Source organism: Clupea harengus, chromosome 12 (genome assembly GCF_900700415.2).
Source record: "Clupea harengus chromosome 12, Ch_v2.0.2, whole genome shotgun sequence".
NCBI lineage: Eukaryota > Metazoa > Chordata > Actinopteri > Clupeiformes > Clupeidae > Clupea > Clupea harengus.
Window position 1 is genome coordinate 12659579 of NC_045163.1, and position 72089 is coordinate 12731667.

At 43.6% G+C, this 72089-nt stretch overlaps 1 protein-coding gene across 2 annotated transcripts; it reads right to left on the bottom strand.

The window, feature by feature from the left end:
* Positions 1–3375: 3375 nt before the first annotated feature.
* Positions 3376–59182, bottom strand: slc12a2 (solute carrier family 12 member 2). 2 transcript variants are annotated; one of them, XM_031578363.2, is made up of 27 exons: positions 58049–59181; positions 39939–40058; positions 37836–37911; positions 37259–37354; positions 33621–33760; positions 32463–32573; positions 31896–32004; positions 31625–31749; positions 31406–31490; positions 30480–30646; positions 30040–30147; positions 29620–29743; positions 29340–29441; positions 27067–27222; positions 25851–25950; positions 21688–21799; positions 20535–20675; positions 20310–20416; positions 17787–17866; positions 16854–16976; positions 14997–15044; positions 13692–13814; positions 13289–13400; positions 11149–11235; positions 10368–10503; positions 9704–9771; positions 3376–7383 (listed from the first exon to the last, which is right to left on the bottom strand). In XM_031578363.2, the coding sequence occupies exons 1-27, from the start codon at positions 58589–58591 to the stop codon at positions 7248–7250; spliced, it is 3435 nt and encodes a 1144-aa protein (XP_031434223.1). In that variant the 5' UTR covers positions 58592–59181; the 3' UTR covers positions 3376–7247. The 2 variants fall into 2 exon arrangements, with proteins under 2 accessions (XP_031434223.1, XP_031434224.1); XM_031578364.2 differs by lacking the exon at positions 14997–15044 and having other exon boundaries at positions 58049–59182.
* Between the last annotated feature and the right edge of the window lie 12907 nt (positions 59183–72089).

The window sequence follows — 72089 nt, forward strand, 5'->3', positions numbered from 1 at the left end:
GCACATCAATTAAGGCGTTCAGAAGGCAGTGCTTGATTTACATTCACATTAATCAAGGGAACTGTGCATGCTTGAAGGTTTTTTACAAATTTGAATGGATGGTTATGTCTATTGTGTTTGAACAACAGCATTACGATGAATTATTATAAATCAATATTTCAAGTCATTTTATTTTTCCAGCGTAGGATGTTTTGTTGTATTTGTTACTTGTAGAGTTCTTGTGTGTTTGTCATTGGTTAATGATAAATGGTTGGATTGATTTATTATCTGCCTGATTGTAATCTTTTGACGAAAATTCCAAATCTCATCTCAAAATGTATCAATTCAATCATCAGAACAAACTTTTGTGTCCTGTGGCATCAAATACTGCTCTCAATTCTGTTCTATAACTAGTGGCTTTTTCAGTAGACAAAAATACACCTCTTTTCTTTTGGTATGGACATAAAGATGTAAATTCACAACCCCCCTACACTGAATTTGACATATTAGAGACCTGTGTTGTGCTCATGGGGATATGTAGTGTTCCTGAAATGCATCTAAGGAAGAGGTCATTGAGATGTCATTGGCACTCTATGACAAAAACACACATTGTCTTTGGAAAGTAAAGACTGCTTGTGTTAAAAATATTAGCATCAAAAAGCCTAGTGGAAGTGGTGCCATGTTGATAACTTCCTGTACGAAGCACAACTGACAACCATGACGGGGATCTATTTTGTAGAATGATCATAATGCTCTTCCGTAAATAATTTTTGTAGAAGTTTCCAGTCATGCTACGACTGTCAACAGTTACCTGAAAAAAAAACCCAATACATTCTGTACAACTAATCTGCAAACAGGTCTGTCATACCAGTGTGCCTTTGGGGTATTGAGGGACGTATGAAAAAAAAAAAAAAAAAAGAGTTGTGACATATTGGTGCTGTCTTTTTTTGCTTAACCCAAATACTGTACAACACAATTACTAAACAGGCGGCTGTGTGATTATAATAAATGAGTAACTGTTATACATGCAAAAAAAAAAGTAATTGACCTGGTGCTCATCCCGTGTCACTGTTGTATAGACCATGTCTTTGGGAGTATTCTCTGTGTATGTACTGACGTTCTCTTGAAATGGAACAGCTCTGTTACTGCCATCAATACCATTCGGGACCATTGTGTATGGACCGAAGCAAAGTCACGTCCTGTCGTCAGAAATTGACGACTGTAAATCTTTTAATATTGTACTGTTGAGATATGTGCATTTCTTTCAAATAAATGTGTACAGTATATAACATCGGTCATCACCATCATTGGTTCCTTAGCTGACAAGCCCTTAAGCAGGGAACTGAAGAGATAATGACAGAGATCGTATCAGTAAGTGTTTCTTAATGAGGTATGGAATTGTTTGCAAAGATGTCTGGATAGGTAGTCATTGAACAGAGACATACGGACATAACTACACTAATTAACATGATGGCAGTATGGAATAGTGCCCTTAAAAACAATAGAATGAAGAGAAATGCAGGTTCCTACTTGTGTAGAACTAATCTATGTTTGAGAACTTAATATGAACGTCCTCTGGCCAGGATCGAGGACCCACCGTTAAAGGTTGTGTCCGCAAATCGATTTTGGTTTCGCGAAAGATGGTTGACATTTGAGCTCAACAGCTAATGAAATGACACCCATCGTTTCCGTGCTCCTGAAGCACCAGAAGCAACTTCCTGGGATTGTTTATGGCTCGGTCCGAGTCACTATGTTTGCTTCCCATTTGCAGAGCCAGGACTGTGCATTCAAAAAGACTCCGGTGTTGGTACAAACACTGAATGGTCAGCTAGAGCACCATGAGGAACTATTCACTGAATTTGACAAAAAATGTATGGGAATAGAATCACAGACATACCTTTAATCAAATGGCATTCGATATTTGGCCTTTCAGACCCTATTTCAGTAAGGAGCCAGTATGTCATTTGGTAGATGACTGACATGCCATCATACTTTTGAGAGTGCCCTGGTTGTACCCATGACCACCACAGAGTGTCACTGTTGTTCAATGTCAGGGTGAGATATTGGGCCAACACCCATACACTGCAGTCTGCAAGATGATTATGATGATTTATTTGTCCACGGTGTCCGCCTTGCTACCTGGTTTTAACCAACAGTGATGCAACATTTAAGCTAAGGATATACTAGAATGAAAAAAGTTAGAATGCAACTGGCAAGGGATGGCTTTAAAATGGCTTTAACCACTGATTGAGGACCGTTAGATTGTAGATCAAACCAATCCTGACAGTGATGTTTGGCATTTACATCACATTTCTATATTAATTTAGGAGACATTTTCATCCAAAGCTACTGAAGCTGATATACACCGTCATCACTCTCATTCTGGGGTATCAAACCCATGATGTTGATTTTAGCACTTTGCTTTATTAGTAAGAGCATACATTCCTCTTGCCTCTAGCAACTCAGTGCTGTTGCCGGATTATAAGTTTGTAATTGTTTGGAATTAAATGTTGTTCCTCTCCCCGTGTTGGACTCCTGCCAAACTTTAAGTTATTTGACAAAAACATTATTTTGTATCTCAATTATACATCAAATCTCATTACTCACTTACACAGGTCCTACCATTCATGAACTGTTAGCGGAGTTGTCCAGCCTTTCCCTGCTACAATGGTGACCTTTTAAACGCATCTGGCAGTGTTCAGACGTATGCTATGCTCATGGTTTGGAGCCTTCGGTCTAGAGGTGGAACAATGAGAGCAGTGAGCGGGTGAGTTGGATCTGTGCTCTGCCACCATCCGACGGGCAACTGGCCTGGTACACACACACGCACACGCACACACATTAATACACACACATGGCAGCCCTGTAGTCCTGATTACAGTGTTTAGGCACGCCTGTGGATCCAAGGGGCAATGAGCTCTATTAGGAGTAAGGCGCGCGCACACGCACACACACACACACACACACACACACACACACACACACACACACACACACACACACACACACACACACACACACACAAACTGAGGCAAAACAAGAAATCACACCCTTTCTGAAGGATCCTTCATTTAAGCATAAACTTCAGTGTGTGTATGTGTGTGTGTGTGTCTGTGAGAGAGAGGGAGAGAGCATGTGTGTACAATTAGCCTGGAAAGGTCAACTAGGGAAAACATCATGAGATCATATCTATGTGCCCCCTGAACTAGCAATCTGGAGTCTAGAGACTTTCTTTGCTGTTGTTTCATGAGAACTAGATCAAATAGACTGTAACTGGAAAAACAAGAAGGAATTTCCAATGATCTGAGAGGGGAGGGGGCACACAGAAACCGTTTCATAGGTTAGGGAAGACGTATGTGTGAGGACAAACAACCAACCAAGACAAGAAAGGGTTAATTCATTTCATTTGATTCTTTATTTATTGCAATAAAGATGTACAAAGTATTGGGAACTTTAAATGTTAAAATGTTAGAAAAAGCATATCTGTGACGGTTAACAGTACAGTTTATAAAAAAAAATTACTGTCCCAGTTTAATAGATTGTATCCATCCGTATGGTTGAGCAGGAAGAGACATTGTTTTTAACTGTTCGTCAACATAGATGTCTTTCAAAGGCATATAAAAGATAGAAATGTACAGGGACTAGAGAGAGAGAGAAAGATCAAGATGAAAAATCAACATGCAATTTAATTTTGAACAAAAGAAAACATGAGAAAAATAATATAATATAATAAAAACTTGGAGAAGTCTAAACTAAAATAAATATTTCTTTCTCCATATTAATTTGTCATTAAGCGATTCCACTCCCTTAATTTACTCTGGTTAGACTAGTTATTTACAAGTTAGTTAAGAGTTGCAGTGTGACCTGGAGGTGGGGGTTGGGGTGGGAGTTAAAGGGTTATGAGGTTGGCCATTGCTCATTTAACTTAACAATCCATTGTTATGCTCCATTCATTGCCAAAACTGGCAGAGACTGGGATGGCATTGGACAGGTGGCAGGACATGGGATAGGGGGAGTGGGGTTGCTTTGGCTACAAATGGAAGTTTGAAGAGAGGGGCAGGAGAGGAGAGGAGAGGAGAGGAGTGGGGACTGGGCTTAACAGGGAAAGTGGCAGAAAAAGTCACAACCAGGAGGACATCACCTGTGGCTCACCCCACCTCCATATCTCCCCTCTACCCAAATGACAAGCAGACCCCCAGCACCACCACCACCACCTCCGACTGCCTCCTCTAATCAATAAAGTGTATCTACACAATGAAGAATGCACACACACACACACACACACAGAGTATTTGGTTGGGACACATAACCGTAGCATGTTTACTTCGACATCTCCAAACAGAAAAGAAAAATGTCCTCTCCCAATTGTCTTTTTATATATATACGAATATATATAGATAATAGGTCAATAATTTAAACAGGTTACACTTGCTTATTCTGTTGCTATTTTGTGGGGAGGATGTTATTGAGTGCTATACAGCCACACACAGAAAATCTTTGATTGTACCATCAGGAATTGGAAAAGAAATCTTTACAATCCCCACACATTGGCTTTATATATATATATATATATATATATATAATCAAAATGAAAGACAGAAGGTAACTACATGCTTGTGCTCATACTTCAAAGTACGTCTTTATTTGAAACACTAGAATATATAGTGACTAAATATGACTATACTCATTCAGACACTAGTTTTAAAAATCACATGGCATATTTGTATTTTATTTCATTAGCTAATGAACATGAACATTGATGGGGTGCAACTGTGTAAGTTGCACATATAGACACAGAGCCTGGACAAAAAAAAAAAAAAAAGGACAGTCATAATAGTAACACGCATTGCACTGTACTGAGGTTGCCAAATGTGACTCTGGAACTAAGTTGAGGGGGAAAAGCCCTCTACAAAAGACAAACAAAATAGTGAACTAGAGAAAACTAGCAGTAGCAACTAGCAACTCAGTGCTGTTGCCGTTTTTTTTTTTTATTATTATTTTTTTAATCGTTTTTGTGGTTATGGAGTGTTTACATTCAAAAGACTGACCTTCCCTTACAGTAACACAGACATTCTAACCCAGGGTGAGGAAAAGAAGAGAGAAAAAAAAATAAAAAATCAATTCCTCAACTCTGATCTGGGCAACCGGTACAGCATTACACACTATAAAAGGAGTGAGCAACTCCCCAACTACAGTTATACAGCACTGGGCAATGATGACACAGAACCCATACAGAATATAATAATAGAAAAAAAAAAACTACTTTAAACGCCAGCAACAGTTCACCTGCATAGAGGTATGTATCCATTGGATTCAGAGGCTGCTCACTGTGTGCAACATTCGTATGTTAGCTTCGACCAACATCGCTACCGCAACATCTTTAAATCTGCAAATATGGCATGAAAAACGCAATGCATCCCCACCACACCACCATGCTTTTTAAAAAAAAAAAAAAAACAGCTAGCTCTGGCTCAAGAGGTTCAAACCCGAGAAAACGAAATGCATTATACAGTTTCACACGACACAAAACACTGGTGAGGCTGTCCTGACTTGGACTAACAACCTCCACCAGTGTGCCAATGTGGTCTCCACAGCGTGTATGCCTGTAGCCAAAATTCAGTTTCACTTAGCAGGAGTGCCATTTATCTGGGAGAAAGAAATCTAAAAATGTAGTATTTGAATTGGGGGGGATGAGGGGCATAATGCACAGACATGACATTCTACCTATGCACCTAATTGCAATAGCTACAACTTGCATTTGACCTGCTATTCAATCAGCCAGTATGGCTTATATATTTATATATAAGGGGAAAACGAGCTACACAAACATTCATTACTTCTGTTTGTTAAGGCAAAGTCATGTTTGTTTGCTAGCACACCTGTTTGTTCTTGAGTTGTAGGTTAATCTAGGAGGCCACAGATGAGGAGGCTTTAGACTTTGCTTGCTTGATTTTTGTTTGTTTGTTTGTTTGTTTGTTTGTTGTCATTGTTTTCGGAGCTCCTCTCATAATGCTAGCAGCTTCGATGGCCCTACAGCAAACCATTCTTTCAGCAAAGAAATGATAGATCTTCTCTACAAACAAAAGCAATACTGTCATAACGAAACAAACAAACAAAAACATTGCTCTTCAAACTGCCTTCAAGCCCTACAGTACACTCAAAACTGTCCTAAAGTATACTTAAATAGTCCTACAGTATGGACATTACCCAATGACCTTACAGCAGGAAGAGGATGGTATCGGTCATCCAAGCGACAGTGGACCCCTTTTCGAGTGTCACAAAGGTATTGGAGGGCATTGTACAGTGAAAGTAATCTCATTCCCATCACAGCTTCTAGAGGAAGACCCAAAGTACATGGAGGACAGAAAAGAAAAAAACTATTTGAGCCCACCACACACAAATAAACCCCACCAAAGGAAATAAAGCTTTTTTTCATGCTTAGAAGTGGAACCGTTTGTGAAAGTGAAACTTGTGTCCTAGTCCACTTGCATAAAAAGCAAAACAACCCTGAATTAAAAAAAAAAGTTAAATGTAATTTGATTGAACTGGAAGGCACGTGTTTAAGGCTATTGAAGGTGTTGCAAATGCATTCTGCATGGTTCTCTTCCATGTGAGGAAAAAGGAAACAAGGGTGATTATTGCTGATTACTGCAGCAAAAAAATGAACAATAACTTAGAAACTGTGACTGACAATAATTAAAATAGTAGTAATAATAATAATAATGATGATTATAATAACATTCATCATATTAATAATAACAATCCTATCAAACGTGACCTCTGCATATTCAGGTGCCTTTCTTTGGGAAAAAAAAAAAGAAAGAAAAAACAAACAAAAAAAACAATGAAATGAAAATAAATTGACCTTTGAAGATTATTCTCGTCACCTCTTCCATCACCAAGATGAAACAGGGGTGCAGAACGTACCCTGCGTTTCCACGGGAACCAACCTCGCCAACTGTGGCAACACTATAGAGGTTGGACCCTAACCCACCCCCACCCCTCCCTCCACTGGCCCAGTGGTACGGTCTCCACCATCATCATTATTAATGTCATCATCACTATTAGATCATCGCACCGGCTGCTCCTCTTCATCGCCGTATCGCTTGTGTGTGTGTGTGTGTGTGTGTGTGAGAGAGAGTGAGTGATGAGGAGGAGAGGTGAAGGGTCTAAACAGCAGGTGGGGTGGAGGGGTGTGTGTGTGTGTGTGTGTGTGTGCGCATGAAGCTGTGTGTGTGTGTGCATGCTTAGGATAGTGTGCTTTCCTCTTAAGAGTAGAAGGTCAGGACGCTCTGGTGGTTGCCACGCACCAGCAGGAGGGGGGGGAGGTCCTTGGACAGAGTCTCCAGCCAGGCCATATACAGACCGCTGGACACTGCCCCCTTTCTGGCCAGGGGCATGCTCCTGTGGCACACACACACACACACACACACACACACACACACACACACAAAGACAAAAGAAAGAAGGTAAGATTAGGTGACGGGCGAGGATAAAGCCTCAGGAAATGACCTTCAAAAAGACCAAAGGCCAGCATAAACTCCTCACGTAAGCATGACATACAGCATAGTATCCTTACAGGAGTTGCAATACTTTTCACTCTTACTCGAGCACATTTACAATAAAGAAGATGTACTTATACTCTGTTACTTTAGGCTAGCTACATTTAGATGCTTTTATATGAAATTATTTTTAAAATCACACGCGCATAGCTTCTAGCCTACCACGTCGGCTGCTTTGGCTGCATACACATGAACACGTAGACGCCGCTTTGGCATCTGGTTTGTACGTCAACGGCGCAGCTATATTGAACCAGGACACTTGACCTTGGAAATTTATGCCGATGGCTATGCTATGCTGTGCTATTAGACAAGCATTTAAAAAAAAAATATATATATTTTGGGCATAACCCCACATTTGAATATAATACATATGCCTAATAGGTGATAAAAAATATAATTATATGAACTTACTCACTACTTCAGTACCCCTTTTATGAGACACATTTGTACTCTTACTCAAGTCATTATTTTGATGGGGACTTTTAGTTCTACTTCTACTTGAGTCATTATTATTATGAAGTGACAATACTTTCACTTGAGTACAGCTTTTTATTACTCTACCCACCTCTGCGCATTTGTCTCATAAATTAAGACTGAAATGTCACGATGTCCTGTTTAAACACCCACCCACCCCACACCCATTTCCCCCCTTTAAACAGTAATGGACTAAACAGGTCTGTCAAACTGCTTCTGCAAAATGGCAAAAGCTGATGACCTGCTGGCAATCCTGGATGGATGCACACGTAAACACGTCAACAAACAAACAAAAACAAAAACATTCAAATCATCAGTGACTTTCTGGCTTCTGACTGCCTGGGTTCTCCCCCCCCCCCCCCCACAGCTGGCATTTTAAAAATCCTACCAGCAGAACTGCCAAGGTTACATCATGAGCCCCAAATTTAGCCAAAGTTACATAAGGAGGCTCCTAAGCTCTCCCTTAGCATTGTGGGTAAAAAGATGAGGGAATCCCTGAATCTTTTATACCTTCTTTAAAAAAAAAAGAAAGAGATGGTTCAATCTCGCAGACCCCTCATTTCTATGTATGAAAGCCTCTCTTCTCGTCGTTTGCATTATATTATGGCATGAAATAGAAGCGGCCTGTCCTCACAGTAGGTGAATCTGTATCTGTCTTCTCAGGCACGCCCACGTTCCCATTCCCGTTTGAGTCACTATTCAGAAGAACCCATTCACACGAGCGAGCCACTTGAGCTCTGGTGATCTGGTCTTGTTGCACGGAGAACATTTGATGTCAGAGTCCGTTTGTGATACATCAGTTTTAAATTGCTGAAAAAGGAAATCACACATGCCCATGTGAATTATGGGAAATAGATGTATTTGTTTCCCTCCCAAAATGTGTCATGTTGCTGGGAAAGAACATCTGTGGTTGATCTGGTATTGTGCTCTGCGGCTCTTTTAATTTTTTATTTTTTATTCTTAAAGAGGGTTTTTTATTCAAGCCTGGATTGTTCCAACAGGGGGCCAAAGGTGCCACTTGCATGACTCAGCCTGTGCCAGTGCTTACAATGACAGACAATTAAATGCGGCTCTCTTCCTCACACACACACAAACATACGGGTGCGCACACAAACACACACACACTAACCGGTACTCTGGAGCAGCCCTAAAATACACTCTTCCACCGCCCATTGTACCCAAGAGCCTTTGCCTTTACCGTGCCCTATCTGTCGCCGCCTGTCTGTCCCACCAGTCTCTGGGGACGTGAGACCTCTGCGTGGTTCTAATAGCTTCTTACTCCTTACCCCCAACCATGTCTTAGAACAGCAAAAGAAGCAGGTGGATTTCAAAAGGGAGATGTTTTAAAAATAAAATTTAAAAAAAAGAGTTGGAAAATGTTGCTCTGCACGACGGCAACATGCACGCGAGCCGCTGGAGCCAAGATGGCGGAGGATGCGTTGTGGTGGATGCCGAGGCCCTAGAGGCCTGAGCTACTGTATCACTTTACACCCCTGCGCATGGCTTGTTACAGGCTCATGTGCTATTAACAGAAATAGTAGCCCAGTCATTCAGTTGACAGCCGGGAGGTCAAAGACATGCTGATGCTATTTATTGAGAGAGGAGTGTCTACCAACACACACTCTGACAGACTGGTAAACACACACACAGCTGACCATATTCACGCTCAAGGTTTCAGATCTACTCACATGACAATGAGGTTTGCTGTGCTCGAGTGCTCCTTCAACAGCTCGTTCAGCCTTATCTGCCGATTGCTCTGTTCAGGGAAAAAAGGAGGAGGAGGGGAAGAGGTGCACAGGTCAGGGAGAGATGACAAGTGTTGGGTTACAGGATGATAAAGGGGTGACACCTCCCCCATTTGAGAGGGAGAGAGAGAAAGAGAGGAAACAGAAGCAGTCTCTCTCACTCTCTCCTTCTCCCCCTCCTTCTCTCTCTCTCGCTCCTCTGGCAGAGTCCAGCTGGTTCAACATGGAGCTCTCAGTATGCATGCTTTGTGAAATGTTTACATAGGTGAGCGTGGCGAGAGGGTTTAAGAAGATACAAAGAGAGAAAAATAAGAGAAAGAGGGGGACAAGCGAGAGATGAGAGAGATGGAGAGAGGGATGTATAGCGTTAAAGAGAGATTGAGAAAAAGCAATAGATATAGGAAGAGAGGAAAGACAATACTAAGAGACTGAACATAGAGCAGAGATGTGTGAGAGATAAACAGAGACATACACCGACTAGTCTTGATTCATTGCTATTCTGTTCCTCCTCTCAGAGAGAAAGAAAGAGACAGAGAGTGAGAGAAAGACAAAGCGAGTGTGTGAGAGAGCGAGAGAGAGAGAGCGACAGACGGAGAGAGAGACTGACCTTGGCCTTGTAGAGCTCCAGCTCGTTGTCGGTGATCCTCCAGGGCTCCTCAGCCTTAAGCTTCTCCGCCGCCTCCTGCTCCATGTCGTCCTCCTTCAGTCTGTACGGCTCCACCAGTTGTGTGAAGGCAGCCACACTGTGCACACAAACAAACAAACAAACAAACAAACAAACAAACACTTAATCAGACTACTACAGCTATGAATTATGTAATGTGTAGGTAGACCACAGTGTTAAGACTAGGGGGCACAAACACTGATAAAATGTCCCGCCTACCCTTTTCTGAACATTGCTTCGGCTTAAAGTGTTTGTTTAACTATATGAGTATAAATGTACATGAATATATGTGATCTTTCGTACTATCCATGCACCACATTCGAATTCTCTTTAGGTGGAAGACATATTTGCCAGGTCTTCTGGGTGTAGTTTTCACTGGAAACACCAGATCATTAAAGCACTAATCAAGATCTCAGACTCTCATGAAATATTCACGGAGCCAGTGGACCAATACCACAAGCTATCTAACAATGCATGACTAAAGCCAAATTAGAAAAAATAATGTGTAATAACTGTTCCTCCTGCCGTTCATTATAGGCCATTATCATCCTTCACTGTTATTAGGCGCTTGACAAATCGCCACAGAGGAATTCCGTTGCCTTTCTGCGGCGCACATGACGGCCGTTACTCGCGACTTCAAAGACCACGCCGAGGCGTCGGAGAAAAGGTTTTACCGGCCCATGTGGGCCGGGTTTGACGTCAGCTGGCTCGCTTGCTCACTCACCTCTCCGACTTGGGCTTGGTGTTGATGTCCCCGAGGACGGTGATGTCGGAGAAGTCTATCCTGAACTTGCTGAGGAGAGTGGCCATCCTGTGGGAGGGGAAAATGAGAAGAAGAAAAAAAAAAAAAGAGATAGAGAGAGAAAGAGAGAAAGAGAAGCAATCATAAATAAATGTATAAACAAAGAGAGACAGCCATAAAACGACCCTGCTGGGAGAACAAACAGAGCCGTTCTGCTGCTTTCCGAAAGCAGTCTTTAAAAAGCTGGCTCAGGGTTTTGTTTTGTTTTTCATCAGTTCTGAGGAAACAGGTGAATCCCATGGGGCATAAGAGATTTAGATCAAAAACTGAAACAAATAACTTCAGCCACAAGTTGAGTGTATGAGGCTGGCTGGCTGTGTTTGTGTGTGTGTATGTTTGTTTCCCACACAGACGCATAAAGGTAATTTCCCCTAGCACTTTTCTTCAAAGCAACGAAAACGAAAGAACAAAAACAGCTTCAGCTACAGCTGGTAGGGCGAGAGAGTGCGTGCTTGAATCTCGGTCCAAATCCCTACCAGGGATGATGGGGGGGGAGAGAGAGAGAGAGGCTGCTCCTTGAACTAGGACTGAGGAGGGGAGTGGATTAAGGTTGCAGATCATGTCGATCTTCAGTGTGACGCAAGACCTTGTGGAACAAATAACACAGGACCGATCATTTCATCACTCATGCATAGGCAGACATCTCTGAGGAAAGGACAGGCGATACAGCGTGTTCAAAACTGCCCTGGGGTCAGTGATTCAGGGGACTGCAGGTGGCACAATAGCAGTGGGTATGAACTCCAGCTACTGTTCTGAGGTCAGTGATTCAGGAGACTCATATCGTTCAAACAGATGTTGCTGGAGGCAGTATAGTATGATGAGGATTTATCAAAAAAAACTGTTCTGAGGTCAAGTGATTCAGTGGGTTACTCACTAATAAAAAACGGTGCTATTGGCGAGATTACAATAAAGTGGTGTTATATCTAAAACCTGTCCTGAAGTAAGTGGTCAAGAATACCAAAGGTTTGATCTCGGTCCTCAAACTCCCTTGAGAACAGTGATTCCTATGCAGTGGTATGACATAAAATCTATAGAACTGGCCTGAAATCAGCAGTTCAAGTTTCCTTCCCCTTAAAACACAGAAACTATCGATAGCATACAGGGGATCTGAGCTCAGCTCTGCTCAGAGACAGCAGCAGTGGGTTTTTGTCTGTAAAGCAGCAGTAGGGTGATATGTGCCTGAGCCTTGGTGGTGGGGGCTAAATTTAGCCACAAAAGCGAGCGAGCAGGCAGGCAGGCAGGCAGCTGCGGAGGACAATGGCAGACATTTGTGTTGGACAATAGTTGCCACGTGGTGCTGAGCTTCACACACGTCTGGCAGGGGGGTGGGGGTGGGGTGGAGTGGGGTGGGTTTGCATCACTGAGGTGACGGATAAAGCGCTTGTGTTGGGGCAATACTAAATAAATAAAAGGACAAGATGTGGCGCATTAATGCAGAGCTGGGGGATTAAACCCTGCCCAGGCCACAGGCTGGCTAAGCACTTGTGATGGAGAATAAGAGAGGGAGGACAGACAGAGAGACAGAGAGAGACAGAGAGAGAGAGGAGAGAGAGAGAGAGAGAGAGAGAGAGAGAGAGAGAAGAGAGAGAGAGAGAGAGAGAGAGAGAGAGAGAGAGAGAGAGAGAGAGAGAGAGAGAGAGAGAGAGAGAGAGAGAGAGAGAGAGAGAGAGAGAGAGAGAGCGCATACTAACAATAGTCACAATAACTTTGTATTTTGCTGCTTTGGAAATGCAGCCAATAAAGGCCCTTTTGAATTACAAGTTGAAGAGGGAGAGTCTAATCTTTCCATGGGGGGGGGGGGGGGGGGGGGGGGGGGGGGGGGGTGACAGGGAGAGAAAAAGAGGAAGGAGAGAAACAGATGGATAGAGAGAATGCGAGAACTACACAGAGACGGTGACAGCGCAAGCGAGGGAGATAACCCTACCCCCCAACCCCGCCCCTTTCCGGCCCATCTCAAGGGTTGTATTGTTTTGTTTTGTCTCGTGTCCTTCATCTAAATGCTTTGAATGTGCGTAATGTAGGTTTGCATGCCAGTTATCAGGAAGGGGGAGAGGACACTCACGCTCTGCGGTCGTGGTCGATGCGGTTAATCTTGCCACCGATGAAGACACGGATCTTGCAGTCCTTCCACTTCTTCTTGTTGGTGAGCAGGTATGGGATGAGCAGAGTGAGACCTAAGAATGAGAAGCAGAGCAAGAGAGAAAGAGCGAGAGAGAGAGAGAGAGAGAGAGAGAGAGAGAGAGAGAGAGAGAGAGAGAGAGAGAGAGAGAGAGAGAGAGAGAGAGAGAGAGAGGGTGGGTGTACAACTACAGGCCTTTACAGAAGTTTCTATCTGATGTATCTTATATAACATTTACACACGTGGTAGACAGGAGAAGGAGAGAGAGAGAGACTATATGTCTCTGTGTGTGTGTGTGTGTGTGTGTGTGTGTGTGTGTGTGTGTGTGTGTGTGTTTAACACTCACCACCATCGTCGAACAGCCACCACACGTCCACAGTGCCTTTGCCCTGCTTCTTCTGGAATTGCTGACTGGCCTCCAGCAGCTTCTGATCAGCCACGTTCAGAGGCACGGTTGGGCTCTTTTTATCTGTACCAGACACACACACACACACACACACACACACACACACACACACACACACACACACACACACACACACACACACACACACACACACACACACACACACACACACACACACAAATCTACATTACTAGACCATCAAATGCAAAATTACAAATAAGGCACAAAAGGGGTAATAAAAAAAATATCTGTTGGCTATTAATCAGCCTAAGGGGTGCATATAATGCATCTAGAGATACAGATAGAGAATCAGAGCAGGAACAAGAAAGCAAGCAAAGCTGCTTGACAGTGACAAGACAATAAGGAATGTCTATTCCTTGCTTGACAGTTTGCTTATTCAGCAGTTAGTATATAAAAATTGCGTTGAATTCAAAGCACAGACAGTGCACTGCTTTGCAGAACAGGGCTTGCATTAGAGAACAGGCACAGAGAGAGAGAAAGAGAGGGAGGGAGAGAGAGAGGAAGGGAGGGAGACTGACGGCAGCAGTGACAAGCAGCAGAGTCCTCAGAGAATGTGAGGCTACGACAGGAAGGCAGAGACCCAGTGAAAAAGGAAAAGGGAAGTCTTCTCTCGTAGGAGTGCAGGAGTAAGAGAGAGAAAGAGAGGGGGGGGGGGGGCGTTAAGAGAAGGCACAAACTGAACACACACACACACACACACACACACACACACAGAGATATCCCATTCACACACCAGAAAAGGAGTAGATTCCCACACTAACATCAAGCAAAGACACACTACCACACACACACACACAAACACTGTGTGTGTGTGTGTGTGTGTGTGTACACAACACACTGAGACCAGCAACAGGAAACTGGAGAAGTGTTAGGAGACGACCAGTATAAAGAGGACTAGATAAACAAGAGAAAAAGAGAGCAGTTATTTCATAGAGAAAAAAAGAACAGTTAACAAAGCCAAAGAGAGCAGAATACACAGAAGTGAAGTGGTACAGAGGGTGATGCCAGACAGACAGACAGATGGACAAATATGGAGAGATTTAACAAGAACGCGAGATAGACAGATAGACCATGAGAGAGAGAGAGAGAGATAGATGGATAGATAGGAGCGAGATAGAGAGTGACCGATGGAGAGATCGACAGAGAGAGAGAGAGAGAGAGAGAGAGAGAGAGAGAGAGAGTAAAAACTGAAAACTGAGATGAACCACAAGGTGGACTGCCTGCCTTTTTTCAACAGGGGCTGCGTAGGGGCTTTGCCGTCGTCGTCATCCTCTAGAAGAAGGTTGAACAAAGATACAAAAAAGAAAAGGAGGAGAGAAAAAAAAACAGAGGGAGGGGGTTAACATTCTCTGCTGCAGTGATGGAAAACACATGCGTCAACAGTGAGGTACAATGAGACGTCTGTTTTGGGAACGGTCTAGAACAGGTCCGAAAAACGAAAAGAAACTTCGTCCTCCACCAGTGGAGTCCAACCAAGAGAAAAAATAAAGAACGAGTAAAGGAGAGCTCGGCCTCAGTCATCCCCGGAGGAGAGGCTGATCTCTGGGATGAGCGTGATCTCTGGCGAGTGTAGGTCCTATATACACTACCAGCAGGTGATCCAGGCCAGCTGATATCACCCGCGTCAGGGGTTGGGGACCAGTAGAGGCAGCTAGACCTCCTTACGACGGCCCTCACTGGAGCACACATGTACACAGATTTATGCTCCATTTCACGTAAAACAGAGTTTCCCAAGAGGGGTCTAAGTAGAAGTGAGCGTCTAAGTAGCAGTTTCTCAACCACTGGTCCTCTAGTAGGCCAACAATGGAGTGCAGTGACGGAGGATTGCCCTACTGTACAACATTTAAGACCCTCAGACTTAACTGTCAAGCGCTTCCGTTTTTTAACGAAAGACTGGGCTGTGTGTGTGTGTGTGTGTGTGTGTGTGGGGGGGGGGGGGGGGGGGAGAACAGATGGCTGAAAAAGAAGAGAAATGTACTTTTCAGGAGGCTCAACTTCAAACACAGAGCACTGCATTAGCACTCCCCCTGCCCACTTCCGAAAACGACAGATTCGCGTATTAACAGCTGATTATGCCTAAGCGGATTAACCAGATGACATTAATCTTCGAAATTTGTTGTTCCCTTCATTTGGCAATGGCCTCCAGTCCCGACGGAAAACACGATGCATACACATAAACAGCACAGAACGTCAGGCTAAACTCAGTGACATCCATCTATCAAGCGTCATATGGACCTCATTAGCCTCACTAGCTGGACTCATGAGAAGGTCCTGCTCATTTCTCAGAAGAACATGTTAGGGCTGACCGCTGTCAGGGGTTGGGACGGGGGGAACTCATAGTGTCGGGGAGGAAGTCGCTCGAGGGGAGGCTGGGTCGCAGACGTGCAGTTCGGAGGAAATCTGTGAAACTGCTCCGAGGCCTGGATGTCCAAGAGTGTGGGAACCAGCGTCTCGTTTATATGTTTGTGTGTCGGGTCATAGAGTAGCCTTCCTCATTCAAAAAAAAAAAGAAAAGGCAGAAACAAAACACACACAGATGCGCCGTCTCTAATAAGGCCACGTGTGTGTGTGTGTGTGTGTGTGTGTGTGTGTGTGTGTGTGTGTGTGTGTGTGTGTGTGTGTGTGTGTTTGTGTGTGTTTGTGTGTGGGAGAGTGTTTGTGTACGTACACAAGTGTACAGAGGATGAGGGGAGGTTGATGACGATAAAAGCAGACCCTGGGGAAGTTGCTGCGATCACAAGGTCACCAGCAGCAACTTCCTCTCTGAGCGGTTTAGGAGGGCTGCCTCAGATGTGGCCTTTGGATAAATAGCATGGCTTTGAGAAACGCATTTCCGCCACTCCACTTTCACATCTTCCTTTCGCAAACCCTGCCATCTTAAAGGGTCTTAGCTTCTGGAGTTCCACATAGGTCTGCTGACCTACTGAGAGCATAAATGCACTGCACACGAGTGCCAACACCTTCACGAATATACACACTCAGTCGATGCCCGTGACATCCCCCAATGTTTTGTGATATCATTTCCGCTCTTTATTTGGGGGTGGGGGCACGAAACCAAAGAGGGGTACAAAAGTTGCAAACCTTTCTGGACAGCGGGGCTGTTCTGGACGCTGGTGGCTTTGGAGGAGAGCTTGGAGGAGTCCCCGTCCGAGTCTTTGCTCATGTCGATGGACACCACTACGTCCTTCATCCCCGATGTATCATCTATGAGGTGGAAAAAAGGGAAGAAAACTTCATTACCAGTCCTATTCTCCAGAAGCATCTATTTTATGTCTGAACACAAACAAACTTAAATCAGCGTTTAAATTGCTTGGTACCATCTGTGCTGTGATAAAAATAAAACAAAAGTCCATTTTACACTTGTTGCAAAAACACTAGACAATTGTCCTCACCTTAAAACAGAAAGCCCAGCTGGCATTTAAAATAAATCTAAACGCTATTCCTGACAGGAATAGAGGGAGTACTTGGCTATCAGCAAGGTCGACTCTGTTCACCAAAATACCCTGTTTAGCCACTCTGGGTTCATTCCGGAGTGGAACAAACAGGCCAAAGACAAGGGAGAGGTACTCTGCCTCGGATGCAGAAACCCTCTCAGGGGACGAGTCGACCACCTCTTAAATGCTAACTGCTAACGACCGCCCTAAAACAAGCGTAAACACTTTTCCAAAATAGCACCAAACTCTATTGCAACTCCTTAAAGGGAGTTGCAGAGTAAATAAAGTTCAGGAAACAAAAGTGGGTATATAACTTTTTAAGGCCAATAGTTCTGTAGTGCTTTACACAACTGTGTTATAAAAAGTATTTGACTGATGATAGATTTCTCTACTTTTGACATAGCTGCCTGATTGCTTCCTCTTAAAACTTGCATAAAAAAAAATTAAAAAAATCACCCTAGGCATCATATCTTCAGCTCAACTCTTTTATGCATGATTAAAAACTATTAGCAAAGTAGAGGAAGCAAGCTATCCACTACCACTACCACTTACGAGGACCGTAAAGAGAAGAGAGTAGTACCTTGTCCTTGGATGTGGGAGATATCCAGGCCTTCACTCAGCCTCAGGATGACGGCGCCATACTGCAAGTCGAAGGCATCGCTGGAAAACACAAACACAGCCAGAGTCACTTTCCTGTAACTGGGTCCTTTCAGGAAGCATCGCCATCAGAGTACATCACGCTGCATTAAACCCCAGATCTTTCCACACCCACATCAAATATGTGGAACGTTCCAGCAAATAGTTCCACTGTAAACAGCCAAACAAACAGATGCTTCCACAGACCACCCCACTTCTCACATGTGGCTTTCTGACAATAAAGCTAGCCACTTCAGACAAGTAGAGTTACATTATTTGACAAGAGGCCTTTTGGCCACCAGGTCATGGTCTATTAAGGCCTATGGGGGTGGAAAAAAGGCCTTGTGGCCAACTGTTGAGTCTTTCATAAAAACAAAATAATAACGAATTTGAATATTTTTCTATGATGTTTTCACAATGACTGGTTGCTAGTACACCCTCAGACTAAGGGTAGCAGACTGACATGGATTCAAAGCCAGACTTGGCCCTGATCTGGCAAAGATACGTCAAATCAGTCACCCAGAGCACCTAGTATTCACCCAGAGCAAAACTCAAATGCTAACCTTTTAGGAGGATGTGGTGAAATAATTGGTGATAATATGTTAGGTGATGAGCTCTTTCTCTCTATTGAATATTGTACAGTAACTCCTTAAACAGTATTGGTGGTCTGAAAGGCGCTCTAAAAATAAATATTCAGTTACCTCAGCAGGTAGGGATGCAGCAAACAAATCAATACACTGTACCATCATAGTTTTTTTTGCCAAATTCTGTTTGGCGTCAGACCCTAAGATCTGATAATGTTAAGGCGGATGTAACTGCAATAAAGGATACAGCCATTAAATGCCAGGCATCTAGACCACAGGTGCTGACATATTCCCCTAAGTAATGGATGCTGAAGCCTTGATCTCTGCCTTCCCTGGCTAAGTACAAGTGCATAACTTGAGCCAGATCTAAAGAGTCACATTTGCTTAAGAACATCTTTATCATAACCACACCCTTTAAGAATGTGTGTACAAAATAATCTCTCATAGGAAACAAATACCCATGACAATTCACATGGGAATGTCTTAAGAGTTGTTGACATACTGTTAACATAAAATATGAACACAAAGGTTACATAGTGAACAACAATTCCGTCAGTCTCAGTCTTTTATGAAAACACAAGGCCTTACTACAAAACCCTAATGGGAGTCTCCACTTAGTTTGTGCCAGGAACAGCTCACGGTTAAAGCCTCACGTGACTCATATTATGAGTCAGAGGCAAGGCGGAAAGGCTTTCAGAAGATGAAGGCAAGAGGAGTTGCTTTAATGATTGAGATTACACATGCTTACACGGTTACCAGAAAACACATTGAGGGCCAGTGCAGTCGGATTGCACAACCGTGAGTGTCGGGGCTGAGGTGCTAAAAGGTTTTCCGGAGGTGACCGGCTTGATTGGTGGCTGCAGGGGCAAAGGTTTAATGAGTATGAAAGAGTGAATGAGTGCGTATGTGTGAGTGTGAGTGTGCGTGCGTGTGTCAGGGGTGGCTCGTCTATTTAAGCAGATGAAGTAACGCTTAATAAAAAATTATTACAAAAGCGAAAAACGACACGCCTGACTCATTAGACAAACTGACAAAGTAAGCTGTACAAACAATGGCCCCCACTGGCCAAATTCATAATGACATGAAGTGCATGTTATTGGCGTGAAGCAGATGAATGGATTTTAATAGGTAGAATTGGTTTTTGTCATTGTTCAATTGACCGTTTGTCCCAGTTTTTAAGAGGTTTTTGAAGTGCTGCCTTGCACATTCATGTAAAAATGTTTGACAGTCGGTCTGACAAATAACAGTGTTTGATCACCATCACAACATTCTACGGGTCCCTGTAAGTGCTACAGTCAAGCTAGGTGATTTCGCGAGATTACAACAATAAACAATACAGATTTCCTTGCCTTCAGCAGAAAACATTAACGTGGTCGACAGGATCCTTGCATCCTCACGTTCAGGGAGGTATGACAAAAAAAGTGCAGTTTGAGCTAGCTGAATGTAGACCAACACCTGCCTTAACTCTGTACCAGAAAACCAGGTCTTGTACACGACTGTCAGTGGGACTTGTCTCGTGAAACTGCTGCTGATGTGCTATTTAGCTTAAACTGGCTTTTTAGCTACGGTTAGATAATGTTAGTTTAGGATTTTCTTCTCATCTTACTTCTGACTTCCAACATTGAAAGAGACAACACTTGGTAGTCCACTGGATTTTTTTCGCATGTTTTTGTTTTATCCTATGGGCAACTAGAAAGCATAGGAGTGAACAGCAGCAGAACAAGCACTGGGCTGCGAACAAGTTAGCTAGCTAGCGCCAGCTAGCAGGGCAAGAGAATATGTGTGTGTGTGTGTGTGTGTGTGTGTGTGTGTGTGTGTGTGTGTGTGTGTGTCCATGTTAGTAAATATGTGTATGTATCTGCCCATGTGTAGATGCTACTTACTGGATGAGGTTGACGTAGGTCTCCACCTCCCTCAGGTCTCCATCCCTCCAGTTGTTCTTGAAGCCAACCACCAGTGTGTTGGGCTTCAGCCGGCCCAGTCCCACAGCCTAAGAAGCACACAAACACACGTCATGAACTGGACATTTCTGTTCTATGAATCTCTCTTGTAGCCTACTATTCAGCCCAATTAAGGGTAAATGGAATATAGATACAACACACACACACCTGCAGGAGGTACTGTGTGCCCTGTCTCAGGTCCTCGGCCAGCACAGGTGTGTAGAAGGCCTTGGAGTTGTTGTTGAGGAGCCAGCGCTGGTAGCGCACAATGTCGTTGTTCATCTCTTTGAAGTTGGGCTTGCGGTTGGTCTGTGGGATTTAAAAAAACATACAATAGACAGACAATGATTAACACACACACACACACAAACACAAGAGTACCGACAGGAACCCACTGTTTACAGCTGTGAGACGTGCACAAACAAAGCACCCCTGATCGCAACAAGGGCATGTGCACGACTGTGTGCGTCACCATTTTGTTTCGTGACCACACAAAGCCATAGGAAAGAAGAAGAAGAAGAAAAAAAAAAAAAAAGTTTTCCAGTTCGCCAGGAAAACCAATCTCTTCCTCACTCAGTCATTCAATTTCCCATTCTCCCCCTCTTCTCTCCCATCCCCTCACAATTTCCTTCTCTCGTTCTCCCTGCCTCTCTCTCTCGCTCTCCCCCCCTCCCTCTTGCCTCTCATTTAGTAATGGAATATACATGTCTGTGGCCAACACAGAAGTCTCAAGTGGGTCCAGTGGACCAGGGCCTACTGGGAGCCCTGCGGAACAGTCCAGGCCGGGCCAACCAGTGTGGCTTTGATTACCATGGGCCTTCCTGGACTCTGGCTAGAGCCTGGAGGGGGGGGCGGGGGATAAAAAGCTGGCTTTCTTTTTATAATGTGGCACCAGAGACAGCATGAGCAATTACATCATCCCTGGTCCCCTACATCCTCATAATGGACTGGAAAGTTCTGGTTCCAGGTAAGGGCCCGCTTAGAGTAGTTTATTTTATATGGCACTAATAGGGGGACAATTGTTCGATGCGAACTGCGCCTGGGCACGTAAGAGTACCACTCAACCAAAATGGGTTTTAACAGCGCGCAGGAGAGCGCAGAACGACTCCCCATTGGTCAACGGCCAACCGTGTGTTAATGGATTTGTATTGATGCCATCAAGTGTGGGTGAGTGCTGGCAACTGCTGGTGGCATGGTAAATGAAATGTGGGATGGGAACACAGGATTCACAGTGGTAGATTTACAAAAATAAACGCAAAACCTGACGTCTTGAATTTGGTTAGACGTCGGTGAAAATGTGTTAGCTGCGCAGGGTACTTACGACGCGGACATGTCCGCAGACCATCAGGCCGACGTTCTTGGTGAAGGCGTGCACCAGGTTGAGCAGCGCCGGCCGAGCGTTAGGAGCACCAGTCATCACCAGACACTGCGGTCTAAGAGAGGAGAGAGAGAGAGAGAGAATGAGAAAGAGAAAGGCAAGTGACAGACATTTAGCATGTAGTCGTACAACAATTCGGCTTTTGCTTCTTCCAAGTGCTGCATAGGCTAACTTAGACCTTAAACTAACTAGACCTAAGGAAGTACATTTCAGACACGCCGTCCACAGTAGACCTCCCAATAATTAAATGCATGTCTAAAACGGAAGTAGGAAGATGCTCCATGTTGCTCGGCGTCTCATTCATGCCCTTGAGATCTCATCTCCTGCTCCCTGAGACGTTATGTGTGAGGGGGCAGAAGGGCGCAGATCAAAGCAACTATGTTAAGCAGAGAGGGGATTATGGGCGGCCGAGAGGACACTAGTTTGATTCCGAAAGACGCCGTCAGACCCTCCCTAATCCCACACATGGTTTGTTGCCATGGCAACGCTTCAAGGGGCACGGCGTGGTCAAACTTTTCTCCGTTTCTTACACTCCTCGCCAACTACGAGCAAATTCACACACTTGGTGTTATGGAAAAATGGGAAGGGGAGGGAGGGAATTTAATGAGATTACTTTAGTTTCTCTGCAGGCTGCTCTGTTAAGAAAAACACAGTGCTACCCTGGACGTCTACCGTGTGAGTTACAATGTGGGTCACACACATTGACAGCCGCGCAATTCCATCATGTCATGGGCAGGACACATGATGTGCCTCATTATGGCTGATGCACAACCTTTCAGCCACCATCTCACACTCACACACACGCATCATTACATTCCCAGAATTAACTTTTCTTCATTGTTCTGGCTTATACAAATTCTACATCTACATTTTGAAAGGGTAAACAGAAGGGAAGGGGGGAGGGAGAGAGGGAGAGAGAAAAAGAGAGAGGAAGAGAGAGAGTAGAAGGGTCTTTTCAGAGGCTGATATGGAGTGTTGTTCCAGGTGTTTTTCGTATGCAATGCACAGTGGGAGCTGTCAAGCTATGAAAACTCTCTTTGCAGCTCTCCTTCACAAACCGCCTCTACCACTTTCCCCACCCCCGCAACCCTCCATCCACCACTGGGAGCTGCAGCAACCTTACCTGCACCTGCCAATCATCCTGAAGCAGCATTCGTTACCGGAAATCTGACTCCACTTGCCGTCATGCTCATCAAAAAGCCATCGCCCAGAGAACCGCACACAGCATACAAAAAATCACCCGGCTAATAACCTCATTGGGGACAAACGCTATTGTGAAGGTCATGGCGGCTGTTTAGAAGCCGTAAATTAGTTTGCAAATTCACCATAACTACACCAATCACCACTGAATAGCTACAGCTATCGAAGAATAGTTTGTGTTCAGACAAACTATAGAGATGTGCAGTGTGACGGAGCAAAATATGCGCCGTCACTATAAATAGCACACTGAAAGACGGAGAATTGTTGTGTAAATAAGTGTGCAGCGAACATTATAGCGTGAGTGCTTGGTGGACTGTGAGTTGAGTGATACCCAATCGCGGCTGGAACAGCATGGCGCCGTCCTGTGAGCAGGATCACTCATGAAATACAAAATGGAAGATCATGGAAATCGCGGAGCTCACCTGCAGCATAACATGCTCCCAACCGAAGCAGAGCGCATCTGAAACGTCTTCCTTATTCACGCAGAAGCGTCAAAGAATGGACGGTTCCACCTGAGACGGGTGTTTTCTTCCGTATGGAAGAATTACATTATATCTGGCTGTCAGAAGCCTAATTAGTGTAGTTGTGCATGTGAGGATGACAACTATGAATTATTGTATGCATGATACATGTTTAAGAGTTATAAATATGTCTGTTTAGGTAATTGATTAAAGTATAATGGTTAACTCCTGGGAGGAGGAGTTAGGGTGAATATAACCTGCATCCAGGTAATGGCAGGGAGTTGAGCTTTGTCCTCTGAGGTGAGAGGATGACTGTACTAATTAATTAAGCGATTTATTGCAAGTCAGTAGAACTATTATTTGTATTTGTTTGTGGGGAAAGTTAGTTCTGTTAAATGTAGAGTGCGTCTTGTCTGTTCACCTGCCGGCAGCATCAATAAATCTGCACCTTGTTGGCTTACTTGAACGCTTTCTGCTGGTTACTGCCTCTGCCGCTCAACACTCTACTTCACATGCAGATATAAATTACAGCGCTGATTTAATCTTGATTTAAGCGCTTGAATATACTCGGAGTCTCGGAACTCCTGAAGAGAGAGACAAACGGAATTCTGCGACAAAAGGTCAAAGACAGGAAGATCTAATCGGGAATGTGTACACAGGAATAACATGATATGAAACAACCCCAGCACAACACTAACACTATTGAGCATTCATATCATGAAGGACCCAAAGAAACTCCGTCACCTAAAAGGAGGCAGGGTGAGAAACGCCAAGGACGAGATAAGGGGACCTGGATGTTCCTGGAAGTTAGCAGGACTGCATAGAGATATGGGCTGAACAGAAGCACTAGAGAACTTGGGTGGCATTGCATGTTTGGGTCAAACAGAAGGGAAAAGACCCAGGCCTGTTACAGGCGAAAAGGAGCTCATTTGGGAACTTAAGATGAGAAGAGCAACCACTGGAGACGCATCAGGACACTTTCTTAAAGAAATACCTAAAATGCTGCTATTACAACCTTAAGTGCTTGACTGGCCCTGTGAACACACACAGATGGGAAGCCATAAGCCATTGCTGGAGTGGAGAAGCTGATAAAAAACCGCCAAAGACTGGCCAGGGAGACTGGAGTCAGAGAGTGTGGTCTGTGTGGAAAGCCAAACAAAGCCACATTGTAAAAGTGGTTCATAGACTAACAGAAGAGTAATTGAAGATCTCAATAGAGGAGAGCAGCTGCCAGTCATGATACTTGGAGAGCCTCTTGGCTGAGACTGGAGATAGCTGGTGCTGGATCCTCCCCAACTGTGCACCCCTTCTCTAACAAAGAGGCCTCGGCATAAAAGTGGTAACATTAGTTTGACCAAAAAAAAAAGCAGATGTGCAGGTGATTATCCAGACGCCAATATATGGAACCTGAGTAGAACACACCTCTTTACCACACACCCAAATGGGTGGACCTTGGTTATTGTTCAATCACTAGGTACCAACCCAACTAGTAGTAACCAATGACTGACGACTTATTAACATGTATCCCATCATGTTAAGTCACATGGCACAGAGAAAGGAGTGACTAGACACTAACAGCTGTGGTTATGTTACTGATTTTACATTAATATTTCACAATTTAATTTGTCCAATGTAACATGACTGTGGTGAGATTTGTGAGCATCCTTAATAGTTAGCAAAAGCAGAAGAAATGTCTTATTCCATGTCTTATTCGTCTGAGATCTAATTGAGGGAGAGAGTCTGCAGGGAGTGTCTCTGGAGCACCTCCTGACAGAACTGGCTCAAGCACTGAGATGCGTGGCTCATGGCACAAACAAACGATACCACCATAGATCACAGGTTCAGCCCCTGACAGAAAGTAGGTCTTCCCTGTGTGGTTAAATGGCATTTGGATGGAGCGGCACGTACCTGTACGACGTCTAACAATTAGCACCAAAGCTGGGCTCACTGGTTATTTAACATACACTCTGCTCACACTGTGTCCCCATAGGGTGTGAGTTAATTTATCTACAAATCCAACTCTCACACTAAAACCTATGTCTGCCGAGTACATCCTCTGCCCTGTTTCATGGATTAAGCAGCATCAATGACTAACAAGCATTTCCATCACATTTGAGAGTGAGACTTAACACTGCCCTTAATCAGTTGCCATAAATGTCTCATTATCAGACTTAACCTAAATAATTCTTCTGGACATAATGCAAACCATATGTTATTCTTCGTAATAGTTAGGTTGCAGCAGGGTAATGTTCACTAGCCTGCAGTGTTGGACATAAGAAACTGTAAGGCTTAGCAGTAGTGTTTTTCAATATTGCTTGTAGACAGAGAGAAGATAGGTTGAGAGAAAGAGACGGGGGGGCAGGAAAGAGAGAGGGGGGAGGGAGAGAGAGAGAGAGGGAGAGAATGTGAGTAAGTGTGGTGATGAGGGCCTGGTTGTTGGCGCACCTGTAGGTCTTGACATGGTCGGCAATTCCGCAGAGTTGAAGGCTGTTGGTCAGAGCTTGGTGGTAGGTCAGCGCCTGTGTGGAGGATCCCCAATTGACATCTACGGGAGAGCACAGCGGATTAAGACCCCATCAGGACCCCACACTTGCAAGTCATAGTTGGCCAGCTGGGTGCCTGAGCCAATCACGTGCCATCTCAGCAGCACTGTGAAGCCAGGGCATGAGGGTATTTGTCCATTAGTGAATGGTGTGTGTGTGTGTAAGTGTGTGTGTGTGTGTGTGTGTGTGTGTGTGTGTGTGTGTGTGTGTGTGTAAGTGTGTGTGAGTGTAAGTGTGTGTAAGTGCACGTGCACACGAGAGTGCCTGCATGTGTTTTAACTGAAATTCCTCTGGGACCACACAGAGTCTCTCTCTCTCTAGCTAGCTCTCTCTCTCTCTCCTACACACACACACACACACACACAAACTTTTAAAAGGCCAGGGGATTGACCACATGGGAGTTCTCAGCATCTGTGGGCTCAGCAGGGTTGTGACCTGAAAGGCCAGCAGGCCCCGGCTGCTTTTCTGCATGCACAAGACACGCACACACACACACACGCACACGCACACGCACACGCACACGCACACGCACACGCACAATATCCATAGAGCAGGCTCTCATTTTCTAAAGAGCTATACTTTCAGCTTTACAGAGAGTGGACCTCACGCTCACTGCCATTTCAAAATAAGAGCTCTGAAAGCCTACCACAGCCTAGAGCTCATTATGCAAACTCCACTGGGTGAATTTGCTTAGATGACAATATGCTATTCAAATGATATGTCATTCAAAGTTCCAAAGGGATTGGGAGATGGGTAACTCGTTGTGGTGTGTTTGTGGGGGAACAGGACTGCTGTGAGCAGTGTCCTTGCTGCGGAACACAGCGGTGGAAGTGTGGATGTGCCTCACAGTGCAGTTTTCAGATGTCGCATCCAATGAAAGGATGCACTGTTCTGCAAAAGCTCCTACACAGAAGAACAATATCAGCAGAGGATATGACCTAACTGCAGTAGTGCACCTCAAAGAGCTCTCTCTCCCCCTCTCCACACAAAGAGGAGTGCGAGACTGCCCTGGACAGTGCTCATTGGTAGGGGAGAAAAGGAGAAGAGAAAAGAAAAGAAAGATTTCTATGCATGTGTGTGTGTGTGCGTGTGCGCGTGCGTGTAGAGCAGCAGCTTACCAGGCTTTTTGTAGCTGACGTAGATGTAGAGGGACATGACGATGACGTTTGTGAGGAGGGCGGCCCACCAGTTGATGACAAACATCACCACGCAGCACAGGCCTGCCCCGGCCAGGGACACCCACATGTTGTACCACTTGAAGCTGGGGCGCCAGCCTGACACAAACAGGGGAATCATGGGTTAATAGTCGCCACAGGAGGGAAATCTAGATAAAGTAGCTGAACTATGATGACACCACATAGTTTTTGTTGTAGTTTTGACAGCTTAGCATAATTATTTAGATCAGATTTTCTCCGCTTCAAAAAATGCCTGTTATTGCCGAATCTTCTCTGTCGGAGACAACATACTTAAGATAGAAGGTTACCATCTAAGACACAGAAACAGTGTTTCCGCCTTCATCTTCATCAAAGTCTTACTCTTATTGTTCGCTTTTCACAATCTTCATTCCCTAGCTTCACTTTTATAATCCAGTCCTCCCCGCTTTTTCAAATGTTTCTCAAGTCCCTTTAGGGGAAAAAGGCTACATTCCTAAGCTACGGTCCTAAAGCACTGCAGTCACCAAAGTCAAACAATACTGGTCTCCTCACGTCATGAGAATTTCTTCCTCTCAGACATGCTCAGTCTGCATTTACAGTTTCCTCTGCATATTTTCCAAATGTAACACAAATGTCCTGATAAGGACACCAATGTGACCTTCATAAAGTGAATCCCTTTTTGTTTGCTTTGCTGGCTGGAAGAGCATGGGGTCACGTTGGATTAAAATGAGTTAGCCTGAGTTACCAGTTAGAGTAGGGTTACTGAAGAGAAAAGATTACATTGACAACTATACCGGAAACTGTAGTGAGTGCAGAGTGAGTGTGACAGAGAGAGAGAGAGAGTGTGTGTGTGTGTGTGTGTGTGTGTGTGTGTGTGTGTGTGTGTGTGTGTGTGTGTGTGTGAGTGAGAGTGTGTGAGAGAAAGAGTATGTGTGAGAGAAAGAGAAAGTGTGTGTGTGTGTGTGTGTGTGTGTGTGTGTGTTACTAGGACTAGATGGATTTTTAGTGGGGAGTCAAGGCATTAAAAGTTCTTTTTTTTTTAACCGTACACTGTTACTTGTAATAGCACACTACACAGGGTAAATGACCTGAAGGGTACACTAAGCAGTCCTACGCAACACTCCTTTGCTCGTCTTTTGTCTCTAAATGTCCTCTGTGCCAGAAAAGGCCTACATTGCCCCCTCAATTAACCCTCTCTTTGTTTTATGTCCGACAAACAGCTTCCAGTGAGTGTACAGATTGCCATGGAAACATTGAGTCTTTCTAACATCAACCGGCTAACGGAGGTTGATCTTCATTGAGATACGGGTCACTGAGGGGCTGTGTAGCACTTTGATGGCCAGGGCTGGCTAAGAGCAGCAGGCTAAAATGTCAGTGGTTCAAAGTTAACAGCGCTATCAAAAACGTACCCTTTAAGTCACTCGGTTGTAGCTGTATGAACGGAGTGTACATGGGTGCCATGACAACAAATGGACAAATAAAAATTAGTAAAAATAATAAATATATTTATACCTTGCCGTCTTCTACAGCTTTGGTTTTAAGGGAAAAACACACCACTTTACACAAACATAAACAAACATGATATTACACCATGCATGCTAGAATACAGATTTGAATGTGACATTTGACGTGCATCATTGTAAAAGGGCCATGTGCTACAACAATATTTGCTCTGTCAGAGATGTTAAGAAGTAAGCATATTTTGTGAAGGGTCAACTCAATTCACTCACAAACAAGAAATTCATTAAACTGTAAACAGTTGTGCTTTCAAATTGCACCATGTCACATAAAATTATCTTTCAAATTCTTTGCCAAAAAAAGACAAGTCATTTGACTTGAATGAATCCTTATACAGTATGTCTGGTTAAGAGTTTCAGTCCATCTGCCATTGTCAGTCACGGTGACATCTCAAACAATGGCCACTAAGAACCACGGTCTAAAGCATCTTTTCCCACTTTAAGACGAAGTCCTAATCTCAGCTATCGGATGACATTTGTTCACCGCTGAGCTTTAGTTTACTTCTTCACACTCTCTAACTCTTCACTCCCTAGTTGGGAGGATTAATCAGACTAGACATGCTTCAACTCGTCCGCAAATGCAAACCAAAAACCTGTACTTTCACCAATTCATGACTAAGCTGGAAATGGAGGCTGTTGAACAGGATTAGGACTCAACATCGTTCGAGGGAATTTGCCTGAAGTGATTCTTTGAGGCTGGGGTGGGGGCAAGCTGCTTACCTGGGGAGTTTGCGAGGGAAGCATGGAACACGGAGAAGTTGATCAAGGCGTAGGAGGCCAGGAAGAAATTGGAGATGATGGGAGCAATGGCGTTCAACTCCGCTGAAGAGACAAAGAGGTCACACCATTTATAATAAGCCATATGCAATAACCAACGCACATGTTCCATTTGCATAGCTCCCACTTCCAAATCTTTTCCCACTGAAGGGACACTTCAAAAAGCAAATGGCACTAGAAGCGCATTGCGACAACATAAAAGTATAGGTTTTTTGGCACATACCAATGAGGATAAAAGCCAAAGCGATGAAGAAGGTAAGAATGTAGCCTCTCAGAGGCTCGTTGTTCTTGCCGAAGCCCTTGCCGAACCAGCCGATTCCTGGGTAGATATTGTCTTTGCATAGAGCCTGGTGACAGAGACAACAGCAGGTTTTTGGACAAACACATTGAAACAACAGTAAACAAATCACTTCTTCATAGTGTTCATAGATAGCAGTTCAAAAGATAAATAGATTAACACAATGCAGTGACAGGCCACATTTAATGCTTATATCTAATGAATGCATGCATAATGTGATTCATGACCAATTTGAATGATTTAATTCATTAATGACCTGTTCCTTTAGTCATTGAATTAAATCAATCAATCAATAAATCAAACAATCAATCAATACATCAATCAATCAAATCAATCAGCACCTACCTGGAACACTTTAGGAGCGCTGACCAGAGAGGCCAGGGCGGAAGAGAGGGTGGCTGAGAAGATGCCAGCTGTGATGAGGGGTGAGAAGCCAGCCACCGTGCTCATGACCTGCAAGGAGACCAGCCAAAGGGGTTAGCCCACGGTTACCCAGTATTAAAACTAACCCTTTGAGTCAACTCCACCAGGAGAAAAGTATCAAAATGATCCACTATTGATTGATGTAATAACAGAATAACACTGACCATTTAAATCATCCAACTTGACCAGCAGGAAGGTATCAATTGATCAACTACTGATCGATATTAAAAAAAAGACCCATCATTGCTCAACATTGACACTATGGACTAATTAGGCTACTAGGTGTGAGGTTATTCAGTGTATAAAACTGAGAAAAAGTCCTGAGTTTGTTTGGTCTTGTTGAAGGGAAGGGGAAGACACACCTGGAAGTCGTTGTGAAGCCCAAACTTGCAGATTGATTTATCATCCATCCCCGGTCCGGGTTTGCAGTATGAAAAATCAAGGCAGGAGAAGTCTGTGCAGTTGCCAAATCCCTCAGTCGCGTTCAGTGTCATAGCAGGGCCGGGGGCATCACGAGAAATGCAGCCTCCTTCAGATAGGAACATAAGAACGAAGGCAAACCATTAAAGGAGTTTCACAGATGATGCTCACACGTAGACATGTTTCTTTAGGGACTTAAATCCTCTCATGTCTCTAAGACTAACTGATTGTATTTTGCAGTAGTACCCTATTAGTTAAATAACGGTTAATAGATAGATAGATAGATAGATAGATAGATAGATAGATAGATAGATAGATATTGTATTAATCCAGAGGGAAATTTAGGTCATCCATAGTAGCTTATACACTTATGCAACTCACAGACATACATACATAAATCACATACACATAGGGAGAACATGTCCACAGGGAGTGGGGTGTTTACAGATACAGGAATGGATCTGACCCTATGGTACATTATGCATAGATTGGGAAAGTGTTGATATCCACGAGGAAAGTGTTCTTGTGCTGCAAGTGTGGATAGTGCAAAGAGATAGTGTTCATGTGCTTGTGTGGATAGTGCAAAGTTCTTGTGCTTGTGTGTTTGTGTGTGGATAGTGCAAAGAGATATAAGTTACTAAGAGATATAAGTGGATAATAGCACACCAAATAGAAGCTATGTACATCCCTTAACCTGGATGGTCTTCATATATTTAGAAATGGGTAAGGGTTCCACCTGTGGTGTAGCTTATGAACAACCACACAAAGTACTGAGGAGGAATATGACCCCATAAACTTGGACATTCCTGTACTAGCTACACTGAAGTGTATCCACAATAGCTCACAGACTTTTCAACATAACACATACCTGTAGAGATGGCCACGCCCAAGTAAACTATCCCTGTGATTAAAATGGCCAGAAGAGTTCCCCTTGGAATGGCTTGTTGTGGATCCTGAAGAAATGGAACATATCTTGTTAAGCACAAGGCTCTTTCAAATACGAATAGCAAAAATCATTTTATAATGATTGGGAGGCAAATTCCTGAATTTAACCGAGGAAGTCGGAGAGAAAATGTCAGGAACGTACCGCAAGATCTCCTGAGATGTTAGCACCAGCGAGAATACCAGTGGCAGCTGGGAAGAAGATGGAGAACACAGAGAAGAACGTCTCCCCTCGGAAGTCAGGACCCATGTTCTCCAACAATATAGTGGCTAAACGGAGAGGGTGAAACAAAAACAAAAAAACAGGGAGAACATGTTAGAGGTTGACCTTCTCGCAAAATGTGATCAAATTTCCAGATTCCGTGCAAATAGCAATGACCGTATACGCCATTTCTGTGTAAGAAGATAACTCTTACTGTCGTAGCCAAAGAAGCCATATTGTTTCTTTTCCTCCACGGGGATGAAGGAGCCAATGAAGTAGTTGAAAATGGCAGTTATCAAGATGATAAGCAGAAAGATCTGGGCCTAAAGATTGAAAGATGAAGTGGTGGTTAAGTTAAACACCATTATAAAACCTAGTTTATTAACTTCAGTTCAGTTCTAATTCATGCCTGCAAAAGGTATCTACACTATCCAACTCAACAGCAGAGTCTGACCATCCATTCAACTGTGAAATGTGTGGGTATCCAATTTAGTTTAAAGGCTTCAGTTTCATTATTTTGCTCTGCCATTACGTTTTCGAAATGAAGAATAGAAACAGCAACATGACTCATCCTATACCTACTTACTGCTGTGAAATATGACTCATATGAGCAATCACAGCAGGACAGGCCTAAGTTCTCTGCTGCTTCCTTCGCACACCAAGGTGGCCACACACTGACATCCGCAACACAGTGGCTTTCCACATCTCCATAAAAAACCGCCATCCCTAAGAAACACTGATCACCGTCCTGAGGGGGTATTCAGACATGACTGAACATTACCTTGGCCTCCCACTCCATCCCTGCTACAGAGATACCCAGAAGGAGAATGACCGTGATGACTCCGACGATCCGGACGTCATTGACCGGGTCAATCATGACGAGGTCCGCTGACTGAAGAAAGAAAGTGGAACACAGACCCATCAGGGAACACCCAAAACAAGCAGTTGGTAACATACAGCATTCTCTAGACCAGTGGTTCCCAAACTTTTTACAGTCCCGTACCCCTTCAGACCTTCAATCTCCAGCTACGTACCCCCCCCCCCCCCCCCCCCCGTTGAAAAAAATTAAAAGTTTTCCTTTTCACCTTTTAGGTGAATTCCGTTTTTTTTTTCCGTTTTGCCTCATTTTGTTCACCATGAGGTGGATTGATGGCTTAAAATGAGTGAATAATATGTGCCACAAGTGACCCAAACCTTTTAATGTTGTTGTTTGCCAGCCATCAACAGAACAGAAGACTAAAGAAAACATTATTTGCAGGCGATTGGGAAGATGAGCGAATTAATTTTACAGGCCGTTGGACAGGGGGGCGTGGCCAGAGCAGAGTTCAGCACAGACGTGACATTTTCTTATTTTTTTAATGAATGCTTGTTCATCATTGCGATTGTTGTTGTGTTTATTAGAAAGAAATACAGCCTTGCAGGGCAAAATACAAGGGAATTTGGGCGATTTTGATGCACAAAATGATGTTTCCGTCTGAAAGTTGCAATTCTGTTTCAAAGGGTAATTCCGTCCGTTTTCCGTTATCGCGGACATTTTCTCCCCGCGTACCCCCTGAACCACTTCGCGTACCCCTGGGGGTACGCGTACCCCAGTTTGGGAGCCGATGCTCTAGACTAAACATACATGTCTATGCAATGCTAGGTTGTATCAGTGGATGTTAACTAGAAATTAAGTAGTTAGGACCTTAAAAATAAATAAAAATATCACAATCGTTTTTTCTTAATTACGTAGTAACTATATCATGGTGATGCATACAAACGCAGTCTCCATTTTGTATACAGCATCTCCAGTAATTCACTTCTGAGTAGGGACACGTCACACTCACAACTGATATGGCTAATCTTGACCTGTGTAAACGATTACGATAGCAACAGGGTGCCCTGGCTGTGATCTGGGAAAAACAACAAAAAAAAAACAAACAAGAGAAAGTTCTCTTACCCCTAGAAGCTCCACAAATGTTTCAGCAAAGCCCACGACGTACATGGCCACAGCCACAGCGTTGGCGAAGGCGAAGATGAGGCCAATGGATCCTCCAAATTCAGGACCTAAACTTCTTGATATCAAGTAGTAGGCCCCTCCTATAATGGAGACATTTGAAACAAAATAGCAAGATCAATCAGAACTTTAAAAATCTGGCATCACAATGGTTTTGATGATAAATAAGTGCCAACATCTGGGAAGTGAAAGTTTGTCATTTCTGTGAGACTAAATGTAATTATTATGTTGACAAATCAAGCAGCTGGAACAAACATAGTACCAACTCTTGAGAGGAAGATTGATGTTTTTTTCCCCATCTCCATGAAACTGTACTCTGCCAAAGCAGTTACCCATATCGGGGTCAATAAACAATTTATTCAACAGTGTGCAGAATAAAGTGGTATTTGGAGATTGGCTTCTGAAGTTTTTTTTTTTTTTTTATTCAAGTTCCAAAAAGTTGAGGCTAAAAGTAGGGGACATGGGAATTTCTGGAATACCTGGAAAGATTAGTTTCTGAGGGATTAAATCGCTCACAGCCTAGCAGATCAGCGTATTATAGCAATCCACATGCACGGCATGTGACTTCAATCATTTCTGACCCTCATAATGCTGCAACAGTAACTACAAAATAGTAACATGATTATCCCATCTAAAACCTTTACCAGAGACAATAGGCCTCCATTCAAACATCTGCTAATTAAAAAATGATCAGTTTAGTGAAAGCCACTGAGGTACTGAAATGAAGTGAGGTAAGACAGGAAAGCTTTTCAGATGTGTCTGAAAGTCCAGATTCATTGATCTATTTGGCCGGAGAGATTTTCTTTACGAGTTTCAATGTCTGTATTGCTTATCCTGCCCCCACACTAGACCAAACATCAACTGATAGATAGTGCGATCGCCAGGAGGCATCTCCAGCTCTGCCTGCCACTGTAAACGATATGATCTAGTCCATGTGAAACCTCTGTCAGAGTACAGAAGGTCGATGGAATACGCAGTCTCCAACCGTGTTGTTTGAGAACACAAAATAACCATACCTGCCTCTCTCGGTCTATAGATTTAACCTTTCGAAAAAACAAAAAAAGATTGGAAACTGGAACAGGGAAACCCAAACAAAAACAAAACAAATAAAACTCAAAATTGTTTTCCTTCGGTCCTTGCCCCTGGCGGATCTGTCGGAGAGCATCCTGTATTCATTTCAGATCGCCAGGGCCAAAACACCGCACCTCCCTGGCCGCTCGGTGGGGAAAACAGGCCTGGGGTTTTTAGGAACACACTATTGAATTTCCCCACATGCTGTGACAACTGAGAGCAATGTGCTGAGTGCTATCGCCCACCTTTCAAATGGCTTCAAGAGCCAATCACAGGGCACTCAGAACAGAGTCGCCACACAGAATGCTCTTTTATGGTGGGCTGAATGCGGCAGAGGTTTTGCTTTTCCTGCTGTGTCAAAGTTGAGCATTTCCAGGTTTCTGTGAGAAAAAGCCCTGCTGTGTTTCTTTCTCCATTAATACGAAGCAATTGCCCCCCCCCCCCCCCCCCCGTCCCAACTAACTAATCCACACAGTTGACATAAAAGAAAAAAAGAAAATTGGGATGAAATTTGACTTCTTGAGCACAGCCTTCCTGAGTCTGAATATTCATTTGTTATAGTTATAGTTATAGTAAGGCCCCAGTGTCTCAAAAGAGCACCTCCCTAATTCATCCGTTGTGTATCTGAATTTTCATACGGTTGCTAAGTCAGTGGAACAGGAAGGCTTAGCTCACGCTAGCGAGCCACTGGGCCCTGCTCTTAGACGGCCTTATGCTGAAACACATTCCAAGACTTCTAAGCAGGAGGTGCAATGGCAGAGACCAGCGACACTCTGGAGTAGGCCAAAAGGTGAAGGCAGCATAAAACGCTCTAAAATAAACAGGCAGGTAGTCAGGCTTACTGAGAGATTACTCAGCCCAGAGCGAATGAGAGCGCGGGGGTGGGGGGCTCTTAGAAGGGAGGAAGAGAGGAAAACAAACAGTGAGGTAAAAGGAAGAGAGGGAGCAAGATGAAGAAAAACAGAAAGAGTTTTGACAGTATTACAGTGATAGGCCTTATTAGTGTCTATTCCTGTCATCTGGAGTTTAGAAACCATAAACATACCGGCAGGAGTTTTAACGGCATCATTGAGAGAGAAAGGGCTGTGCTGATGCCAATGGTGGTGCCAGTACCCGTGCGTGTTCAGAAAACACCATTTTTTAGCCTTTTAATTGTTTATCTCCATTTGCTTTGCTTTTGCTGCCAGCTCCTCATCCGTGTTTACAAAATATTGTCTGAGAGAACACCTCTAAAAAGGGTACAAAAGGGCAAAACAAACTAGATACAAATGGCAACCAGTGAGCCATGCTGATCTTTTGCTTGCTACATGTTATGTCTACTCAGAGAGTGCCAATGAGGCTCCAATGGCGGTCAGGACACTGGGACCTTTACGTGACCTCTCATCTGTGTCCGGCTCTAGTGGTGAGACCTTAGCAGAGTGTCTGATTTCATTTCTCACTGGTGAGACAGAAAGGTCTGTTGTTCAATTAAAACCAGTTGATGTTTTCCTTTTATGTCGCTGGTTTCCTAATCAAAACGAGACAGCCTTTGAAAAGATCGGAAATGGGGAAACCTTTTTTTTTGTATGCGATAGTTAAAAATCATACACTATGTGTCACTTGACTGGCAATGCAATTTGGCCAAAGCTCCAAGACCAACTGGTTGAGCTAATCTACATCAGAATGCTACTGACTCAAGCATCAGGCATTATGAACAACTTCAGTATCTTATTAATCTCTCATAGCCCGGCTCCTGACAGGAATCCTGCAGTTTATGCAATATCCTGACCTCCCTCTGGGGAGAGAAGATTAAAAGATGGAAGTGATGACATGTGGAGTAGAGTGATATCTTAATTAAACTGACTGGCTCTGGAGGCGGGGCTCAAACATACTATGTGAACGTCCTTGGCTTTGGGAGTCAAGGAAACCTTAGATAAATCATGTTTTTCTTCCCGTTATCTACATGAGAGAACATCTACGATCATACCATCAAGGACTGCTGCTAAATAAAAAATGAGTAGTAGTGTCATCTAGTGTCAGTTATGTTCCCTGTTATGTTACACTAGACATTCAACTATCCGGATACTGTGCAATATATTTGAGCAGACACCCACAGCACTGGCTGCAAGATGAGGCACTACCTGATGAATGGAGACGGATTGGTTCCCCAATCACTCCTCAACACTCTATACCTGCATGCTTCCCGAGGACAGACCAGGTGACTCACCACAGCTGCACCATGACAACAAAACAATGAGGGGTCCCGCTTTGTTGTGAGCATCTGTGTGCTATGGCTGAAGCACTGCCTGTTCGAGACAACTATGAGCTAAATAAGCATTGGCTGCTCTTTGTGCGTTCTATAACTTTTAAAATTAAGATTTGTTTAAGATTATTTCAGAATAAAAGAACACAGAAGATAAATATCCCTAGTGTTTGGACTTTCAGTGCTACAGTGGAGTACAGCACAAAGTGATGATTTCTGCCCCAAGGCTGCAGAGGTAGCAGTAATAAGCACAGATATGTATACACACCTCCTCGTACAAAGCCGTTTGTCGCAATCGCAGACGTTGAGACGCCAGTAATGGTGGTCACCACGGTAGCCATGGCAACAATAAGGCAGGAGTACACTGTGAAATTAAGAACATGAAACAAAAACAATTGAAAAACAGAAACAGACCAAATAAATGATCTGAATTAAACAATAATTTCAAAAGTTTTAGAAGTTAGGCTAAGGAAAACACATCTGTACATCAGTTCACCCTGATGTCTAAAATCACTAATATGATAACTTGAGTAAATTAAATGAGTAGACGAGTGAGCTGTACAACCAGACTATGTTTTGCTTTCTTCTTCTGACGTTTCGGACATTCTGTATGCAGTGTGTGAATAGTAGCAATGGTGCTGGAGAATGAACTGTGGGGGTGGGGGGTTTGGGGGGGATTTGACAGTTGACTGCATGTGCCGCAGCTCGGCAACATTCAGCAGCTGAGTGGGAAATGATGGGGGGGGGGGGGCTTGGTGACTGACTGAGGCCAAGTGGTTTGTGTGCGAATTAAAGCGGCGCTAATTCACACAGCCTTCCCAGCTCGACTCGATGGTGTGACCTACCGATTCCCGCCTGGCCCACGATCCATGTCATGCGGATGAAGAGCATCACCCCCCAAATGTTCAACATGCAGCGCACCTGCACAGAGGAAGGTATGGAGGTTAGCGAAGGCACGTACTATAGGCAACGGCAAATACACACACACACACACGGTAACAGACAGTCCACCGAATCACACACAATCACACATGCAACAACACACACAAACATGGTAACAGACAGCCCACTGAAAGCCACTTCTGAAACCTGAGCCCCAATCAGGTGGTAATGATGATGACGACATGTTAGGGATCCAGGAGTCTAGGCCAGGATCCCACCCATGTCCTGCCCATGAAGCTAAATGGGGTGTTCCAATGACAGGGACTGACATCACCTACCATCTGGGGGCCTGTGGCCTCATATGGGGTTTTTCCCCATAGGCACGTTTGGCCAAGTCGGGCTGTGCCAAGCTGATTTGCATTTCCATTACAAGTTGAACGGCGCAAAACTGCACCGTGCTGTGCTCATTTTGGACCCTCTCCTGAGCAGGGCCAAACCGCGTCACGTCCACCTCAAAATACGCCGACGATACTACCCCTTATGTGGCTCAGTCATCATTCAGCTCTTGCTATAATGTGTCTGTATTTTTCTATATCAAGACACCTATGAAACAGATCCAGTTAAAAAGTTTAAATTGTAACCAACATCCATACTACCACAGAGAGTGTGTATGGCAGACATCGAATTAACAAAATAAACATATTGTCTCATTGTGACGAGTGGTATGAACTCAATAAGACGATAAATTCTGTGATTAAATAATATTGTTATCTGAAGAACTAGCAAGTTCATTAATGTTAGCACGAACTTGGGCTTAGAAATAATGCACTACATTTTAACCAAGCATTTTCCATTATCTTAACTTAACCGGTTTGTTTCTCTATAGACTAAACCAAATGTTTCCATTGGGGGTTAAACTATCCTTAAACTCTGAATGCATTACAAAATTAAAAAAATACAAACCTACTACTTAAGAAAACATAATGTGTACATCTTCTCAGGGAGTTAACTTAAAGTATGTCCAAAATTTCCCTCACCTGAGAGCTCTGTAGTTAAAAGTTAAAACAAAATAAATGACGTGCGATACAAACCAAAATATGTTTGAGTGGATTGGTGAAAAAAAAAAAAAAGAGGCTGATGCTGTGCAAAGGGAGAAGAGGCCCTTTAAACGTCAAAATACAGAGCGGGTGACAAGAACCAGAAGTGACACAGGAACCTCTGCAACAAGATTCTAATGCATTTCATCCATCAAAGCCCTACCAAAAACTAAACACAGGAAAGCTCACGTCATGGCAGTGTGCTAGTATTTTTTTTTTGGTGATGATATTCCAAAGTTGAACAAATGATGGGGTTAAGCTTTAACATGTCCACAGCTACAAGGTTCACCTCACTCTGAACACACATAAGCAATCACATAAGCACTGCCTATGATTGGACAGGGAAGCATAAAGAGAATCCATTCCCACGACTATTCAGACCAGCAGGGTGCACTTCAGCAGGCAAGAGCAAATTGGCTGAGTGGGCGAGAGAGACAGCAGAGATTCTCGACAAGTATTAACATTCGAGAGCACAGCTAGACAGAACATTCATTAGGTTTCAAGAAAGCACCTGACAGACACAGCAGCACAATGTCTGGGCTCCCTGTTATCAAGAGATCAAACGTTAACTACCCAAGTGGAGGTCAAGTTGTAGGAAGGTACAGTAAACACATAGAAACTAAATGTCACTAGCGGAACACATTTATTTATAGAGCTGCCAGAGACAGGTGCCTTGTATGACTTTTAGGTATGGCTTTTATTCTCAAATTTGGGGCTAGTAAAATAGAAAAATTGCACAAAATCTACAACCTCTTTATTGCTGCAACAGGCTTTTACAAGAAGGATTCTTACTGGTTGGAATGCTCAGACAATGAGTATCAAATAAAAATTGACGTCGTGAAAAAAGTCGTGTTTTTTGTCGTCCCACTACAAGTTACGAAACACGAAATGTTAGCTTTAGTCATTAGTGAGTTCCGGTGCAATGCGCCACACAACCCAGACCAGTGACAAGACCATCGTCATACTCACCAACACGCCTTTGACCCATCCGAACTTCGTCACACCCTTGGAGTCGGCCGCCTCCTTGGCTGCCGCCTCCTCAGCCGGGGTCAGCTCCTCACCGTTGGCGAAACCATCTTCAAACGGCTCCTGAGAAGAAGACAATGGGCATCCATTAACAATAATGAACCAGCTAAAATTGAGAACTGTTAGTGTTATGATGTTTTGATAGCAGGACTGATAGGGTCGTGTGCATGGGTGTGACAGACATGCACAGTGCTGGTCTGCAAATGCATGGAGTTGAATTGGTTTATTTTAAGTGTTTTTTGATCACCACTCTTGGTATTGTTTATCTGATGAACACACACACACACACACCCTACACCCCACACCCAGACACAAAAGTTATCCTTGCATGTGTCCGTAGAAGGTCAAACACAGGAAGCCTCCCTCCTGTGTTAAGACAATGCTGTGACGTTGAACGCTGTCCACAAACCGTCCCCCCGGACCCTCTCTACTGACATTCCATGTGCCACTCACAGACCAGTCCATCCCGGAGACAACCAAAGGGAAGCCCCCTTGAATCAACACCTCCCCCATTCCCCTTCCCCTACCGCAGGTTTACACCATCCTGTCCTGTAAAGCCTCACACAAAGACCACTCTATAAAAAATAAAAATACGAAGAGCGGGAAAAACTCGCTTTGAGCCGGCTTCCTGTGTAGTAGGCATGGCACGACCACCAATGACATTTGCACATGTCTGGCTTCAATGATTGACCAAGGGGGCCCGCGTAAAAAAAAAAAAAAAAAAAAGGAAAGCGTGGAAGCCCAGCCCGGTCAATGCCAGTGCTCGCCCAAGGGGAGTGGGGAGATCGACATTCAAAAAAGAAAGAAGTGTTCAATGGGAGGCGTGCAGCCGACACGCAGCTGGGACATGGTGTGGGGAAAGATGTGGTGACAGGCACGGGGGTTGGGTTAGAGAGATGTGGTGACAGCTTGTGAGCAGGCACGGGTGTTGGGTTGGGCTGGGCTGGGCTGGGCTGGGCTGAATCGGATCAGGGGTTGAGGGGTACAGATCAACGCAGATTATAAGCAGCCAGAGCCACGAGGGGCCAGTTCACGTCCCTCCGCACTACTTCATTTACCTGGGATTCCATCAGTTGGAGGGCAAAAAAAAGTTTACATCAAGTGAGAGGGCGAAAAACTCATTAGGCTTTAACCAGGCCCCCACATTAGTGGGTGTTGACACGGGCCTCTTATCGGACCTATGGTTGACCTTGAGAGGAGGGACGCGATCGATTGACCGCCTGGTTGCTGGGGGGTCGTGTTGGGTTACCCGCTCGATGGCTGATCCAGCACAGGACAGAGCTTACGCCTTCATTCATCAAAATCACTTAAGGCCAATTTATGCTTCTGCGTTGAATCTACGCTACGAATAGTCTTGTACCCTACGCCATAGCCTGAAGTGCACCTCTCCAGAAATGTAACTACACTCAGATATATTTACGGTTACAATAATGGGGTTATCAAATTGTACCGTGTCTATTATTCTGCAATGAAAAGAAGCCAAACAAATTACATTTCCAAACAAACACGGCTGTCTACAGAGTTTGGTCTACCATCTTTGTTTATTTTTTCCAACTAGTGTTATGCAAAAATACCAGCGCACAAGAATAAATGCTCACAACGGCGTATGCCACTTGCATAGAGCCTATGTATAACCATAAATCAGCCTTCAGTGCTCACGCTGACTTTGAGCACAGAAGCCAAAAGTGTTGCAGGCCACAAAAGGGTCATTCGATTATATCAGATAGTGGATCCTGTGCTAGTGGAAAACAACATAGTAAACTATGTCACTGCCGTGTAGCCAACCTTCTATCCATCTCTAACTAAGTAATACACAAGTTGGATCATTATTATTACTATAACTAGGACTACATTATGTTTATTACTATTCCACAGGAGAATCACCTTAGACGCATATTTTGACTAGGATTCAGACACAAGCAACATTTTCCCTTTGAAGCAGACCCATCAAGCTACTTGGATTTTGTTTGGCACTTAGGCTTCTACCTCTACTATGGACTGAGTGCAGGCTGTCTTTATCTGATGGGAGCTTCTTCTGTCTGGAAACTTGAGCGCATCAAACAACAGAGTAATCCTCCCCCTGCTTTACTACACATGAGGAGATAAAATAAACAGCAGCAGGGCCCGCATGAAAACGCTGCATCTCCACATGATAAACCCGGGCCTGTAGTTTAAAGCAGCACAGTCGTACTATGCAACCTACTATGGGTTACGGGATGCGCTCGACATGTGACGAAACAGGAGATGTGATTGTCTGTACTCCACTCCCCATTAAGAAGAATGGGAAGCATAAATTATAAAAGGCCACCTTTTTGCTTTCCACTGCTCAGCTTTCGCTCCAGGAAATGTATTTATTTTATTTTATTTTATGTCATAGGTGTTGTACAACCTCAGCGATCTAACCAAAGAGCACACTCAGAATGATCGCTAGTCATGGTGTGATGAGATGCACAGTACGGTGGGTGAAAGGGGAATGCTGCTGTGGTTATTATAGGGGCTGCGAGGCACAGACGAACAATGAGATGCATGAATAATAAACACGCATGGCGCTGCTGGCGTGTTCTCCGCGGTGTGTGACGGGGGGGCTTGAGCCGAACTTCACCTGAGCCATCTGTCACCGAGCTCCCTCGCTCACCCTCTCTTTCCATCCTTCTTTCCCTCTCATTCTCTCTGTCCTTTTTTCCTCTCGCTCTATTTCTCTTTCCCTCATTCTCTTCCTTTCTCCTTCATTTGCCCACTCTCTCACTTTCCTTATGTCTATCTGTCTCTCGCTCTCCCTCCCTCCCTCCCTCCCTGCCTCATGATTCGACAGCCCAAGCACAGTCTGGCACCAGCAGGACTACAGTGGCTACTGAGGAGGAGAAAGAACAGCATTGTTGGGATCCAAGGCCTGTCAACACTTGGCCCCTTGGGAGGAGGAGAAGGCCGAGCCAAGGGGCAGGTGAGACGGGGAGACCATGTGACAGCGGTATAGGTACAAGCCACAAGACAAAGAGATGAAGGTGAATGGTTGGTTTTAGCAGGATGGAAAGGACAAAAAAAAAAAGAAAAAAAGTCAAGGTGACATTCTAGGTTGCTTGTAGCCTCCAGGTCATTTGAATTGTGAGCATTTCTTGCTGTGGAATCCTTGCTACCTAAACATGCAAGGGTCTGGCAACACCAGCCGGAGTTGAAACTTGGTAGAAATGCATGTTCCACATACAGTGCATGCCTTTCTACAGCCATGTTACACAAGACAAAGGGGAACGGGGTGGAGCGAGTAAGACAGGAAAGGACCATCATTAGGTCAGAGCGTAAACAGTACATGATCCCTCAGTAAGGGGGCATGACAGGGCGCTTCAGGATGTGAGTCACGCTCCTCCCCAACCAACTTTGGGCCTTCCCTACCCATGAGTCAGGTCCCCCCAGGATGTCTCAGGGCGGCGGGAGCCCAGGAATCATCCATCGCTGGAGCCTCCTCTGATCGCAGACAGAGCACATGAAACTCTTATTAATGGGAGACGTGTCGACCGAGAGTCTTTGAGGCGTTGATATGAAATGGAAGAGATGTGATGTGTCTGAGTAGTTACGTCAAAGGATACTTGTTTCACAAAGAGCAGAAGGATTAAATGTTGTGTTGGTACCAATGTGGGTGAACGAAGTTAACAGTATTTTTATTTCATTTTTTTGTTTTTAAATAATTGTCCACCGACCAGGGAACATAACCTTCCAAACAGGGACAAACATGCACCATCAAAACAGTAACAACAGGACAGAAATGGCAAGCCATGTGAAATTGGCTTTCCTTTGATAGGCTTTATTTTATAAATGACCCTATTCATAAGAATATAATATCCATCTATGAAACAAACTAGATTTGATTTGCCATAATGGACGCTAGCAGAGCTGCAATGTAAATAAGCTTACAAACAGGGAGCAAGACGTTCCAATTCCATAACCCACTGAAACCGCTCCTTTCTTAGGTCAGAAAAGGTCAGCACAGGGCAATGGCCAACTCTTCAAATTCTTTCAAACTGTATTTAGCTACTGGTCTTATTTTTGTTGAATTAAACCAAAATTGTGTTCAGTCTGTGGGGTTTTGTCATGAACGAAACTAATGCAAAGTGGTTGGTTGGTTCTATTCTAGCGTTCAATATTTCACTTCATGTTGGCTCTGTCAATAAACATTAGGCCACTGTATAGGCCTATTTATTTATTTATTCATTTGATTTATTTATTCATTTTTGTTGTGGCCACACTACACTATAAAAGCAACCACGGGTCATCGGACAATGTCTGCTGTTCATTACTGGAAGGTCCTGAAAATTGGGTGACTGTCAGGGACTTTGATCTATGTATTCTAAGTGTGTGCTGGACTATTACGGTAATTGTGTGGTGCTTATTTAGCACCACTGAAAATACAGTGCTCTAAACAGAGCAGATGTAAGATGTGTTGATTGTACCCTGTTATTCCCCTGCCAGTATTCAAAAGGTCGGTCCTAAAAAAGTAGAGCATGCATGCTAGCTTGTGTGCAGATCCATATTTAATCAGTCCGATTTGGTTAATTACGCTAAATGACTCATGGCTCAGAAATTGCTCCTCCAACCAAGCGGTACCGTTGAGCCGCAGGTGTGGCTCTCGCCACACAAATTAACGTTTCTGAGCGTTTTTAGTGTGTATAGTCCAGGGGTTATTGAGACGATGGATAACCTATTTGTATTCTGCTTAGAAACAATATTCAATGGCTGCTGCACACAAGAAAAGGCCCTCTATTAATAAGGAGGATGATGAATGGGGAGGTCTGCAGGAACAAGTGACTCTTTATTTATAGAATCCACACAGTGAGGGGAGGAGCCACAGGCACTGAATCAAACTTTAAAACCTTCATCAACGTTTAAATCCATCCCGCTCTGAATGCCCAGTCAAATGTAATTAAACTTCACAGATACCTTCCACCTCCATCCTGCTAATCAGACTGCGATTTGCGCCGTGCTCGAAGCTATGGCCTATGAGGCGCACAGCACCCTCACACGCCCCTCCCTCTCCTATAGTCGTGTCGTGAGCATACTTATTTTAGAAGCTGCTCAAGGAGAAAAATATCAGAGGATTATGTCCAAACCCCCCTGGGGCAAAACAGATCTGTTCAAGAGGGCTGCCAACTCAAGGCAATACTGCACCATGAGCTTGTGAAGAAAACAATGCATGCATTGACTGGTAAAATGTGTGAATGTATTTGCACCAGCCACATATATTTAACACATCAACCAACACCAGAGAGAGGGACCGTATGGGGATGGGGGTGGATAGGAGGGATTTAAAAGTCTCTCACTTGCTTCTGAGGCATTAATGAGTAGAAAATATTTCACACGTGCTGTGTAGATGCCAATTTACATGGCAGTATTCTAGCCAGAAAAAAAAGGTCCGGAGGGATCTCTCCCTCTAATCTGTGTTTTTGGCCTCCAAACTCTCAACAGCTGGGCTGGGGATGTGACCAAAACAAAAATAAATAAATAAATAAATAAATAAATAAATAAATAAATACATACATAAACCTGGGGGGGGGGGGGGGGGGAAGAAAAAAGGAGGTGCCACAAACTAGTCATCTCTCCTCTCTTGCGTGACTACAGGACTGCTGTCCTTGTATAATTCAACTGCATTTGTGGCATGTTAATTTTCCATCATGGAGGTCTATTCTTCTTAAAGAATGTAATGAGAAACTACGTTTGTTTGAAGCCCCCCTGTGAGGAGAGCTATGAATGTAGCAGGCCAACCTCTACGGCGGAGGAATGTGACCTTTGGAGGCTGTGCACCCCAAAACGGCGCTCAGAATTCACGTGTCGGCATTGCGCCTGACCGCCTACCTACTTTTCCCAGACATGTAGGTCATACTCTCCATCAAATCATTGTGAGTAACCTATAAGCTTCCCAAAAGCACTAGGAAAACAAACTCCAGAGCCAACAGACAAATATTAAAAACACAGGATTACATAAAATGCTAAAAATAACATAAGAGGGGGAAACTTCATATACAGTTTACACCAATCCAACAGAGATCTAGTATCTAATTGGATACTATTTACAGTGGAGTTGTGAAATCTCGATTCTAAGATTCTTCCTCAAGGTAAGAGTGACCTAAGACTTAACTTGGACTCGGGAAATTCACTGCTTCAGTCTAAAACTAACCAGCAACTGGCGGCAACGCCATAGGCCAACATCCTCATTCCACAGTGTAGCACACAAATGACAAACGTGTGTGCTAGTAACATGAGAAGCCATTTCAGCCGAACTAACATGTGGCTGTGAGCTATGAGCCACTGACCCACTACATGCTTGGCAGCTTTCAGATCACTAGTGGGTCTGCAAATCCCAAAACAACCCCTCAACCCCTAACTGAAAGTCTGTTACATAGCCTGTTCCATGATGCCTCATAAACAGGCCCTCCAGTGGTGACTATTTACCAAGGCTTCTGAATTTATCTCATGGAAAAACCTGACAGGCTAAATTCCACCCATACAGATTTAGCACAGTAATCACTGATAGCAGATCACTAATCCCCCTCCCCCTCCTAATTAAGGACGAGACTGGAAATGTATCAATTGCTCAATAAGAGACCAAGTTAAGCCTCTTTTTCTATGGCAGAGTTGGCAATTACTGTGAAGAGGCAAAATATTTTTAGCTCTGTTAGTGCGTAGCAGGTAACAGACGTTTACAGGAAGACATTATTCTTTCATAGTATTGAGATTAGTCCTTGCAGCAGGATAAAATCCCATTAAAAGCACAAGGGGGGGAATACATTTGATTGATTGATTGCGCAAGCCATAGATGAGGGACATTTTTGCCAGACCACTCACGCCTGAGAGCCGTAGTTGAGTCATGGACGCGCATGCAGCGGAAAAAGAGGTCACAAAAGGCGAGAGTGGCATAGGTTTGATGCAAAGCCACTGGCAGGAAAGAGCATCGATTCACCTGATCGATATACTTCTGTGGTGAAAAAAATGACATGCCTGTACATGTTTGATTCTACAAGCCTAGAAACTTGTGTGCTTTGGAAGGGAGAGACGTCCTCTTTTTCAATTAATAAATTGAAAGGCGGGAATAGCATGCTGAATTTCAAAGTAGCAAATGAAAGCCATAACAAAAAGAATTGCACAAGGTCAAGGCAAAGATGTTCTACAAATTAAGCGTCTCTTGAAAAACAAAAGCACTCTCAAAAAATGTATTTGCTGTGCAGTGAGACCAACCAACATAGGCCTTTATGATTTGTGAAGGCTTTTGTTGCCTGTTGCTGTGGCTTTAAGGAGGGATTAAAGACACTTGGAGACATGTGTTCCCCAATTGTCTGATAAGGAGCTCGCACCATGTGATCAGCCACCGCAGTTCATTCGTTTCCACTGACCCTGTGACGTTTGGTTGGAGTGTAAACACCAATTAGAGGACGCAGAGAAGTGGGTGCAGCTCAACCACTGCAGCTGGGTGCAATATGGGAGGTTGCGTACTTCTGAGCATCCAGGGAAGGGAGAGTCTGGCCACCCATGTCAACTGAGCAGTGCTTAGGCTTCCAGATGAAATACTATCTCCCTTTTTATTTTGTTCTATGGGCCTTCTCCCAAGGACACCTTACATAAAATGGAAATATATGTTGCCATCCATTAGGTCTATGCCCGAATATCACCCTGACTCATCAGTCATGTTGGCGTCTGCATCGGCGTCTGAGATTCTGGGATCTGGCATGATAAATGAGGAGCCCCTGACGGGAATGTCCTCATTTGCCTTCCATACACAGCACCAGAGGCCATTTCCACACCTGTAAAACATGAAGATAACCTCTGGGAGAAGTGTTCCGGCTCCTACTCAACAACGCCAGATCTGCACAGAGTCCAATTCTGGTCCGACAGAATTATTATTTATTTTTTTCCCCACTGACTCCCAGGCTTCAGGGACATCAGATGGAAACAGCCAGGAAGTAGGTTAGAAGTGTACACAGCCTTCCTGCCTTGGAATTTTTTATAGTTCAGTTCTGTTGCGATTGCCACAAGCGGCAAGCGGTGGGAGCAGATGCCACCCTCCACTTCCATTCTGTTCTATTGAGAGATCAAGGGTTCAAAGACTTCTGGAGGACTGATAAGGAGTTTCTTGGCATTTGCAACATTTGACTTCAAAGAAACATGCTCCTTTCAAGACTGACTGAATTCAAGGACAACATCCTCCCTTCCACACAAAAGCATTTGGACACTTAAGAAGAATGATGATAATTGTGTCCCCATGTTGAGATGAGATGTTTTAATTCTTTATATCTGCTTCTGTTTACCTAACCATAATGCACAGATAGCCTTCACATGTATGCCTGACACTGGAACACTGTATGACCACCGTCAGGGAGAAGCCACTCAAACACACAATAGAGACCGTTAGGCTAGCTGATGCAGTAACTGCATGTTTACCTTCACAGAGGATACGTTGGCATTTAGAGAACAAATAAATAAAATAAAATAAAAAGGTGTTGTATGGTGATACAAACATTACATCATTTCCTCCTTGCACAGAGCGGCAGCAGGGTGAAGGCTGCACGGAATTCAAAAGTGTTGATGCGCTTTCGAGGTCCAACACTTCCGAATTCACACCAGCGAGCGGACGGCGGTGGACGAGTCAGAGGACATTATCTACTCGGCTGGAGGAACACAAAGCAAGGCTTTGACCACAATGTGTACTCCATGGAGAGCTTAACATGGCGGAGGAAACGGTTGTTCAAATAGCCCAAGAAACAGGAGGGGACCTCCAAAAACAAATGTGAGGGATCATCACATACAATGAGCTTTGTTGCTACAACTCTGTGGCTAAAATATTTTAAAACTAAAAATGCTTTTAAACATAAGATATTGTTATCTGCTGTAAATTACAAAGGATAGGATGTTAAAATTCCTTTTACAGGTAATTTTAGGGTAATACACAAGGGCAAAAATAAAATGTTCCCTGTGCCAAAGGTGAGAACCTAAAGCTATGCTGGCATTAACTGCACTGAACACTTAGCAGGTTTTATAATGCCGTTGGATAAAAAAAAATGAGGACTCAATCAAATTAAACGTGGAAATTTACACTGTAAACAGGCCCAGCAGTGAAAGGAACCTGCCTGCGGGGCTGTTTCAATGGGCTCCACAGATTTCAGTGCACAAGCAGAGTAGCAAATATTCATTATGTTTGTTCCTTCCAAGGGGTTTATTGAGTTTATAAGGGGTTGGCGCAACATTTATAATCCAAAAGCAAACATTGAAATTAACATGTGCAATCTAGGAGAAACACCCCACCTCCGCCCCTGCGCAACTTCAGACTACATCATGGAACAAAATACCACATCCCACACTGCTTTCCAATTTGGCTGCCCAAAAACAAGCAACTTCTCTGCTCCTGTTGGGTGACATTTTACAACTGACCCTAACAGGGGAGTTGGCCAGCGCAAATTCTAAACAGGAAATTGGCTCTTTTCTCTTTCTTTTAAAAAAAAAAAATGACCAGTTTCCAGGCCTGCCGTAGACGACAACCTCCTCATAAAATTTCACCTTCAGCAGAGGTAATATCCCAAATCTTGGTCTCGATATAATGAGGTCTTTGTCTGAAAAAGTGCAATTATTTGTCAGCATACCACAGGCTTATGTGCCATAACAAGTGCACTTTGTTCAGAATAACCTGATATTACACACACACAAAAAAAAAATCATAGGATACAAAGGACCTTAGAGGTCAATCCCTACACTGGTCCCTGTCCCTTCCCTTAAGAGGAGACTTCATCACTAAACTATCATGATTCATCACTTCTCAAGGCACCCTAAACACCCTGAGACTCATTAAACATCATGAACCCATTAGGCAAGTTGCTACAGTATGGATCTGTGACATCACAAAGCACCAGATTCCATTCAGCCACTTCCTCTCCGGTGTCTCGATAGCAGCCTCACACTATACTATGGGATATGAGCTTACTTCCCGTGCCAATTTGTTTATTGAGCTGCCCCCCCTACCCCCCCATCCACTACCACCACACACACACACACACACACACACACACACACAGACAGACAGACAGGCAGGCACACTCACTAACACCCCCACCCAACATGAAAAGGGTTACAGGAACATACTCAAACATCTGTCTCGTATTCTGCTCATACAGAGGAAATGAACATGTTCCAAAGCACTGTAAACCCATAGCCTACATGACAAACAGGGTGCATTTTATGTGCTTGCCCGCTGAATGAAAGAACCAGACACAACAGTGGTTTGGCAACAGAAAATATGGCACATGAAGGTATAGGCCCGTAAAAGAGGGGAACAAACACTAACGCAACACAAGTATAGGCTATAACTGGCCACTGAGTGGGATGTCAAGTGTTACACTGCTGTGGAACTACAGAGTTGTCCAAATCAAAAGTTGTTTAGCCAAGTTACAAACCCACCAACAAAACCACTGTGGAGGAGGACGCAAAAGTGCTTTCCTCAGTATGTCTACGTCAGTCAGCTCGAATCAAACATACGCTGCAACAGTGGCTGTTACACATGCTGTAACATACAAAAACACACAATCACCACACAAAATGCTATTGGTGAACCACAGAAGCCCCACACAGAGCCGCTAGCACAATCTAGTCCTACGCTAAGAGAGGGCTGAATGCATTGAATCCGACAGGTCAGGAAAAACTAAAAAAAAAGAGAGTGAGAGAGAGAGAGAGAGAGAGAGAGAGATGGTGTTTACAAACAAACCAAAAAGCAGACAGACGTTGAGCAGAGGCATTTATGTTGAGATCATTGTTATGTCTGAAAATCACCTGATGTTTGTGAGAATGCCTATAGCATTGTGGCAACCAGAAGGGACATAATATACAAAACAGGGCAGAAACTAGATAGGTTACAATTCTAGCAAGTCACGGGGTCAACAGCAGAACAAAAGATATTTTTCACAAGTGGGCAGACAGAATGAGTCTGACAATCATTTAAATTTTACAGCCTCACATGAAACATCGGTGCTGCAGGAGTGGGAGCTTGACTACACCACAGGACACACACCGCTCAGTGAGGACGCTGTGGTTTTACTGTAGTGTTAGTGAAAACAAGTTGAACAGAAAAAAAAAAAGTCTGCGTATTTAGAAGGCTACAATGAAAATAGTAAGATTAGACTTTACATCCCAACACATGATCCAAATTTAACTCAATTATTCAGGTCTTAGCTTCAAAAATGTCCAGGTGCCAAATATTATTACACTGACCAGTAGGCCTACATTAGGAAAAGACCCTAAAATATACCCCAAACACACTAACATACTTTTATTTAACCAATCAAAACTGCTATAAGATTCACAGGTAGATACTGCAATGCATCACAACCTAAGGTTCCATTCACAGATTGCTGTCCGCAGACCTAAACCCAGCAACGTGCGTTTGTTTCTAAGCACAAAGCCCCTCATTGTTGCAGAGAGTTCACTCATCACCGGCTGCCGTGGCGCGATCAAAATTGTAATTCAAAACAATTCAATGGCAATAGCCATCGGTAACACAGGGGCTGGCAATTTCGGTTCCATCAGCAGAGCACGCTATAAACAGGCTGGGGGTGCCTCCCACGGAGCTTTACCATGAGATGCATCATGGGAGATGCCATCTTTTCACAGCAGGTTCCATCAAGTTTGTATAGTCTGACCAACAGGGACTACTCATTACTCTGTGGATAATGTTTTTAGTGAAAAGTTCTAACCCAATGATATTTTTATGATATTAAAAATAGTTTTCCCTGAGTATTGCAAAGCAGGATTATCTGTAACAGTTCCTGATAAAAGGGCTTCTGAACATCAGTCAGCAGGGAAACAAAGCTGAATGAAGATACGGTTTCCTCCCCAAGGATACAGGCAGTTCTGTGAATGAACCGTGTGCCAGGAACTCTACGGAATCTCCAGACAGTTGCATAGACGAGTAATATCGGTTCCTTGTACAGCAGGGAGCAGTGGACTCAAAGAAAGAAAGGAGAAAAAAAAATAAAAGATAGGGAGTCTCAGCACCCACTTGTGAGTCCCTGCCAAAAGGCTTGTATACATTTCACCATCTGCAGCCCCAACAGCCTGATCCGGCATGGCAACAAAAGGCCTCCCTCTGTTACCCTCTCTCGTTCTCTCTCTCCCCCCCTCTCTCGGCAGCCACTCTAGCTCTCTCTCTTCCTGTGTGTGACACTACATTCTAGTCTTGAGCGCAGCCAGCACACACTGAGAGAAAGAGACAGAGCCCTCTTAGGAAGAGAGAGAATATAAACAGACGACCACGTGGAGGCAGCCATGGTGTCCAGTCAAGCCCTCCCTCACAGCCAAGTCGCTTCCTGTGTTTGGCTAGTGTCATCAGAGCTTCCCCTTTTACAGCGGGCCACAAATCTGCCTGTGTTAATGGCGCAAGACACTCGGAAAATGACAACGCCAATAGGAGATAATCATGGATTTTGGGAGTTTAACTCATTGATCCCCTTTCTTCCAACCCTAGATAAGCTCCTAGCGTGGTAATTAGTTTAAAAGTAGCCCTGTCCTGCAAACGATTGTGTTTGTACCAGCTGTCAAACAGTGTGACTATCTCAAAACTGCCCAATCCTGTTGCAATGAGGAATGTAACCAAGTAATGGTTCATGCATAAAAAAAAAAAATGGTGTGTGTTTGCACTGCAAATGAGCTCATCAAAAGCAGGTGAATGTTTATTATATTATTATATACTTGCTTATTCCTAGAACGATCTTCTTGAATCCATCTCAGCTAAGCCGAATAAGGCTGTGTATTATCAGGGGTTGACACAGAAGCCAAGCTGGGCCCCCATCATTAACCCCCGTCGGTGGGCACTCAGGGTGACAGCCAACAGACGTTCTTTGTCACCACAAACACACAGAGATACATACAGCCCCTTCTCTCTCAGCTTCTCCTGACAACCACTGGCAGACAGCTGAGACACACGCACCCAAACACTCCTCCTGCTGAAGCCACGGGCAGCTCTCTCCTACCCCTCTAAAGGCACCATCTATCAAAGGTTTATCAGAGACCTCAAAACAATGTTTACCCAATGCAACAGGGAAGTCGTGACAACACTATCTGTGGCGAGAACACTGTGTAATGTAGACGATGAGATGGCATCACAATCTTGCTAAATCTGTCTTTCTTTTTTTTTTACCCTCTCAAAAAACATTTCCTGGTGGTGCAAAAGAACTCATACCACATGAAGACATGAAACTTTGCTTCTGAATGTGTTTACACTCTGCTGTCAGAGAGCAGGGCATGGTAAACTAGCCCAATTCATTTTCACCTCCGCCACCATTGAGCCCCAATTCACACCCAGTGCAAACATTGCCAGGTGTCGTCACGCGACTACAAGGGTGATTATTCAGTGTTAAAACGAACCCCACAGGCGAGATCCAAGACCCAGGGTTGGTCCATCACTGACATTTAGTGGATGCTACACAATGACGGCTTTGCCATATTCATCTGCACCATTAGGTACACCAGAGACAACCTGTTGATTGCGTGTGTGTGTTCCAAGCCTCTCAGCTTTCCCCCGGGACTGCCATTACCATGGATACCCGGGTGCACTTGGCGCACAGGAAGCTACAAGCCTTTTGCTGTCTGATCATCTGCAGGGCTCTTCATGACAGATCATGTAAAAGCTTGAACCGCTAGAGCTACTGTGCCTGCCAAATGACTGTTCTAACAACAAAGCTACTGTTTACTTTGGTGCTAGATTGCACATGTCTAAAGAGGAACTGGTGCTTAGCAAGACTTCAAAGCCCAGGTGGGAAGAGAGGACAAGGCTTTCTCAAAGAGTGTGGTAAGAGGAAATACAAAATCATGCAAGTAAAAACAATCTGATGTACCGGCTCTTTGATGAGAACCTCCGGCAGCTACCATGAGGCATGGCACCATGGAGTGCAAGAACTTTGCTTTGTTAGTCGGTTACAATATACCCTTTCAAGCATACAGAAAAAGTTGATGCCAACACGAGAACACACTCGAGCTCTAAGCCTCCTAGTTATTGGTTGAAAATTCAAACCCACTCACTCGGGGGGGGGGGGGAGGATCTGCCATCACTACAGTAGACAAGTTATTGAAAGAGTACATCACGTTAATTATCTGAAGAAAACTTAAGCCGTCCAACAACAATGGCACCCTAATAAGGGTCCTCATTAACAAGGGGCCCGTCAGTACACTGATGCTGAGCTCTATCCGGCCAGGGGATTGGTCGCTGAGCAACGGTGCAGAGGGAAACCTCAGCCAATGGGGCTAGAACAAAATCTGCTGTATCGTCTCACGGGACCATGGGCGTACAGAGGGGAGGAAAAAGAAAAGAAAAGCACAGTCAAGGGTGAGCATTCTTGGAATTAGCACTGTACTAAGGAGTGGAAGGGTTTTAAGCTATAACATGGTTAATGTTATTCCACTTGGGAGTAATGTTTCCTTGTAGCATGTTCACATGACCCGTCTGCATTAGAACGTAATACACACAACCTCTTTATTTTCTCAAGTCACGGACCCGAGACCATGACACGGGGAAATGAAAACTGGCGGAGTAATTATATACTTGGAGTGCATGCTACCCATCACCTTGGGCAAACGTCGCAGTGCAGGCCAGGGGAGGGAGTGTGGAGTAGTTAGCGTAGCGGTGCGGTGCGGTACTGTGTGCCGGTGCTCTCTGTTAGTGGCAGCGAGGAGGACATCAATATTTCAGCACAATCTGCTTCTGCTTGGCCGCACGACACTGAATAAATCTGCCCTGTCAGGGTTTCCCTCTGGCTGGTCAATATCACGCTTTCACCCCTGCGAACGCCGGCTCCACCACCACCACCTCCACCCACTGCACAGGCTGAACCACAGACTGACTGGATGGGACAGGCCACCATCTTTACACACAACCCCCTTCCCTGTCCCCTGAGAGCAGTATCCTTACTGGCTGATGTCACAGACCACCAATTGGTGCGCAACCATAAAGTACTTTGCTGGGCCTACTTTCTATGTAAATATAATCATATAATTAGTTCACAGGGACCAAGAGAAAAATGTGGGGATACCAAACAGCCGTACAAAGACAAGTTGATGTATTCCATCAAGTATGCACTCAGGGCTTTTAGTGGCAGTAATGAGGGCTTTAATTGCCCAGCTCATTGATCAGTGGGAAAATGTGCACAGTGGTGTCCAATAACATTGCCTTTTCTGGAGTTTTGCTATTGATGTCATCATGAAGTTCAAAATCTCTAAAACAGTGGTTCTCAACAGGTCTGGCCTTGGCCTTGTTCATTAAGTTGCGACCCAAAATGTATAGAATTAAAAAATATAAACAAACATAGGGCCTATTTTTATCCCTGAAATCATAGCACATTAGCCCAAGCCTGTTGGATAGATTTTAAATATTTATTTTGTTATTTGGGGACTTGCTTCGTGCTTCACCTTTTGCCCAACTTAATGATTCGAAATTCACGTTATCTTCGTCGAATTAACTTGTTATATGTTGACTTCCTTACCATACACAAATCTGTATAAACCATAGCTAATGACATTCTCACGCGAACCGCAAATTACCAGAAAATTCATTACCCAGCACTATGACTACAGTAATTAGCTAAAGGTTTCACTTTTCTTTCAGAATTATGAATTCCACAAAAATCAACTAGTTCTCCAGTGGTATTCCTGTAGACAGCTAGTAAGTCGTAGCTCTCCCCACTCACATTACACAGCATTACACAGAAACTTTCAAAAGTTTCCCAACACAGCTGCGTATCTATGCTCAATCCTGAGCGCGGTCTGTCTGAACCCAGTTACTAACAACAGTCGTGCAATTTTAACTACTACTTTCTATTAATTTGTAAGTATGCAGTGCCAAGTCGTACTGCGTTTCAAAATGTTGCATATTAAGCCTGCTGCCTTGTTGTACTTCATCCATAACAGAGTGCAACCTAATAACCTTTCAATTAAATTCCTTTTCATTAAAAACTGATTTGAGTCCCATTCCTGAACCATTCAGAAGCCAAGACAAAACGAGGTCAAGCTGGAAGGTCACCAGGAAGAGGAAAAATAAGCTGAAACAACAATGTTTGATTGCAGTCATATAAATAAACAACCAAGTGTCAGAAATGTAGTAGGGATAAACAGGAACGGAGTGATCTTCAAGGACACCGTGATCCAACCTCACAGTTGCTTAAGACTTTGTGCAAATATAACAATGACAGCTACAGATTAAAGCACTTGTGCACTAAGAAAACGGCTACATCTGTATTTATAGTCATAGCAAACATGATGCGTCACAGTGCATTTCTACGAGGATCGGGTTACAAACAGCTGCCCAGTGCACAGTCATGGATGCACGCTGCCAAAAAAGGCACAGTTTCAGAGAGATGCCGGCATAGAGCACGTGAGACACACGGCAAAGCATCTTGTCTGTGATCAGTCACATGTGTTTGGACTCCAGACTAGAATGTTGAAGATTAGGTCTAACTGGGGGGAAACAAAACATACACATGATCAGCTATAAAATGTGTTTGTCTCAGCTGGAAAATGTCATCCTATACATACCGTAAGGGAACAGAAATGTTACCAACTGCACAGTTTCGATGCAGTGCGTCTGTGTGTGTGAGTATGTGAGTGAGTGTGAGTGTAAGTAAAGGGACACTGCAGGAGCAAGGTGACAAAGAACAGAGCAAATTTCATAAGATAATCCAGGACGGCTTGCTGTCCAGAGTGTAACTTTAAAATGACTGATTATTCAAACAGGAAACAGAGGAGTCCAAGGCAACAGAGAAAGGCCATGTGAGAGAGACATAGTAAAGAAGGAGGGGGGTGGTGAAGGATAGGATAGAGTAGCAAGAGCCCCAAGAGGGAGGGGGAAAACCTTGAATGTCCTTCTCCCTAAACTAGCCCATTTCCTCACCTCACTCTCTATGCTGGAATGTCAACATGACATGGCTTTCTGTTGTTTTTCTTTCATCTTGTAAGAATTTAGACAGGAAGATGCACAATCATAATTTCATACCAAAGCCATGTCCCCCTTGACATTTCACAGGATGACTGCAGAGCTAGCAGTTGAGAATGTGTACTGTTTGTATTACAGAAGTTAAGAGCAATTCTGTCCACTGGACAAGGGACAACTTGCATCTTATCATAGCAGTAAAAGCACATATAAGGATGACTCCAAACAAGGAATGCCTCCCCAACACTGACTACGTTGTTAGTTTAAGTTGTCATTACTATTATCTGAATAACAAATACCATAGCCTTTACTTCAATGGCCAACTTGCCAGAGGGTTTTTTGAAAGGAACAATTACACTTCACAGGCATCAGTAATGAACGCGGTCCTCTCTTGACACAAAACGGTTGGGTGCTCATTAAATGTGGCTCACAAGAACTCCGAAAAACACCAAGCTCTTAATGAGTTTATTGGAGCTTGGCGTCAAGAGATGCGAATATACTTGACATCAATACGGTTATTCATTAGCGATAGTTTCCACTAAATGAGATTAGGTGTTTTGCTTACTGCCTGACGTACAAACGTGTTTAGAAACACGTGAGTTCAGAAGACGACTAACAAAACAATGTGCAATTAATGTATGTCGGTAAAAGAGTAATGATCATTTCGAACCGTTTTCTTTTTAAAACAACGAAAGTAAACGTAGCTAAGCGGGATTTCCGACTTCATGACAAAGCTCGACTTCGTGAGCAGAGACCGTCGGAACCCTATGCAATAGCTCTGATAGTCAAGTCATCTGCTCAGCTATGGTCTCAGCCGCACTCAACTCATCAGGCCTAGCCACATGATAAGTCTACCGGTATGCTAGTTTTTTCGCTTTCATCTAATAAGACATATAACGTAACACCTTAGTTGCTGTCTAACACTAAAAACCTACACACTGTCTATCCTTTTCGAGGGTCTTCGGTTTGACTAGGTCATCGTCTAAAAGACAGTCAAAGTATCACGAGGGTCTAGCAGTGCTGCGATAATACTGGCACCCCGTGAAAGCCTTCTAAGGAGCATGCACAGGCTGCGACGGTATACTACATCACTGGACATTTAACACAGGCTTACCTTGTCCAACTCGTCATGCAGCTCTGAAAGGGTGGGTCTGATGAGCTTATCGCCCAAGGGCGCTGCAGTTTGCCGGTAAAAGTCGATGTTCGGAACCGCATCTATGGTGTTATGACCAAAAGTCCTTAGGTAATAGGTGTTGGTGTGAGTGTCATAGTGATATTGGTGCTGGCCTCCAGTCGATGAATGCAGGCTACTTTCACTCATTACGGTGTCTCCATTCTGGTAACCCTCGGGGGCACCGTCTGGTGGGCTCTCAGCCCCGCTTGGATCCACAAAGTTCACTACCCGAAATCTGCCCTTCGCCTCCTCGCCGCTGGCTGCTTCCTCCGAAACGGGAGCGGCTTTGTCGCCAGATGCATTTTCAGAAGCATCTCGAGCCGCGGCGCCGGCTGCTTCTGTCACGAGATCCACTTGAAACCGACTCTGGCTTGGTGTCGGACCGGCAGGTTTCAAACCAGCGTCCACGGTCAGCCCCTCGGATTCTGGCGGGGCTTGATCTCCCTGAGCGGGAGAGTCAGCCGGTGACGCTGGGTCTGACATGGCAAATATCAACGTTACCTATCAGCAGAGGGTGGGCTGTTGAAAACAATAGCTAGCTAAATGTTTACCTCAACTCGTGTCTGTTCGCGTCAACTACACTAAACTGATGTTACCGTCCTTGTACCAGATGTCCCAAACATAGAAGTAGCAGGCACAATCCCGTCCACTTCCCTGGTGGTGAAAGTCTGCCTGGATGCTCGTTCACAGGAAACGTGCCTTCAAATTCAGTGAGGGTGACTGCCGCTTTGCCGCGTTCAAACTGGCAGCACGACTCCAGACATGCGGACACAAATGGAGAATGTTAGCTCACTCAACAAGCTCAGTAAGAAGAAGGTATCTGCTTTCGGCTCCAACTGATGCTGCTCAGTGCAAGTAAAAGAGCCGAGACAATTCTCGGTCTTTAAGCTGCGAGATGACTTTGTAATGCTAATTGTTCCCGTGGCTGGTCTATTTGAGTGTTTATAGTCAAAGGATGCTTTCCCGACCTTGCCGCAACTCCTCCTAGACTCCAGCGAGTCCCTCGCTCCTATATACACACACTGCAGTAGGGCATCACTGGAGGGGTGGGTTCCATGCAAGCGTAAACTCGCGAGATTTCAGTGTCATGTTTTTTTAAAGTGGTTAGGAGAAGGCGTGTTTTTGTCGCGTGTGAAAGCGCCGTAGCTCTACCTACCCGCTTCCTCTCCGTTTACGCGTTCACGTGGAGGATCCGCCATATTAAGTGCCATCCAAAACCAATTAGCAGGGAGTGGAATTGTCTTATGAAACCCTCCAACAGCGAGTTTGTATCGATGCAGGCTTCGCAAGTATGTGCTATAGTTTTTTTTGTCCACGCAGCACCTTAACTTATTTGTCAATTAAAGAGATTGACAGCAAATCAGTGAAACTGATATTGGCAGCAAAAGCAGTAAAACACTGAAGATCGAAAAGAAGTAAACCTTCATAATACAACATGTGTGGGTCTGCATATTACAGCATATGGATAAGTTAAAGTAGGCCTAATTAAAACATGAAATGCAGATACACACACATAATGGAAGGCGTAAAGAAGAAATAAATCCTATATTTACCGGGAGGAAGAAAAGCAATTGCATTAATTAAATAAAAATACATGTTTCTTTTTCAAAGTGTTTCAGGTGTTTTTTTGTATTGTTTGTGTAGCCCTATTACAAGTATAAAAGCTCATTCGAAAGTTGTTTGCTGCATTTAGCCTATATGAAATGTAAATCTACATAACCAGTAACCAGACGCTTTTAGCCAACACAATTTACATGTGAAGATGTCCATGCATACAGATGTGAAATGATCCAGATACTGTCCTGTGCTGTGAGACAGTGATTGAAACACAGCTGGAATGGGTCTATACTGAAACTGATATTTACTTAAGTGTGCTAATTGTTTTGTGGGGGTGGGGGTGTAGTGTTTACAAACAAAACAGCATGCAGCAGAACATTATCATGCAAATAGGCTAGGCACACCCTGTGTCACAGATAGTCAAACACGCGGAAACATACACACACACTTACATACAAACAGAGAGAGAGAGCGAGAGAGTAATTTTTTAATTCACTCTCTCTTTAAGTTGTATAAACTTGTCTCTGCACAGATGGATGACTATGGGGTGAGGACTACCTCAAACCCATTCTCATTACCCGACACCCCTGGTGCCCATAATCCAGTTAAAGCAATTAGCTTTCAACGGGATGCCATTTCTAAAGTGTGCTACTACATTCAGGCAGGTTGAGTAAATACCACCAACCTCTTGAGCCATCTAAGGAAATAAAAACCAGAACATCATTGTACAAACAAAAAACTATACAGGTTTTTTATTTGCCAAAATTCACGGTAATGTACAGAAAGTCACAAAAATGACAGAAGTGATGTGAGTTTTTATTGCAAGGTTGTCTGTAGTAGGCGCACACCATGTGGAAGGCCTACATTTGAACAAAACTATTGTGAGAGAATCATTTTCATTTCATACAGATATGCTTGAAACATAAAACCACGTGGAGGAGTGCTTTGGTATATGGGAAGATGTATGAGATTTGATCTACAGGTTTCTATTTTTGAAGTGGCAGGCTTTTCAGGTTGTAGCCTAATATCATTTTCCTCCTGGTCTGGTATTTGGCTTTGAAGGTCATCTGACCATCGAAGTGAAATATATGGCCAAAGCTATAAAACAGACAAATGACAACTGACAAACATTCTTGTTGCTGGTTCATTAATGATGTTCTTTATAGGTGCAAGGGAATTAGATGAGGGAATGTTTTTTTCTTTTCTTTTAGGAGCAAATATCTCTTCGCAAGTAGGCCTATAGGCTATTGTGATAGTACATCCCCCCAGAAATGTGTGTACAGAATATACTTGTGGTGCATTGCAGAAAATGTCACTGCCTGCATCTTATGAATAGATTATTATGTTTAACTTCAATGAGAGCTACATTATTAATAAGGAACAATGACAGGAAGGGGAACATTTTCTCTAAAATGTTGACACAACAGTCATTTGGTTCTCACAAGTCAGGTTAGAGTGATCTTCAATACACAGTTTGTCACGTTCTTGGAAAATCATTTGCACCTCTTGGTCATTAGTCACAGCTCGCCTCCAATGTGGACAGCGTCAGTGTGTGGGATTACTGTTGAAAGTTCAGAATCAAAACATAGGCTATACTTCACAATGAAACCTCAAACACTGACGAAAGACTTTCAAGGTTCACAGGTTATTTGAACATGTACGGTTAAGTTCTAGATATGGCTTTAAGAAAAGAGGGTAAAAAAAGTATATTCTATCAAATTAACTTTCACAATAGGTACAGTATGTCTTACTGGGTCAATCATTCTTTCAGTAGAAATCAACAATGCACTTTAAGGGAATTTCACCTAGACTTCTCCTTTCAATCCCTACTATTTTACTCCAAATGTTTTGCTTTGCCATAGGTAGTAGTCTTAGATTACAGTTCTCACTCTCCTGCATGAAAACGTTGGCAATTGGAATCACCTTTCCTGATCACATAGTGGGGCCTGAGAGCGCCACACAAAAGCAAGGAGCGGAAAGGATTCATTGACAGACCTCCGGCGGTTCAAGACAGGGTGTTGTAATGCCCGGGGAGTGAATGGCATGAGAGGCCGATTTACAAAGCCTGGCCACTGGGAGTTTGCCGGTCATCACTAGGCTCTCTCTGTTTTCCCCACAATTACACTCTCTTTCCCCAGGAGTCAGGGAGAGTGGTATTATTTCCCAGCATTCTCACCACCAGGCAAAGTCTTGACTGGACTGAGCAGGAATTCACAGCCCCTGTTAGGTAGTTTAGGCCAGGTGGGTTTTCAAGTGGACATCTAGCTGCCATTTGTTTTCATGTTTGCAATTTGAGTGCTAGCTATCTATACAAAACCTTGACTGTGTTTCCTGTGTGGTGTAAGTAGTGCTGCTATCTCTCTTATCTAGTTCCCCTTTTTGCAAAGCATTTGCAATGGCATCATGCCTGTCACAGGTATAGGCAATAGTTACAAACAAACAAGGCTGACTTCAGTCAATTTTTATTGTTTTACTGATTTCCTTTTTTGTCCTTCCTTGCTGCACCAAAGCGTTTTCCCTGATTACGGCACCAGGGAAGAAGACAAACAAAGGACAGCTTTTTAGGGCGCAGCTCAACCCTTGGTAACGCCTGTGCTGAAATGAACCCACTCTGGCTTGACAGCATTGTATCACAGCATTGTATCGTAATGCCATCTGATTGAAACATATCACTTATACATATTAAAGTTTTTTTATCTTGTTTAGAACACTTTTTATTGTACTGCCCTTTTTATTGTACTGGTTGCTCACTAAATAGATCAGTTTAAGTATTTCTTGAGAACCATTTGTATCGATATGAGTGTAATCACAGTCACCTCTAAAATGTCATGGCAATAATCAGGAGATGTATAGTTGTGTCCCTCACAGATAATCTGAATTCTGGCATTGAAATGAGCTCATTGGTCTGATTTTGAGAGATTGTAGCAGAGTAACATTTTCCATGTAAATGCACTTTGATAGTTTCATGACTTAAGGTCACTACACTACACCACTACACTACACCAGTTTGAGAAGCAGTGATAGGTGGAACCTAGTCTGCCCAGCAGACCATTATAAGTTTCTGTTACACACACTAACATTTTGTATGCAGAAACATAGATAGGGAAGTGGTAATTGTGATAGTGTAGAGAAATGGGTCTGCAGCATCTGTCCCAGCCTGTCAATTTAACGAGGTCACAAATGCCAAAAAGCAGACTTAGAGGCACAGGCATGCCTGATTTTGATGTACAAAAAATGCCATCAAACCTTAACTTGGTTTGAATGGCCTTGCTCTGCTGTGGTTTCTTGATTTGAGCATTGTGAACTTGTGACTTACGTGTGTCACAATCAGATAACATTGTTTGTTGTATTCACAAAGGAAGCACCAGACCATTTGACCTTGCTGCCCAAGACAGGTGGAGGGTACAGGGGGGTACACACAGTGGAGGATTTTCCCTAAGTGCTTCACTGAGATCTCACCATCTTTCAATTAAAATGGATGAGAAAGCACTATCTTTGTATGTAGTTTCTTTCTAAGGAAAGGATTCGTCAGAAAACTAAATCCACGTTGCATACAACACTGCAGAAAACATTGCACCACAAGAGAGATTAGATTTAGCTAATTTAGCCGAAGCCAAAGATCCAACCTCAGCTCCAACCTCATTGTCAAGTTTGCTGATGACACAACCATTGTGGGCCTCATCACTGGAAATGATGAATCAGCCTACAGAGAGGAGGTTGTTAACCTGACTACATGGTGTCAGGACAATAACCTCTCTCTCAACCTCAGCAAGACAAAGGAGATGATTGTGGACTACAGGAGACGGCAGGTGGAGGAGCACGCACCCCTGTACATCAACGGTTCCGCAGTGGAAAAGGTCAGCTGCTTCAGGTTCCTCGGAATGAACATCAGCGATGACCTCACCTGGTCTGCTCATACGGACAAGGTTGTCAAAGCGGCCCGGAAACGCCTCTTCTTCGTGAGGAGACTGAAGAAGTTTGGCATGAACCCAGTCATCCTCACCAACTTCTACAGGTGTACAATAGAGAGCATCCTGACTGGGTGCATCACAGTGTGGTATGGGAGCTGCACAGCCAAGGACCGCAAGGCCCTTCGTAGTGTGGTCAGGACTGCAGAGTTCATCATCGGCAGGGAGCTCCAAGCCCTGCAGGACACCTACCACACACGATGCCTCAAGAAAGCTGGCAGGATCCTCAAGGACTGCTACCACCCAGCCTACAGAATTTTTACCCCGCTGCCTTCTGGAAGGCGGTACCGCAGCATCCAGTCTCGTACAAGCAGACTGGAGAACAGCTTTTACCCCAGGGCCATCAGGCTGCTAAATGGACATTGATACTCCACCGCCACTTATGCACTGCCACTGTCACTTTCATATTACTGTTTGCATTACACTACATATACTGTCACTTCCTACCTACTGTTTGCACTAGCAGTAATACTTATCAGAAAATTGCACTACCTGTAACTCCCTCACTGGGTTGTGTGTAGGTTAGTATAGGTTAGCATAATTTATTATATGTGTATTATATGTTATATGTATATATGTTAGTATTATATGTATAGGCTGTTATATGTATATTTAGTATTATATGTATAGGTTGGTATATGTTTATCGTATCGCACATCGTATTGTATATTTTTCTTGTATATTGAGTAAGTTTATTTAGGTTATTATATGTTTATATGTCTATTATGTGTAAATTATGTTCATAGTACTTGCAGAGTGTACGTCATGGTTTGTTATGTTATAGTATGTGATGTTATGGTATGGTAGGTTTGGGCGGCGTCTTGTCATAAGAATTTCAGTGCCCAGTCTGACCCTGTGTCATTTTGTGCATCTGACAAATAAAAGACTTGTAACTTGTAAAGAGGTTCAATCTGATTTAGAGCGCTCAGGAGCCAGACTGATTATCCTGTGAGCACAAAACCTTACATTCGGACATTTTTGGACCGCCTGCACCCATGATTTGTTTGTTTGTTTGTTTATCTGGATCACAGTAAGTGGCAGTGGTAGCTTTAAGCACCTACATGAGATCTTTCTTAACATACTGTAGATATACCCCATATATCTTATATCCTACTGTATATATCCTATTTTATTTTTATTTTACCACTATACATATGCACATACTCTGCACTCTTCTGCTTTTTGCACTTCTGGTTAGATGCTAACTGCACTTCATTGTTTCAGTACTTGTACTCTGTGCAATGACAATAAAGTGGAATCTAATCTAATATGTAAGGGATAATGTATTGTCCGGAGGTCATTATCCAAAAATATTATTTCGTCCTGAAGGGATTTATTTTTGGATAATCCCGCTTATTATACGGTTACTTGCCAAAAACTATAGAAGACATTCCTCCAAAATACCTCTTTTTAATGATTTAGTTGCGGTTTCGTGATTTCCGCTAAGAAATAAATAGTTCTTCAAGCAAATAGAACTTTTAAATTTCAGGTGTTGCGTAGCAACCCATTACTTGCTGACTTCAAATTACAATGAGTCTGTTACGTTAAATGACCGGACTACTTGCGGAATGATATGAAAGATGTGAATTAGAAGCAAAAAAACCCGTTGCCAATGACAGCGGTCAATATCTTTTCGCAGCTGTGAATATCAGGAAATATTCACCGGCGAACGTTGGGATGGCCCATTCAAATCAACGGAACTTTTTGGAACATTCTGAAGAGCCGTATAATAAAAATAAATATATGTATGTATATATGTAAATATGCTACATCTTTGACATAGATATAAATAAACCGGTATCCTTAACATAGATACAAACATATATACATAAATGTATATAAAGTATATATACTTCCATTTTAAAAGGGGGGCCCTTAGGACCTCCTCTACCCTATGGCAACGCGAAACTGGAGGGGTGTGGCCCCCATACCTGTTCTGTATTTGTCCCTCTGCTCCTCACTCCACCTCCGGAATCAGCATCCCTTAACCCCCATTTCGCCTCCCACTCAGACCCTTCCACCAGATAACACAGACAGCCAGTGTGTGGGGCAACCCCCCACCATCCCCGCCTGCACCACCTCAACGTGCTAAATTACCAGGGAGGCTGTAAAGTGAAGGGAATGTGTCATATTCACAGGTCAGACGTGGAGACCTGGGCTTGTGGGCCCTCTGTGTCTGTGTGTGTGAGGGGCGGGCGGGGGGGGGGTCTGCGGTTACGCGAGCCTTGGGCTGGAATGGGCCGGGATTTGTGAGGAGTAGCTGTGAGTGGCACGAGCACCGCAGGAATTTAATTACAAGGGACCCTCGGGTCATTACAACCTGCTGTAAAACTTGCGCTCAAATGTTAACGGCCGCGAGGAGTTGAAAGAAAAAAATACATCAGTGGCCTTTGCCCATCACACTCTGTTTTCATGACAGATTTGTGTGAGAGGCTAAAGAGTTTGATAAAGAATCCAGTTGAATTTGACTGAAATACACGGTTGGAATTAAGCAGTAGGATATTGTAATGATTACAACATGAAAACTGTCTCCATGTAAATATTGAGACACAGTTTATGACAAAGTAATTCTTGCTATGCATTTAAATATTGTTATAAAACAATTGGATTCTATTGAATTATTTAGCTGTTTCTGATTGGACGAGAGACGTTCCATGAGTTGGAATATCCCAGGACATCCCAACTCGGACTTTTCACAGCTAATAATAAATCACTCCGCGATGAAACAATTCAATTCAATTCAATTTTATTTATATAGCGCCATAACAATACAATTGTCTCTAGGCGCTTTACAGAGCCCAGAGCCTGAACCCCCTTAGTGCAAGCACATTGGCAACACGGGCAAGAAAAAACTCCCTGTTAGTCAGGAAGGAACCTTAAGCAGAACCACGGCACATAAGGGGGGACCCATCTGCTTGAGGTCGGCCGGATGGAGATAGGAAGGGGGGATGGGGGAGGTTTGTGTGGCAGAAGGGGATGGGAAACAACAGGTGTTGTACATATCCTGCATTTGGTAGGTGTACATAATATATATACAGACATCCGGTGGTAAATACATGATACAAACAAGACCAGTTTAGTGGGTATACACTGTGCTCAAAGGTTTACTGTTACAGGGGTAAGGGGAGTAGGAACAGAGAAACATGTTGATGGTGGCAATATTATGTATTGTATATAAATGCTAGCATAGGATATGAGGTAGAGTAAGTGTACGGCAGTGCGGTGGCGGTGGGTGCAATTGGCAGAGGGTTTCTACGGGTATACCGGGTGGAGAGATTACAGCAGCGTCCCATAGCGAAGATAGTCTGGATTAGGAGAAAAAGAAAAAGAACAGAGTGAGTGGGTAGAGTTTGGCTGTCCATATGCGTAGTTGAGGAGTAGTGGGGGTGAGGAGCAATGTTTCCACTTCCATCAGCAATTGGAACATGCTACAAGGGAGAGAGAACATTTTTGTTAGTAGACATTTATTTCAGAAACAGATAAGGAGATACCTTTGGGTAGTAGATTTACAGTAGGCAATATGGCCATTTTATCAGTATTATTATTATAAGCATTAGCAATGTGATATGAGAGGAGAGGGAGGGAGAGAGAGAGCGAGAGAGAGAGGGAGAGGGGCTGCCTGGCTAGGTGTAAGGGAATATTATTTAATATATTATTTAGATTTTAGTCCAGTTTAGTTGATTAGGGGGGTATTACATGTGTTTAGATTTGTTTGGTTTATGTAATTTTGTCTTACACTAGCATCTGTTTACCTATCTACCAAGTGGTCCATGGAAAGCATCACAGGATTGAGAGAACTAAGAGGTGCGCCACCGGGTCTGGCAGGACAGCCTCCCTGCCGTGTTAGGCATTGTCTCTCTCACCCGCTCAGCCCCCAGGCCCAACTAAGCAGGACAGGGGCAGAGCGGGTGTGTATCTATTTTTATTTATTTATATTTTTTATTTATTTATTTATTTTTTTCCACCAATGGGTTTCTGATGTTCTTAATTGTCCCTTAAGGGTTGGCCTAGATTCTAGGTGTATGTTTCGGTTTTTTGACCTTTAAGTACACTTTTCTAAAGTGCCCTCAATGTAGGTTTTGGTTTAATTTTGTCTCACACTAGCATCTGTTTACCTATCTACCAAGTGGCCCTATGGAAAAGCATCACAGGAGTGAGGGATGAGAGGCGCGCCACCAAAATGGGCAGGGTAACCTCCATGCCGGGATTGGCCTTGTTGTCTCTCGCCCCTGCTCAGCCCCTAGGCTTAGTTGACGCAGTTACTTATGGCTATAGGATGCACTGAAGAGGAATGTCTTTAGTCTCGATTTGAATATCGGTAGAGTGTCTGCATCTCGAATGGAGGCAGGGAGATTGTTCCAGAGGAGGGGGACTCGGTAGCTAAAGGCTCTGCCTCCTACTGTGGTTTTTGATATTCTTGGATTTACAAGGAGGCCAGCACTCTGGGAACGGAGCGGTCTTGGAGACAGTAGGGGACAACTAATTCCTTAAGGTAGTTTGGAGCCAGGTCATTTAGGGCTTTGTATGTTAGCAGGAGTACTTTGAAATCAACTCTACTTTTGACAGGGAGCCAATGCAGAGAGGCAAGTACAGGTGAGATGTGCTCATATTTTTTAGTTCTGGTGAGTGTACGGGCAGCAGCGTTCTGTATAAGTTGGAGGCTCTTTATTGAATTGATGCTGCATCCGGACAGGAGAGCATTGCAGTAATCTAGTCGGGAAGTAATAAATGCGTGGATTAGTTTTTCTGCATCTTGGAGGGATAGGACTTTTCTAATTTTGGCAATATTGCGTAAATGAAAAAATGATGTCTTTGAGATCTGTTTTATGTGTGAGTCAAGTAGAAGGTCTTGGTTGATAGTTACCCCAATGTTTTTGATGCTAGTATTGGGTGTTGGGATGCCATCGAGTGTGGATAGATGGCTAGATAGTGTCATTCTCAATTGATCGGGGCCTACAAGCATAACCTCAGTTTTATCAGAGTTGAGGAGCAGGAAGTTGTTAGCCATCCAAGATTTTACATCTTGCAGGCAAGTTTCTATCTTGGGTAAATGAACAATTTCATCAGGTTTCATGGATAGGTAGAGTTGGGTGTCATCAGCATAGCAGTGGAAGTTAATGCCATGGTTCCTTATGACAGCACCTAAGGGTAGCATGTAAAGGGAAACGAGCAGTGGTCCGAGGACAGAGCCTTGGGGAACACCGTAGCTTACTCTAGTGTGATTGGATGACTTCTCATGGACCTGAACGAATTGATGGCGATCAGAGAGGTAAGATCTAAACCAGGATAGGGCACAGCCTTTAATGCCAACATGATGTTCAAGTCTCTGTAATAGGATATGGTGGTCTATAGTGTCGAAGGCGGCACTAAGGTCTAGGAGAACTAGTATTGAGGTGCACCCATGGTCGGATGCGATTAGTAGGTCATTCAGGACTTTGACTAAGGCCGTTTCAGTGCTGTGGTGGGCTCTAAAGCCAGATTGGAGGGTTTCTTCGATTTTGTTTTGGTGTAAAAAGGAAGTAAGTTGCTTAGCTACTATTTTTTTTCAAGTATTTTTGACAAGAAGGGGAGATTGGATATGGGTCTATAGTTAGCTAGATTATCAGGATCAAGGTTAGGTTTTTTGAGAGATGGTTTGATCACTGCTATTTTGAATGATTTGGGGACGTATCCTGAAATTAGTGAATTATTCATTACATTAAGTAATGTCTCACTTAATAAGGGTAGTGCATGTTTAAGAAGTTTTGTGGGGATAGGATCTAGTAGGCACGTCGATGATTTAGATGAGAGGATCAGGGAGTTTAGTTCAGGGAGGTCAATGGGTGCGAAGGATTCAAGGAGGGCACCAGGTTGAGGGGGTGTTGCCATAGCCATAGGGCATTTTGGAAGAGGTGTAAGGTCATAGAGGGGGAGGAGACTATGAATTTGTTCTCTTATTGTTAGAATTTTGTTATTGAAAAAGGTCATGAAATCATTACCACTAAAGCTTATGGGAACAGAATGATCGATTGTATTGTGGTTTTTTGTTAGCCTAGAAATGGTGTTAAATAGGAACTTGGGGTTGTTTTTATTATTATCAATCAGTGAAGAGTAGTAAGCCGATTTCGCCTCAGAAAGTACTCGTTTATAGCTTAGAAGACTATCCTTCCATGCCAGGTGGAATACCTCAAGTTTGGTGGAGTACCATTTTTTTTTCTAGTTTTCGTGTGGTTTGTTTAAGTGCACGAGTCTGATCAGTGTACCATGGGGCCAGTCTTTTCAGTTTTCTTATTCTCTTTTTTAGTGGCGCAACAGCATCAAGGGTTGAGTGGAGCGCATGTATGACGCCATCCGTTAGTAGGTCGATATGGGGTGGGGGTGTGCGTTCGTCATTTACTTTGCCAGTGGTAGGAGCTGTGGCAAGAGCGACTGGTAGTTTTGATATGAATTCTGCTGTAGTCCTGTCGGACAGACAACGGCTGTAGAAGTGGGTTAATTCCGTTGTTGGACGGAGATCTAATTTCATGTTGAATGTAATTAGGTGGTGATCTGAAAGGGTAGTATTTTGGGGTAGAACTAGAGGGCGGTCAATTTCTAGACCATGTGTTAATACAAGGTCAATGGTGTGATTATGATGGTGGGTTGGTGTGTTTACGTGTTGGGAGAACCCGATAGAGTCTATTAGCAGTGGTGGAGGAAGTACTGAAGTTTAGTACTTAAGTAAAAGTACAAGTACCCAGGAAGATAAAAGTAAAAGTAAAAGTACTACATCAACAATCCTACTTAAGTAAAAGTAAAAAGTACTTACTTTTAAATTTACTTTAAGTATTAAAAGTAAAAGTACTCACGCAATGGGTTGTCTCTCAATGTCTAGGCTGTGCCATTTTGATAAAGAAATAGCTACTGGTAATAAATGCCTCTACAGATGTCACTACTAGTAATAATTATAAGCAACAACATTTGTTAATTGGAAAGGTTGGTGTACTTATAGTGCCTACCATCTGTAATACTGTTCACACTATATCTTACAATTCTGCGGATGACAAGTTATCTACCAGGGATTATTTGCAAAGTTAATACCATTAAGCCAAACCAATAAAGACACCATGTGATATCTTTAAATCTTTTATTTAATTGTAAACGTGTAAAAAAGGGAAACATGGAACATGAAAAACAAATGTGATTGTAAAACTGGACAGAACAAGGCACGCTAGCTTGACATAGCTAACCTACCAGCTTTATCTTACCACTACGTTAATATATAATGAAGGCAATATTAAGCAATATAGTACGAGTGCGAGTGGGGTAGGTAAGGGATATTCCCACGGGTGTTGTTGCCTGCGCCACTCGGCCTCCGGCCTCGTGGCTACGGCCGAACACCACCCGTGGGAATATCCCTTACCTACCCCACTCGCACTCGTACTATATTGCTTAATCATTGTCAGGTAAAGATCTTGAGCATTACATGTTTGACTGTTGTGTGTGAGACAAGCACATGACTCAGAAATCCACATTATTTAATAGACATATTAAATTGAAATTTCAATTGATGTATTACAACTCCTTCCTCAATTTTGATAGTAAAACATTGAGTTTTGTTAAGACATGATGTATACTTTGACAAGCTCTTAGAAAAACAAATGTAGCCGAATTTTTACAACTTTGGGTCATCCAGAGACATGGAAGCTTTAGCGCAAGATCTGTCAGGAAAACTCTAATTTATTCATTGATTACTCCTGACCAATCACCGGTTTACACCTGTCTTTAAAAGGACTCGACTAACGTACTTGTTCTGCTGCTTTCAGGTGACCACAAGTTTGGTCCCTGTCCAGATGTCCGGGGGGGGGGGGTTCTCCTCCTGCTGTCTCGATCTGGACCGAGGATGGGGCCTACTCTCAAAGACTATAAACAATTCTTCTGAATAGTTATCTTGTTACTTGTTCAGATTCAAATTGGCTTCCTGGGTCTTTCTGGTAGAACAGCTCTTCCTTTTTACAGAAATTCTCTTTGTTAAACGGAAATATTACTCCAGTCAGAGAGTTGGAATCAAACGTGTTTTATGGTGTGAAACAATGATGTAAGATGACTTCAGTAAGATTTCATTAGGCCTTTTTCCACTTACCTCTCCAAATCAACTTTTCTCACGGAAAAGCTCCACATGAAAGCCCCGCTCTGCTTCCAAGTGTCCAAGACATCTACTTTTAGACTAAAAAAGATTATTCAGCTGCAATCTACTTACAAGTACCTGGTGAAAACTATGTGTGGTGTGGTTGAAAACAAGCATTTCTCTCTAAGTTGGTTCCAGTATGTTTGGTTCTAAATGACAACCAGCTCTAAAAAAACTCTTTGTTGTCATTCAGAATCCTCATTTTACCAAATTGTCATTACAAACCCCATTAGAGGACACCCTAAATGAGTTTGTATTGATGAATGAGGCCCCGTAGCAGATTCAGTTTCTAATCTAATCCCTTTCACCA

Excerpts from the sequence above, each read along its gene's own strand:
- slc12a2 (XM_031578363.2), bottom strand. The coding sequence starts at position 58,591 with ATGTCAGACCCAGCGTCACCGGCTGACTCTCCCGCTCAGGGAGATCAA. Across the intron at positions 33,761-37,258 it reads AAACGGCTTTGTACGAGGAG|GAGGGGCCTACTACTTGATA; the intron begins GTGTGTATACAT and ends TCTCCATTATAG. Across the intron at positions 10,504-11,148 it reads ACCAAGCCCAAGTCGGAGAG|TGTGGCTGCCTTCACACAAC; the intron begins GTGAGTGAGCAA and ends TTGTGTGCACAG.